The sequence below is a fragment of the Lygodium microphyllum genome, chromosome 25 (genome assembly GCF_053477565.2).
Source record: "Lygodium microphyllum isolate KBCC chromosome 25, Lygodium_microphyllum_v1.1.10, whole genome shotgun sequence".
NCBI classification, from domain to species: domain Eukaryota; kingdom Viridiplantae; phylum Streptophyta; class Polypodiopsida; order Schizaeales; family Lygodiaceae; genus Lygodium; species Lygodium microphyllum.
The window spans coordinates 26745831-26817919 of NC_141159.1; the positions used below are offsets into that span (position 1 = coordinate 26745831).

Below are 72089 nucleotides of genomic sequence, written 5' to 3' on the forward strand. Positions count from 1 at the left end.
ATTGCCAAAGATGTAAAGTTTCAAGCTTTAACTTGACTAGGCTGCCTATGAGCTAGTCTCTCGGGCCATGTCACCATGTGGGGGGGGAGCAAGAGCTAGCAAGTGTAGGAACTCATCATTTGAGGGAGGGTGTTGAGAAACGACAAATGATGTATGCTCCAGGAAGAGATGCCCTGAATCCCATATGCACAGTAAGAAGAGTGGAACAACCTAACTTCTATAAAGCATTGTACTTGACTATCACTTTCATAATGATGAATACAATATCATGATGCTTTCCTCTTTAGTTAGTATCATTGTCAGTCCAATACACAAGATTGTCTTTATGAGTCCAAGCTTCCATCTTGGAACCTAATTCACTTGTGTAACAGTTGTCTACTCATTGTCTATGTCAACATGAATTTAGTCTTCATCTTTCAACCTCCATAGCTCCTGCCATGCTCTAGATCTGACATTCTAACACAATGGACACTTACTTGGTTTATGCCTTCTTAGCAAAGAACTAGGGGACTGAAGTATAGCTAGAGGAGAAGAGGAGACAAGACAATGAGGCTCCTAGTACATCGAATAAGACTAGAGGGGATGAGTGTTTGGCTCTCCCTTCTAGGCCAGTTCTAGAGTAGGTTATGGAGGATGTTTAGTGTAAGGAGAAGAAGTAGAAAATACGGCCTAAAAAGCAACTAGGCTATAAATGCTTTTTTGACATTAAGAATACTATGGACCTCAAGAAGGTGCTTCAGGATCGCATTCTAAATAACAAAGTGGAGTTCGAATCTTGGGAATTGCTAAGAGGGAATTTCATGAAGAGATTATCAACATCATAAAGTGAAAGAGATAGACTATGTAAACTACTAAAGTATAGGGAGTTCAAATTTGGGGAGTTACTCAGTGAAAGTGGGGATGAGTCTCATGAGGAGAGTGTTCCTATATGCTTAGATGTTGTTCAACAGAACCACAGCTATAGTCTCTTATGAGGAGAGTGATATACCTATCATGGTATCTAGTACACACTTTTCTAGGCCTCATTGGGCTCACGATACTCTAGAGAGTGTGGTCAAAATTGGCGAGAGGGCTACTCCATGCATTTCTTTGCTAGACCACATATCTAAGATTAATGTGATTGTATGTAGGGTTTATGAGAGTGAGAGATGGCCAAAGGATGTGGATCGCAATTAGTGCATGAGAGTAGCCAATGACACATCAAGAGATTTGTATGTTGCATGTACAAATATCAAAGTATTCATAGGTGATGTGTCATTTCTTTATACAAGACACTTGTTCGTATGAAGTCATATTAGGATAGCCATTTATTACAGAGACCCACATGGAGACAAAGGTGATGGATGATGGATCTACCTTTGCGGAAGTCCATAGTAGAGATGGGATGAGAGCCCTTTAGTTTATGATAGTATGTCTTAGTCATCCAAGGAATAAGAACTCTTTGTGTGATCCTCCTTTACCAATGGCCAACATGAATTTTTGTTAAGTACCCTTGTCCTGCAAGATGATAGGGATATGTGGTGGGCTTAGTTCTTGCCTCCTAGCAAGTTTTGTTAGTTTTTATGCACATAGTTCAATATCTTATCAAAAGTTTCAGATATGTCTAGGATTGCTAGGAAGTACATGGAAAGAGGAGAAAAGTATTCAGGGAGGTATGCATTTTAGAGGACGTGAGGATTTATATGGCTTGTTTCATGTCTTGAATAGTCCAAATACAGAACTTGAGACCATGCTAAAAATGGAGACTTGAATTGTTCTAGTAATATTTTAGTGCATTTACTCAAGAGATATTGTGTAATTGCTACATACATGTAGTTAGAGACTGAGGTAGCTATGTTAAATGAGTACAAGGCTACCTATGTTTGGTCCGCAGAGTTGTGTGGAATGTATATGCCACATGATTTGAGAGCAAGAGAACAATCAGAGGCTAGGGTACTCACTAAGTACAAGACTATGGACAAGAAAGTGAAGTGAGTTGCAAGTCCACTACCCTTAGATAGTGAGGATGAGATGAGGAATTATGTAGGGTAGCCAAGTTTGCAAGATCCTAGACAGATTGTTCACAAGTTCTCAATAGAGACTTTTAAAGTAAAGTTGAAATTTGGGAATGATGAATTTCTTCCTATACAGAGAGGGAGTGCTTTGCAGTTATGTTGGCAAAGTATGGTAGGATATTTGCTTTTGTTCTTGAGGAGATTGGGTGTGTTGATCCAAAGGTAGTAGCTCCGATGGTTATCTTTACTAATTTCCATATTCCCTAGAATCTTTGGCCCATTCTAGTTCCAAAGGTGCACCTACCAAAGTTGATAGAGTTATCGAATGAGAAGATGCATATAAGCATTCTTGAGCCTTCTTCCGCACTCTATTCAAATCATTGTTTTAGTGTGCCTTTAAAAAATGGTGCTTTGAGATTTATCAAGACTTGTAGCTAGTAAATTGAGTGACAATAAAAAATGCTAGTATTGGTCCAATTGTAAATTATTTTCTAGAGGCTTTTGCTTGTTGAGTTATTCATTCTCTTATTGATTTGTATTCTGGATATGATCAATTTTATCTTGCCTTGGAGAGCAGGGACTTTGACCACTATGAAGATGCCATTGGGCCTTGTTTGGATGTGCACTTTATTGTAGGGAGTGACAAATATAAGGGCTAATACAATGAATGCTGGGAACATGGTCTTGCATGACTTCATTCCACAGTTGACTATGACTTTTTTAGATGATGTGCCTATTAGAGGAGGAAAAAGATGAGTGTTTGGATGCTTCTCATTGTAGATACTTTGTTTTTAAGCATATTATGGATTGTGATAGGATTTTGACTAGATTGGAGGAGCTTAATTTGACCTTATGAGGATGAAATTCAGTTTTTGGTGTAAATGATATGCTTAGTTGGTCACATATGTGGTTATTATGCTAGGAAGCCATCTCCAATGAAGATGGATTCCATAAACAAGATTGTAGAGTTTTGTAATTAGTTTTTGAGATGAGGAGATTTCTTAGAGCACGTGTGTTTTATATGATATGGATTTTGTGTTTTTCCCATGTTGCAAATGTTTTTATCAATTGCTTCACAAAAAGCAAAAATTCTTTTTGACAAAAAGTCATGCTAAAGCTATGAGAAAGCTCAAACACTTATTGCAACTTGCTCAAACTCTCAAGAAGGTTAATCATGCTTGTGGGAGACCTATTGTGGTCACAATTGACACTAGCCATATGGGGATAGGATGGGCTATTGGCCAAGATGATGAGGAAGGATAGAGATATGAAGTTTTTTTTGGAGCAAAGGTCTTGAATGAAAGGTAGCACAGGTACCACAAATCAAGTGAGAGTTTTGGGGTATGATGACTGCACTAAAATGTGATAAGGAGTATTTTATTGGTGCTTCAGTGATTGTGGAGATTGATTGCTCGCCTCTATTGGGGATGATTACTAGTTATATCACCTGTGATATAGCAATGCTTTGCTGGATAGCATATATCTAGTCATTGAATCCGGATTTTAAGCACATTACAGGAAGAGAGAAACCAGACTGAGATGCTTTCGAGGGCCAAGTTTGAAGATGAGGAGTAACTTCTTATGGAGGATGGAGAGAGCCAAGGGTGATCACTTGTGCCATGTATCTTCTTTTGAGGATTTTTAGAAGAGTTTTATTCAAGTGAGTGGTTGTAGATTGGATGGTATTTGAGTATGCTCACTAAATGGGAGGAATGGTCTAAAGTGGAGTACATGAAGATTATGCATAAGGCCTATGGCTATTTTTTGCAAGACGGGTTGCTTTGGAAGCACCTTAAGAAAAAGGGTTGGAATTTCCTTGTGTGTAGTCTATGACAAAGCTATGCAGTTTTGCAGGTTATGCATGAGTTTCATGAGAGTGTATAGGCTAGTCATAGAGAAGTATGGGCTACTTACGAGAAGATTAAAGAGCATTGTTGTGCCGCTACGCAGACATAGTGTGAAAAACCTTGGAGTGCATCATCATCCATTTTTCTTATTAATCTAGAGAGTTAATATCATATTAATCATTAGTGTTAGTGTCCATAGTAGTATGGATAGTTCCAAAATATGGAATTTTTGGACAAGTTTAGCCCATTTTTTATATTTTGGAAATTATTTCTTGTAAATATCCTAAAAAGGTGTAGAAAAATTCTAGAATAGGATGACATGCAAAAATCAAGTGTCTTTTTAGTCAGTTTTGGGGAATCTCATGCAAAAAGAGGGGCTTTCGAATTCGTGCGATACTCGATCACAGTTTTTAGGGAGTAAATAGCACTTTGAACTAGGAGAAGAAGAAAGAGCAATCTAGGAGAATTCTAAGCAAGTGTCATGTGGTTTTACCCCCTTTTGAAGCCAATGGTGGAACCATTTGATATTTTATCTAAGCAATAGAGAAGAACCTAGTGTTTGGTATGTGTTTTTTGTCTACTAGGGAGCTCCATGAGATCTAATGCTTTGGAGATTTCTTCCAAGTAGTCCCAAACAAGGATTTTTTTTAATCTTCTCAAGTTCTATCAATACATAGTGCTTTGAATTATTGGGATTTGTCTTTATCTTGTGTACCACTTGTCTATTCTTTTTCTTCTCTTTTATCTCCTATTTTCTACTTCCTTCTCTCTCTGGTCCCCAATGGATATGACCTTTTGACTAAAACCCCTCCGACATTGGTGAACCCAACGTGAAAGGTTGTCGGAAGGAAAGACAGGATAGGAGAACCTTCAAGCACAATTTCTAGTGATGTTTTGCAACAATTTTTGTAAAATATGAACATGCTTATGCAGGCACAACAACAACAATAGGTGATGTAGGCTTCTGCTCAAATATAAACTATTATGATGAATGCTCTGCAAATAGTAGAGCATAAGATGAAGTTGTTTAATGGCAAGAATGTATCTGCATATTTGCATACCTATGCTCAAAAGATGTAGTTCTTTGGTGGCTCAACTTGTATGGAGCCAGTATTTTATACGAGTCACTATACATAAATTGAAAGCCCGAGTTACTGAATTGTACATGCATGATGGTAACTAGGTAGCTTTCAAGAAGATACTCAGGGAAGAATTTTGTATTGAAGACACCACTTTGATTACTCATAAGAATTTCCAAGAGTGGATTCTAAAATACAATAAGGGTCTTGTGGCTACAAAGTAATTAAGACAATTTTAAAGTTAGTTTGAGCAGTTAGATCTTGAAGAATAGCAAGCTCTTGCAAGTCAAAAAATTGAATTATTTCTACAAAAGCAGCAAATCTTGAGCTTCAAGAGAAGCTTGATGATTTGTTAGAGGATCAAATTACAGAGACAGGGCTTAAAATAGAGTGGAGGCATGTTAAGAAAGTTGCTACCACACTAGCAAATAAGCATAGAAAGAGAGAAAGATTGCATGTATCTAGCTTACCCACTATTACAAGCAATATAGTTGATGTATCCAATAAGCCACCCACTTCTATGGGCTAACTTTATGGATGCATCTACTATTCCCACTATTAGGAAAGATGTATTAGATAAATTGGTTAAAGTCATGCGAGATCTTCAATTGAAGGTCGGAAAATTGGATGAGAAAGGACAAGAGGAAAGAGGACGGGAAGTAGCCCCTAAACTTGGGAAAAGATGTATGTGGTGTGATAATTTGCAACATGAAAGGAAGGATTGTGCTACTTATTAGGAGGTCTTGGCACAACAACTCATCTTTTGAAAAAACAGCAAGATCCATGCGTAAGAAATGGGATTGCCTTTTGCTTTGAATTTTGGAAAAAGAGATATTAAAAAGTTGGAAGACTTGGCTATCCGAAATGCTTATGTGGCTCATGCTTCTACTTTTGGTCTGCAATTAGATAGAATGCCTAGTCAATTTTGATGGATGGTTTGAAGGCTACAATATGGATACATGCTTTACATGCAACTAAAAAGAGGAAAGTTACTAATAGTGAAATGTCTCATACAGGGGCAAGACATTCGTGATATAGCTAGCTGGAAATTACTGGTAGATGTATATTCAGTGTATGCATATTTAGCTTGGGTAAGTTACTCATGAATATATGTGTGCATCACATGGGTTCAAAATAAGGTATTTTTAAAATACCATTTTTATACAATTTTTACCTACATAAGTGTGCAATATAAAGGGATTATTTACAAATTGAATAAAAAATGTTATTTTTTATTCAAAAAAATTAACAAATAAGGATAATATTTATAAATATACCTTGAATGCACGTGATGTAGAGGATATACATATAGTAACTTCCTCGAGATATTTAGCAAAGGTGCAAAATACAGATGTACTTGTGGAAGAAAAACGAAAGAGAGATGAAGATAATGCAGAGTCATCTAAGAGAGTGACAAGAAGATGTGTGGATCAACCTAAAGCTGCAAATTAGCCACCTCCCGAGAGCATGTTATGGAAGAGGTTGGGTGGGAGCAGAAACATGATAGCAAACAAGAGGAAAAAAGAAGGGCAAGCAGCCGGCATATAAGTTGCAGTCTGATATTGAGACAGCCATAGGAAACTGGGGAAGAAAGAAATTAGATTTTGCATGTTCAGGAAGAAAGAAAAAATAGAGTAAAGGGAGAAAGAGATAACAAAAAAGTTGAAACAAGGGGAAGAGAGAGCTAATTTGCATTCAGGGAGATGGAGGGAGAGAGAGAGAGAGAGAGCTTGTGAGAGAGAGGCAAAGAGTTACAAGTCTACAGACTGCATTGCCTACGATCCTTGGTTTGATGCATTCAGCTCTACCATGTGCAATTGTGATGCCTATTGCTATTTATTGTATTGTTTTGGAATCGTGGTAGCATTGATTAGCATGCATTAAGGGAAATGAAAGCATATTTGTGCCATTCAGAGGGTTTTGGTGCCTCTCAAATGGCGATTGTAGGCCTCAAATGGCTGAGTTGTGACATTGTGGCTTGGACATCCGAGCCACTTAAGTGTCCACTCAGGCAACTCGGCCTTGGAGATGACCACACTTGGAGCCAAGTTTGGGCCTCAGACAATCGATCATTGATTTTTAGCCGCCTCAAGCAACCACCCTCGGACACTCAGATGGGTACCCCTTATTTGATTTCGAGCCAGACCGCTCGGATGTCCGAGTCAAGGACTCAAACAAGATAACTAGAACCCTGTCTAACTGAGTTTTTCATCCTTCTAGGGGGTAGCTACAGCAACCTGCGCCACAATTGACCAATGACCCGAACCTGTAAACGAACCTATATAACTGTTTAGAATTAGAAAAAGAAGGAACCCCAACCTAGCAGTCCGTGGGGTGTTGGGGGTAAAGGCACCTCCGCCGAGCCGCCCGTGTATTACTACACTGACAGTCACCGCCACTGCACACTGTAGGTAGCGGGCGCCCATCACTGTTACTTTATTCTTTATTCTTTTAGTGACAGTTTAAATAAAGGAAGGCCCGGTCACACATTGTGACTGTTGGAATTCCCATTTCTTGTCTCTCTCTTTCTTGCTCTTGCTCTCCCGCCATAGCTCTCGAGTGCAAGCTTCGATCCTTCTCACCTTTCAACTGGTATCAGAGCACGGCTTCTCGACTCTTGAGCTTGGCTCGTGGCATTCTCAACTTCCCATCGACTCCCCACTCGCATTGGATCTCCTTCCTGACAGCCATAGCTAATTCTCTTGAGCTCCTGTCACTCCCTGGCTTCTCGAGCTTCTTCCCGGCCTATTGAGGCACCATCACGGCATTGACATTGAGGTATTGCTTCATTATTTCAGAGTTTTACTTCAGTCCACAAGTCTAGGTAAACAGGGTTTTCACAGGTTGTGGGCAGCCATAGCTCACACCTCTTGGAGCTTCCTTCACCTGGATCTTGCTTCCAGCCTATCAAGGCTTGCTGAGACTTGGTGTAGGCCTTCTTTGGCCCCCATTTGTGCCCCCTTTGGGTTCCATTGTTGACATGTGAGATAGCAAACCCCCCAGCCAGCTCACGTTTTTTTTTGCGCATGTTTCAAAATCTGGCCCAAAAATGACTCTTTTTGTCATATCTCGAGCATTCAGAACCCGATTCAGGAAAGGTAAGAGTCTAAGTTGGGGTTTTGGCACACTCCGAATGCGACGGTGATATCGGATTTACCAAATTTTGATGATAGAATATTCTACAATAGATTTCAGGTCTGAGACAGCATGTGTTTGTATGCCTATGGCTTATGTGATGCTTCTACTGATATCTATTGATATCGGATCACTTGTGGATGTTATGCCTCTTATGTGAGACGCATTTAGCTCAGCCATTGACTATTTTGAACAATCCCAGATCTGTCCAAAATAGAGCAACCACCTGTTACTTTAATTTTATGCTTACAGGTCTTGGCATTTGATGCCCGGTTGGTGCCTATACATATGAGAATGTATGCCTATGGTTTGCCTATGGATTTGAGCTTGGATTGAGCACTGGTTTGCTCAGTTTATAGAGGTTATATGCTGCTAGAAACTTCAGGGCTGAAGTTATTTATGCTATAGTTAGGTTATGCCTATTGGTCAATGGTGCTCCAGGCTACTCGGTATGATGTCATGATGTATTTGGACTATGCCACATGTCTTGTTTATGCTCCGGAATGCTTTTGAGCTAAGATTAGAGCTTGATTTGGGTTTGATTGTCACTTCTTTGCAGTTGGCATTTCATCATGACATGGTTTATGCCTAGGCTACCTAGTATGGGTTATGATGTCTTGGTGAATGCTTTATGCTTTGGCTATGGATGGCAGTTGTTTGAGCTCGTCTCGACATTCATTTGAGTATTCCCTTGAGCAGTTGGACATTGACTTGGATTTTTTCATTACGACGTGGCTTTTTCCATTACGACCTTGGATGCTATTGAGGCATTGTCTTGGTTACCTGTCTTTGGTACTCTAGCTTGATTTGATTGAGTTGTTGAGCTCATTTATCTGCCTTTTGTGCCATTGGGAGCATCTTGTATGCTTGACCGACATTGAGCAAGAGGTTTATGCTATTTTGAGCATTTTGCAAATACTTGAGACTTTGGGATCTCTTACACTTAAATGTTGCATGATTCATGCACTGATATCTTGGAGTTGCTTTTGACCTGAGCTTGGGCTTTGCACTCTTGTGAGCATACACCTACTGGTATCAGGTCTTGCCAGTGTTATGTATACTTTGCCCTATTGTCTAGGGGGCATGCCTACTCACTGACGGATGCTTTGGTGACATGTTTGGGTGTTTTCTTAGGGTCTTGATGACTGTTTGGTGCTTATTTATTCCCGTTTATGGCTGGTCGTGTCTTGGCTGTCATTTCTTGACTTGATGCAGTGATTTGGTCAGCAATTGCCTCTCACAGTATCCTGCTGTCATTTATTACAGCAAGCATATAACTCCGAACTGATATGGATTTTTCATGCTGAAATATTCTGAAATGATGTACTTTCACTAGTACTTGGTGGGCAGCAGCTTTGATTACACTTTTCTTGTCATTTTCTCTTGATTTTGGTGATTTTTTTGGTCATTTTTTGCAGCAAACAACAAGCAGTTTTTGAACTGTTTATAGTCTTCTAGCCTGCATTATGGCGAGTTCGTCCACTGATCATGCTATTTTCAACATTACTAAGCTTGATGGTATGAATTACTCTTATTGGAAGAGCCAGATTTGGCAGGTGTTGGTGCAGAAATCACAGATCAAACCATCGAGGTTGAGCGGGCATCTGCCTGCAACTATGCTAGATGAGGAATGGCTTGAGCTTGATGAGTTATGCAAGTCCACTATTGTATTATCTCTCACAGAACAGGTTCATTACAATGTATTTGAGGAAGAACAGAGTGCATGGCAGTTGTGGGATAAAATCAAGAATCTCTATGATAAGAAAAGTCTAGTGAGTCAGATGTATTGGCTGAAGCAGCTTATGGATTTGCGCCATGAAGGAGAATGTGACTATGTCTGCTCACTTAAGCCAATTCCATGCTATACTCAAGAACTTGACTTCGTAGGACATCACTTTTGCAGAGGATGTCAGTCCTCTTTTCTTGCTTGGTACTCTTAATGAGTCATGGGATGTATTCCGCACTGCATTATGTACCTCTACTGCTACCTTGAAATTATCTGATGTTGAGAGTGCTCTTCTGCAGGAAGAGGTTAACCGTAAGAATTTGGATGCCTCTTATATGTCGCATGCTATGATAGTTAGAGGAAAGAATGATGGATATGGAAAGCATGGCAGTGCTAGTGGCAGGAATGCAGATGTTACTTGTCACCATTGTGGGAAAAAGGGCCATATTAGGCCACAATGCCATGAACTGCGCAACGAAAGGTGCAAAGATAAGGGGAAAGACAAAGTGCAGGATAAGTCTTCTAATCGCAGCATAGTGACTGCAAAGTCCAGTGTTAAAATTGAAGAGATCAATGTTATGCAACCTGAGGATGTTGATGATGATTATATCCTTGCAGCTTCTTCTACTGCTTCGCAGATGACAGAGATACACTCTATGTATGCCATTTCTTGTTTTTCTTTCTACACATAATTATCATGATCATGATCATCATCGTCATCCAATGCATCACAACTAGATGTCTATCAACTACTCATCTCATTAAAAATAACATCCTTGCTCACTCTAAACTCACCTGTGATAGGGTTATAACAATGATGCCATTTCTGATCTAAAGAGTATCCAATAAAAATACATTTTTTAGCCTTTAGATCAAGCTTCTTTTGTAGCTCATTTGGTACATTAACATATGCAATATAGTTAAGCACTTTCAAGTGTGACACATCAGGCTTGTTTTTTAATTATAATTTGAAAAAAACCTTTAAGTTTAGTAAAGTAAAAGGGATCATTTTATAGCCTTATATCATGTCAAGAAAGGCCATTTTTTAATATCCTTTGAATGCATGTTATATAGTTGATTTTTTATAGGTGCACCCACCGAGGCTTTCTTACTCTAATTAAACTACATGGACTTGAATCACTACCAGGTGCTTTAGTATCCTCTTATACCTTCCACACACCATGTGTTTTAATAGATGGAACCCTAAACTCCTCATCCAAGTTTTGTGATAAGAACCATCTAAATCAACATCAACACGAGAGAAACTTGATGATACATCTATCATAATAGATATGTCTTTAACTTTTCCTTTACCTTTTCTTAACATCTATGATGTACTTGGTGCAATAACCTATTATCTCAACTTGCCACTTCAAGGTCTATCAATAGAACCATGACTAGGAGAATTTTATGGTCCACTCAATGTATGTACCTGCTAACTTATTTTCTGAACAATTATACTCTCATGCTCATCAACCCGAACTATTTTTCTGCACATTACTATACCAAGTACTCTTTTCATTAAAAAAAAGCATCCCTACTAATTCTTAGCTCACATATAACTGGTTTTAATATCTATATCCCTTCTTCTGAAGAGAATATCCAAAAAATACCACTACAAGGATATAGGGGAATAGTGACGGCCATTTGAGACATAAATTAGCGGCGTCACTATTTGCATCGCTATTTGCATCGCTATTTGCGATGCAAATAGTGATAGTACTCAGACGAAAAAAAGTAGGCCGAAACCCGAGTGCCACATTTTGTGCAAAAGAGCGAAAGAGAGAGCAAACGACATCATGCATTTGGGAGGGAGAGGGAGAGAAAGAGAGAAAGAGGGAGAAGAAGAGCTTCTCACCACCGCCACCGCCGTTCGCGAAGAAGAGGAGGAAGTGCGTGAAGGGCGAAGAGGAGTCACCATCACGAAGAGGAGCTACCATCGCGAAGAGGAGCTGTCGAATCCGGGCCTTTGCAGTGAGTGCATTGCTCCCTCTTGGTTTGTTTTTGTTTTTCCTCTTCTTTTGTTTGTTTTTGTTAAAAATGATGTGTACTAAGGGAGAAAGAGAGGAAATTAGAGAGGGAGAGGAAGAGAGAAAAATAAAGAAAGAACGAAAGAGAGAGGGAATAAACATGAAACATAATAAAGAAAGAGAGAAAGAGAGAGAGAGGGAGGGAGAGAGGAGAAGGAATGGATGAAAAACAAATAGAGGGTAAGATCTTGTTCTTTAATTTTTTCTTTTCTTATTTGTAGTAGTAGTAGTAGTAGTAGAGAGAGAGAAAGAGATGTTTTGTTAAAGGTACACCTTGGTTGTGTTCGACACTTCGGGAAGGTGAGTAGTGGTGGTGGTGGTGGTGGTGGTGGTGGTGGTGGTGGTGGTAGTAGTAGTAGTAGTAGTAGTAGTAGTAGTAGTAGTAGTAGAGAGAGAGAGAGAGAGAGAGAGAGAGAGAGAGAGAGAGAGAGAGAAATTTTGTTAAAGGTACACCTTGGGTGTGTTCGACGCTTCGGGAAGGCGAGTACTAGTAGTAGTAGTAGTATTAGTATATATATATATATGTATATGTATATATATATATGTGTGTGTGTGTATGTGTGTGTGTGTGTGTGTGTGTGTGTGTGTGTGTGTGTGTGTGTGTGTGTGTGTGTGTGTGTGTGTGTGTGTGTGTGTGTGTGTGTGTGTGTGTGTGTGTGTGTGTGTGTGTGTGTGTGTGTGTGTGTGTATATATATATATATATATTGTTAAGGGTGTACCTTAGGTGTGTTCGACGCTTCAAGAAGGCGTGGAAGGCCTGTGTCTCTAGGCTCGGTAAAGTGAAAGAGAGATTGGACTTGGAGGTGAACGGATGGTTTTATTGACATGCTTTGCACTACCTCCTCCAACGCTCTGCATATCAAGTCACACACAAAGGAAAAAAGGTAGCGAGGTCCGGTACAATACCACGGGACGACATAGGGTAGCTAGTCCCTTGCTCCCATGCATAGCATATTAGACTTTACATACTATAGGCTGGGTGGAGACTTTACATATGTTAATTTTGTTGAGTTACAAGAGAAGAAATCCCTTCTCAAACAATTTAAGAAAGAAAAAAAGAATGATAACAAAAACAAATTGTTTGTCGTAATGTAGACCAATGGAAAATGATGAAGGCCGTGATGTTCAAGATCACGAGGTGTATCTTCATCACCGTGTCCCATGTCCTTGCTCTCAATTTAAGCTGGCAATTAGACAAAAACGTCGATTGTCTATAGAATACATACGAGCTTCGGCGAGTTTCAATCAGAGATCATTGATCAGATGATCTCAGATTTTAAGCAAACGGTAAGAAAAGTGTATATTAATCATGCATTGTATTCACAAACTAATTGAATATCATATACAAAAACATTGGATGTGGCCGTAAAATTTATTACAAGGAGGTGATGTCTCATCCCAAGGAGGAGTGCACCCTTTGCAGCCAGTTAGAAGAGTTCGTGGGCGTGCAATGGATGGAGTGCCTGAGCCAATCTACCACTTGGAAGGCACTACCCAATCTATACCGTCAATACCAAAGGAGACATACAGCCTTCCTAACTTTCCTACAATCTTGGAGCCTGAGATGGAGGCAATGATCGATGCATTGATGCATGGATGTCGAGATATCTAATCCGCTTAGAGAGGAAGCATCCATACCATTATATGATGGTTGTCGAGTATCTCACCTGAAGACATCGCTTGGACTCCTAAGTGTGCAAGCAAAATACGAGTGGAGTGATGCAAGTGTGACCGAGTTATTCAAGTACCTTCTACATACACTTTGTTGATTTCTTTTCAGCACCATCATAGAAAACAATTGTGCTTTTTCAAGATGTTTTATTATTTCTTTTCAGGTTGCTAAAGTATCATATATTACAACTTGCAAATACCATGCCTGAGTCTCGTGATGATGCATGACATGTTTTACGAAAGCTTGGCATGGACTACAATAGCATCCATGCATGTATGAACGATTGCATACTGTTTCAAGGAGAATATGAGGCTATGGAGACATGTCCAAAGTGTGGTGCTCACAGCTAGTGACAGGACTTGCAAGGGCAAACTATTCCTCAAAAAGTTCTTAGACACTTTCCGCTTATCCCCCGTACACATCACATGTTTCGTACATCCGGCATGGCGAGCATGACAACATGGCATGTGCAAAATAGATCCACAGATGGAGTCCAACAAATATCAACAGATTCACGCCTATAGAGCCACATTGACTCTACCTTTACAGGCTTTGCCCGAGAGCCAAGGAATCTTCAACTCGGTCTTGCTATGGATGGCATGAACCCATTCGATCTACGCTCAACTTCTTACAGTGTGTGGCATGTATATCTTGTTAACTACAACATCCGTCCATGGCTTTCTACAAAGAAAGGACACCTCATCATTAGCTTGCTCATTCTTGGCTACCACAAAGTCAAGAATATGGACGTGTATCTTCGTCCATTAGTCGATAAGCTTAAGATTTTGTGGGAGGAGAGGGTTGCCGTGGAAGATATAAGCAAGCACAATGGTCGACGGTCCACCAATATACGAGCCATTCTCATGTGGACCATGCATGACTTTTCGGGATTCGGGGAGTGCTCAGGTAAGTAGGCTTCTGTTCTCGTTGGTAATATCTATCATAGCTTGTTCAAGTTTGTATTCACTGGATAGAGGTGTTGGGACATGTCTGGTTACCTCAGGTTATCATGCATATCCATTGTGTAGGCCACAGTTAGACTCCCGAAGGCCACGAACCATGAAGAAGATGGTATATCAAGGACACGCCGCTTTCTTTCCGGAGGATCATAAATTGAGGGAAGGTTTTCTTGGACGACCTCCAACACGAATGAACGCCCAAAGCTAGTACGAGCTGAAAATGGTCTACATGGAGTCACATCCAAACGGAATACAACGGTTCTCAGTTTTCTATGAGTTACCGTATTGGATCACTTACAGATCAACCACTTATTGGATCCCGTCCATATTTTCAAGAATGTGGACAACTTATTATGGGACCACATTAGAGGAAAGAGAGACACTACAGGGGCACGAATGGATTTGAAGGAGGTAGGCAAGATGGAGGCGCTTTAGCCGCAGTCGAGTGATGATGGTCGCTTGCAGCTACCTCACACTCCTTGGGTTTTGTCCACTAAAGAAGAGCGCATTGTGAAGCAAATTATCAAGTCTATCCGCACTCTGACGGGTATGATGCGTTCTCTTAGGTCTATGTTTCTAGAGACGTCCAATTATTAGGGCTAAAATCCCATGATTGGCATAAGATATGTCAGGTTTGTACTACGAATGGATTGTAAGTGGCCTGCGTATTTTGCTATTTGGAGTCTAGTCATTGTTCGTAATGCTTCTTCATTTGTGACAGTTTGTACTACCAATCACGATCGGGGATGCCTTACTCTAGAAATATGCGGGGCAATTTACAGGTTGTCAAATTTAGTACAATGGATCCCACAGAAGGAGATAAAGACATCCTCTATTGAATCCACAAGGCAGAGAGCAGTGGAGACTGTCTATCTCTTTGAAAAGTACTTGCCCACTAGCATGCTTACGATACAAAGCCACCTCCTGGTGCATCTTGTAGAGGAAGTGGAGATTGCAGGACCTGTCCATATGCAATGGATGTTTTTCTTGGAGCGCTTCATAAAAACCCTCAAAGGCTTTGTGCGACAACGAGCTCGGTCAGAAGGTAGCATGGTTGAAGGTTGGTTGGTGTCTGAGGCGTTAGTGCATATTTCACAGTGGCTACCAATAGTGGATTTAGACAATAGTATGCTATGGTCGCTGAAGGACGATGATAGATTGACCGGAGATGTGGTAGTTGAAAATGGGGTAGAAAAAAGGATGGATGCTGCAATGGAGGAGAAAGTGAATCGTTTTTGTATGTTGCACCATTCCTCCATGGAGACGTGGCTTGTTAGGTACGAGCAAGCCAGGAAAGATCGGAAAGAAGCACGATATAAATTTCGATGTAGTACGTTTCATCCACTGATTCGATATCCCGAGGGCATGGAGGAGATGCCACGGTTTATGTCAACACGATGGTTGCATGGAGCTTCGACCGCAACATCTCGCGAAGGGGCAAAGGTCTCAACTAAGGAGTTGGAATTCTCGAGGGGATGTAGTCCAAAGGTGACGACGTGTTTAGGGTTTATTGTATCTAGATTTTATATGTGACAACTAATTAATAGTTTCAATGTACAATACAAAATATACAGTGTGGCATGGTCGCATGAATGGCATTTCCACATAGAGCATATCGACAAAATGCGCTCCACAACAGATTGTGGTATCATGGCAAAGTTCGAGCAAGAGAGCCGACGACAAGCAATGGATCCAAACACCATTATAGATGAGATGGAGTATTTTGGAAACTTGCAAAGTATTATCATAGTGGATTACCGTAGCTTCTCCATGATCCTATTCGATGTGCAATGGTTCAAAGTGGTACTTAAAGGAGTTGAGACGAGGTCCATTTGGATTTCTCGAAATAGATTCAATGCGACACATTTGTATTATCGGCCCATTATGAACAGGTGCATGAACTCATGTTTTTATTTTATTTTATTATGACATGATACATGTCATAAAAGTTAAATCTCTCTTATACGTGATTTTGAACAAGTAATTTTCTATCCAAACCCCCGACAACCTCAATGGTGGTATGTTGTACCTTCAGCTCCCCGAAGTGCGAGAGTATATGATGAAAGCAATGTTCCTAGCGTAGATGAGGACAGTATGCAAATAGAGGGGTCGATATTGCAAGGGGTGGAGGCTGTCGAAAGCTTGGAGCATGTAGAGGCGCCAGAATCAAGTAATAATGATGGAAATACAGGAGTCCAAGAATTCTTTGAGAACGAGGTGGACTCATCCTTTTGTGGTGACCTGTCTATCGACCTTCTAGTGTATGCGGAGTTGTGTCAGGAGATTGACATGGGACCATAGGGTACTTCATACTTGGAGCATCCACCTACTCAATTCGCTGATGAATCGCTTATAAGGGTACATAAGATATGCATTTTAAGTAAGATCATTTTTTAAAGATTTATATTACCGCGCTTCGCTTGATTTATATTGATTATACTAACATCAATTTTTGTCTGTACAAGTGACCTTTATGGATATTCGGATCCACACGATGAGTCAAGTGATAAGCAACGAGGAGCTACAAGAGATATTTACACATATGTCTCCAGATCAAACAGCTCGATTCCGAGCTGTCTCGAACACCATCAGGCCATTCTGTTAGATCTACTTTGGTGCACTCTGATACTTTGGTTTCCAATAGACGAGGTCGATGCTCCAGACTTGGGTCGGACGGAGGGAGTGGTTTTGGGGGATGCTGCGGAGACATGGATGTAGTGAGCCCACGGTTTCGGCTCGGGATATAGGTGCTACTCCTCGCTCTCGTGCAGGTTCGAGAGAGCGTGACTCAGGTTGTTGTTTTGGAGGTATGGACGCAGTGTCTCCGTCTCATCATTTTTCTGGAGTTGTGTCACTTATGGGATTTGTCACACCTATGGGGACGTCTACTCTAGTCACTCCAACTTTTGCTCAGTCATCCGCAAGGTGGCACCCCTATGGGTGCTACTCTAAGAGATACCACCCCCATAGGTATACCAGATGTACATGGGTCTCCTGGATATGCCCAGAAGCGTGGTCACAGGTAGGAGAGGACACATCTTAGGCGTAACGCAGAGGGATATGGATACCTTATAGATGATAGGACAGAAGTCGTCATCATGAACGATGAGGGGAGGAGGGTGATGGCTCGTATGAGAGAGTTGTGCCAACAAGTTTTTCGGCACAACGTCTTGGATCATTGGAAGAACATATTGGAGGAGATCAAGGACTACATAGTAGCATCCTTGCATGAGGAGTTTTCGGTACCCACCATAGCAGATAGGTTTTCCACAGGCTGGATGATAGAGTGCATGTGTGTGTACATGTCACACAGACGATCGGGCATACGCAAGGCACTTAAGAGTGGGGCCTCAAAGCCCAAGTGGCTAGACGCAAATGATTGGCACCAACTTAGGGAAGAGGCTACAGATTCTCCAGGACGTTAGAGACAGCAATGCGAGGTGGCGAAGGGCACGACTGGAGGTAGGAGTGGTCCATCATCTTGGGAGTGGCGGCCACAGGACTTATCTGGAGGACTTTGTAAGTTTTTCTTTTGTTCTACTTGCTTATTTTTTTGCAATATCCCTTATACTGACAATCGTGTTTCTAACAGTTGTATTTTGTTTTGTTTGCAACACTCCATTACAAACCACAATCCCACCGGCCTAGAGACTCGATATGCAAAGAGACACGGTCTCACTGCATTGATCGACCGATTGTATAGACGTGGCGGCCCAGTAAGTTACTCATCTTTTTTTTCTGTCATTACTAATTTTAATTAAAACGCATTATTGTATAGTGGACTGATGTGAAGTTGTTGTTTTTTTTTGCAGAGTTCGTTCAATGCTCCTTTGCGATGGGACGAGCTTTCGGATGGCGAGAATCTATAGCTCGCCCTTGGATCCATGGAGCGCACATCCTCTCTCTTTTTTGGTCATGTGATTTATGTAGACATTTTCTATGCACTATGTTATTATTATCCTTTGTGTCTTGCCATGATTCTACCATCACTTTTATTATGCGATCTTGTATTTATTTTATGTATCAGTCTTATGGATTCAAGTACACTTTACCTTCATTTTGGCGCTGCCACAAAAAAAAAACCATGTAACCGTCGCTATTAGCGTCGTAAATTTACTACACGCATCGCTATTAGCGTCGCAGTTTGCATCGCAAATCCTTGCTATAGGCATCACTATTTGCGTCGCTATCAATGTCACAAATGCGATGCTAATAGCGATGCCTATAGCGATGATTATAGCGACGGTTCTATGACATCGCTAATACTGATGTTTTTTGCGACGACGGGGGTAAATTTTTTAATGAACGTTTTCGTCACTTTGAACGTTAATATGAGGCCTATATCTTGTAATGTACACATTTTTTTGCTTTGTGATCCAATTTACTACGTAACTCAACAAGAATATGCATATAAGCAATACATCCAAATACTTTTAGATGAGATAGATTTGGCTTTCTACCTATAAACTTCTCTTCAAGTGTCATACCATATACAATAGCAGTGGATGTCATGTTCATAATGTATACAGTAGTAGAGTAACTACTTCAGCCCAATAGTAATGAGATAAGTTTCTTCCTAAAATCAATGCACGAGTCACCTTTGTTGTATGTCTATTTTGCCTCTCAACAAATCCATTTTGCTGCAGAGTATGTCTATATATATACTATCTCTGTATACCATATTTTTGCAAAAAGTAAAAAACTCATCGGAGAGATGTTCTCACCCTTCATCAGACCTTAGCTATTTAATATGCAACCCTACCTCCTTCTCAACCAAAGCCTTAAAGCCTTTAAAGTGAGGTGTTCACTCAATTTTCTCATGCATAAAGTAAACCCATATTTTGCAAGTATGATCATCAATGAAGGAAACATAATACTTGCAACCACTCAAAGTTGTAATCTTTGTAGGACCCCACACATCAAAATGTATCAATTCAAGCGGCTTCTTGCATACATGCTTTTCATGTGAAAATACATGCTTCACACACTTTATGTATCCCATCAACTTTAAACTTGGATAAACCATCCACAACCTATTTTGATTGCATGTCTTTTAGCCGTTGCACATTCACATGACCAATTCTCTTATGCCGAATTTCAATATCATCCACAATACCTAAATCTAGTGCAAATATGGCAGCATCCATTTTAGGCAAACTTGCATCAAGAATAAACAATCTACCAGCACATTTCCCTTTTGCAATAAACCTGCAATCATTTTTGAGATCTTCTACATAACAACCACTAGATATAAACCAAATCTACAATCCCTATTCTACCATATAATTAGCAAAAATCAAGTTTTTTATAATACTTAGTACATGCAACACATTAACCAAGTACTTAGTTTTACTATCCTACATACTCAAATGAATATTTTCAACATGAGTAATGGGGTGAGTTGTATCATCCCTTGTCTCCACATAGCCTAAAGACTCTAGACTATGCATCTCTCTAAACCACTCTTCATGAGAAGTCATGTGGTTAGAGACACTTGATTCTACATACCATACACATTCTTTGATGAACCATCAGCAATCGTAATATTCATAAAGTGCAACATAACAAGCAATTGTTTTCTTTCTATCATCATTATTTCTATTGCTATGCTAGATGCATAATTGCCTTACTACTTTTTTCCATTTCTAATTTCAATATTCTTTTTAAAGAAATTTTTAGAAATGTGGCATTTTTGACCATGATGTTAATACTCTTTGCTATCACTAGAGTTTTTTTGCCTATTAAAATTTGCAACTTGGCCTCTTTGATTTCCCCTTCCTTGTTGGGACTGACCTCCTCTATTTTGGTATGCATCATAACCTTGACCACGACCACCACCTTCGCCTCTTCCATGACCTCGTTTTTTTCTAGTAGAGTAAAATACCTATTCAGACTTATCCTTGCTTTGAGAAGAAGAGGAATCCGAGCCAAGGTTCTTCTCCTCAAGTATTAGCATAGAAATTAAGTTTGCAAAATCAGAGATATTATTCCTCATATTCATAGAAGACCTAAAGCTCTTATAATATTCATCTCCAAGTCCATCTAAGAATGCATGCACAATATCATCATCATTAACTACCACATTGATAGATCCAATAGCTTCCACAATACTCTTGGTCTTCAAGGCATAATCATTAATGGATAGATTCCCTCTTTTCACTTGGTTCAGCTCTAACTTGAGCTGCAGCTTTCTAGCCTTTTTATTTACTTCGAACAACCTTACCAAGCTTCTTCCATTCACAATAGCAAGGGTTTCAGATTCTTGCAAATAGCCCATCATGCTATTTGTGACACTGATAGACAATACATTAATTTACTCTATGTTTGCTCCCAATCAAATAGCCCATCATGCTATCTGTGACACTAATAGACAATACATTACTTTACTCTATGTTTGCTCCCAATCTTTCTTAGCCTTTACTTGTTCAGCAGTAGCATTTTGCATAGGAACTTTGAGTGCTACTGCCATGTTTCCTTCAATGTAATTCCAAACAACTTTGTTCTTCAAAAACTTTTTCACCCTAAACTTCCACGAAGGATGATTTTTCTTATTAAGCTTTTCGCTATTTGATTGAAGTTGTCAAACATTTTGACAAGACAAAAAACTTGTAAAAAAACTCCAATCTATAAGCAAGATGATGCCAAGTGCACCACAACTAAACATGTTGCATTTTTTGCTAAACTACACAATAGTAATTACAATCTACAATTTGTATGTAAATGCCTTCTATGCCTGCAATCTAGCAAACACATGAAACCTTATAGATTCAAGGTTCGTAACTTGTATACCTGTAAACGATTGATACCGCTGAAATTGCAATATATCCAAAAAACGTTATTGGATCACTTGCAAGTCTAGCATAGAGACCGAAATGACCTCAGATGCCAAAAATCATAGCATAAAAGTTCTAAAAGACCAATTGTAGTATATACCTATTTTTCTTGCTCACCAAGTCTCACTGCACAATTGGCGGCTGTAGCCCTGCTAGTCATAGGAGCCTCCTGCTACTATAATCCAAGGCAAATTGAGCAAGATGGAAGAGCTTCTTACCCGTACCTTGTTTTTGCTTGGTTTCATGCTCTAATATCTTTGTCTCAGCCTTCAATCAAGCTTTGCATAGTCATGGGATGGCTTTGGTACCATGAAAACAAACAAGCGAGAAGAGACGTGAAGAGACCAAGAGCACACATACAAAAGCAATGGAGACTTGAGAGCATAGAGGGATAGGGCTAAAATCTTCTTCTTCCTTCACACAAAAAAACTATGTTTACAATATGATACAAGACTAATATGAAAGTACCACAATGTATATATGTGTAGTCCCTAACTATGAGTCTACTAAAGGAAATAAGTGGTGGCACGATAAATGTGCTATAACCAAGGGTGAACTACATGGGTGTAGTCCAGTTGTCTGTAGAATCACTCGTGTATTCTCATGTTAGTCACCTAACATGCTAGTGAATAATATCCTGCCACATCACTGAGGCATGGATGCTAACTCATGTAGAGCTCGATATTTCAACATAAGGAGGCTTGTATGACACAAGGTTTTTTAGAAACTAATAAACATTGGAAAATACACTTATAGAAAGTTACAATAATGCAAAAAAGTACACAATTGAATTTTTTTTATCTATTTTAGTATTCTATTTACTTTCCCGATATGACGTACTTTCATAAGATTTTTTGGGACTACTAATAGAGGATATAATATATCGATTGTCTTTGTAAAATGGATAAAATATTTCTCTACAAGATATGGCCAGCAATGAAACTTTAATATGTATTTAAGAACTTCTACAACATCAGTATAGACGTACCTCAATGAATGATCATGGATTCCGTGAGGTGAGAATGAAAGTCCATGCAAATCTTTTTGATCCTTGATAAACAAGTTTGTAATAGAATAGAACAAGATAAAAAATTCTTAGATATGGAAGGTATTCTCAACGATAGACAAATGAATTTTTTTATGGCAATGATAAATGCTATTGATATTGATTCAAGCAAAATATTTTTCTTGGATGGTCCAAATTGTTAAGGAAAAATATTTCTATAGAAATGTTTTCATGCAAAGCTTCATAGTTAAGGTCACATTACCATAACTACAACATCCTCTAGTAATGGTACATTGATTTTGCCAAATGTTCATACAATCCATTCAAATTTTAATAATCATTGCAAGCAAATAATCATTCCATATACAATATACATTGCAACATTATTAAAAGAGACAAGTCTTATTTTGTGGGATGAAGCTCCAATGATGCATTTTATGGTTTTGAAGTATTTAACAAAACTATAAATAATATAACATAATGTGATAAGCTATTTGGCAGTAAGGTTATTTTGCTTGGTGGAGGTTTTAGGCAAATACTACCTATTGAACCAAAGGCTACTTGTGAGGACATTGTTGGTGCGAATCTATAGCGATATATGAATATTTTAAAACTTATACATAATATGTAAGTGATAGTAAATGAGGACCACTATTGCAATTAGACATTTGGGACAGAAGAAGTTTTGTCACATAGTAATAACATGTTGCAAATTCCATCTAGAGTATTATTGGAGGGAGGCTCAATGCAAGTCTATAAATATGTGCATTGCGTACATGATTATAGGTCCTTCTTCAATGAACGTACCACTCTTACACCTCAAAACAATCAAGTGGAAATTTGGATGCATTGCAAGTGATTTAAAGAGAGGTTAATACTTCACTATTGATTCTATTGATAAGATAGATAAAAACTTCCTCTATAGTGTGAAATATGTTAGTTTTCTTAACCTCAGTAGAAGTTTTCCTCCTCATATCTTGCTATAAAAAATAAGTGCTCCAATAATATTGCTAAGAAAATTAAATCTTTCTAAAGATTTATGCAATGGTACCAAGCCTATATGCAAGGCATTTAATAATAAGGTCATTGCAATATAGATAATAAAAGCGATCAATATTGGGGATAGAGTATTATTCTACGAATAACTTTCATCCTAATTACATTACAACTCCCGATCTCCATGGAACATTTGTAATTCCTTGCTTATTTAGCATTTGCAAACAAATCTCAAGGGTAAATGTTATCGTATTTGGGATTGTATCTAAAACCCCACTCTTTACCCATGGATAACTCTACGTTATATTCTTGAGAGTAAAGTTAGTAGACAGATTGAAAGTTTCACTTCATGATAACTCTATGTTATATTCTCGAGAGTAAAGTCAGTAGACAAATTGAGAAAGAGAATATGGTAAATGCTACCGTTAAAATTCTATAAATTTTTTTATGGAAATTATTATAATCTCCCATTCTATTATTCAACAAGAAGTTCTTTCAATTGTCTATAAATTAGTATAGTTTCTATTTGCTTACTTTACTTACTTATTTTTGTTGAAAATATGTTCACATATAAATTTGATTACCATAAGACTTTTCTTTTCTTATTTATTTACATATATACAAAGAAGCTTTTAGAGAAAGTATTATAACCTCTCATTCAGTTTTTCAATATTAAGTGGTGTAATCTTTCTTTGATTACTCTAAGTACTTATTTATCTCTAATTATATTCATGTGAATTTCAATTTCACCACCATTAAACTTATTTCTTTGCTTATCTATTTACGTATGTATAAAGCACTTATTTATCTTCAACAAGAAGTTACTTGAATGATCTATCAAGTGATATAATCTTTCCCTATGTTTTCTAAGTACTTACAAATATACATAATTAAGTTTTATAGAAAATATCATAACCTCTCATTTTCTTCTTCAACAATAAGAAATTTGCATTGTCTATCAAGTAGTGTAACCTTTTTTTTTTCTCACTCTAAGTACTTAATTTTCTCAAAATATGTTAATGTAAAGTTTTAATTTCATCATCATCAAACTTATTTTCTTTGCTTATTTGTTTTTAGATTTAAGCTATGTAATCTTTAATAATATTATGAAAATGATAACAACAACAACTTTTTATCATGTTGTTTAAAATCAAAATTATTTTCTTTGATGATTTATTTTTAGTTTATTCTTAGATTATAAGGTGTATCATCTTTAATAATATTGAAAAAACATCATCATTATTACTTTTTAGTGTTTGTTTAAATAAAACATCCATTAGCTACAAACAATATTTTTTGTAGAACTCTTATAAGAGTTATTGAAAGATTATGATGTGATGGGTAACGTGAATTTTTCTTTATATATAGAAGTTATGTAAAACTATTGAAGTAAATGGGAGTTCCAAGATTTATCATGTTTTGTTACCATACAACAACTTTATCCAAATTATGTTAATTGCTCTACCAATACTAGAGCTAGACATATAATCACCCTAGATGATACTTATTGAAATTCTTGAAAACTTTTTTATTACATATAATATATCAAGTTGAAACTATTATTTCTAATATTCATTCTTATGTTTAGATTTGATAAGCAATGCTAATATGCCACATGTTGCAACATAATCTGGGATGGAGCATGGCATAATATCCCTGACAACATCACCCTTACATGTTATGCAACCTACATTAACTTTGAATAAGAAGTCGAAGCTATATTTTCAATAATTGACTTTGGACAATGGGCCTATCTTACTCAAAACATGTATAGTTTTTTCTTTAGAGTTTTCTTCATTTATATTTTCCTATGGTTGTTGCTTCATTAATCTTTTCATATGGTCAAGGTACGTAAAATTATATTATATACTAATCTATTTATGGTTCCTTAGTATCATTGTTTCTTATGTACTTGTATACAAATATATGTGTAAGTCAAATTTATGTGAGCAATGTGAACAATATTATTTTTTTCATTTTAGACATTGAAATCAAGAAATTGTAAAAATAATCGAAAGATTACCAAGTGAAACTATACTTTGGAAGATGAAGCTATTTTTTTCAATAATCAATTTTTGACAATGGATCTATCTTACTCAAAACACATATATATTTTTATTCATTCATCTTTTCGTATGGTTACGATGAGCAAAATTGTATTATGTACTTATCTATTTATGATACTTTATTATCACTATATATAGGGGTATTGCTTATATATTTTTTCTTTATTCATCATTTGGATGGTTAATGTGTGCAAAATTGTATTATGTACTTATCTATTTATGATACATTAGTATCACTACATGTACGGATATTATTGCTTATATATTCATATACAAGTATATATGCAAGTTAAATTTGTGTGAATAATAATCTTTATGTCATTTTCAATACATCCTAGAATCATATTGAGAATATATTTAGATCTTATGGTACTTTTTATAGAGCATGTTTATACGCATGTGAAGTTATGGTTATAGAACATAAAAGATGTTGGATCTTTCAAGGTTGCTTTTAGTTCCATGGCCCAACCACCCATGGAACCTCTTGCCATATGAAGCGTACAATAAGGCCCAGTTCAGACTGTGCGGACGGCCACATAAGTGCAGGCTCGTGATGCTGGCGTGTTGAAAAGGGATTCGTCAAGATGATTTCCGCGCGAAGATATACATGTCCAACCTTAATGTACCGGACAAGGCCCATTACCTTTTCGGAATAAAAAGGAACCATGAGATTTAAACTCCTGCTAAGATCGTGCGGGCTCTATCTAGCCACATAAACCAACAATCCAAGCAAGAACTTGTGGTACTTATGGCCGGCCGTCAGATATATTCACACACAGTGCAAAAAAAGCGTGCATCCGTCCGCCATTGTCTGAATCAGGCCTAAGATGCGAAGTGGTGTAATTGCTAATTGATGTTGGGAAAGGCGCCTAGTTAAGATTCTTTGAAATGATAGGTTGAGTGAGGCGAGGATTAGAATGCCCACAACATTACGAAAGATACAAGATTGATGGTTGCCAATATTTTTAAGTGGAATACAGTTATGGTTCGTTCCTTTTGACATGCACATGAGGTGGTTAGCGCTCTCTCGCTCTCTGGGGATCGAGGCGCGTGACAGCACAGATCTAAGCAGGTTCGCAAATCTGTTAGTGGGTTTAATTGAGCTTTGCGATCTATGCAGGTTTATTCCCTTTGCCGTAGTGTTGATGAAGCTGAAGCCATGGTTTTGGCACACTTCTCAGTGTTCTACACAGGCGGTAGACATATACCTTGCCATGGGCATGTACACCGTTCTGCGCTCTGAGTTACGAGTTCATTAAAAGCCTCTTCATGGAGTCCGAGCCTCAAATTGATGTAAGTAAAAGTCCATCTATGCGCAACAGTTCAAAGCATTTTATGGGCCGAAACCTGGAAATAAACGAGAAGGTTGTTTGATTCATGAACTTTTCACCACATTCAGTGAAGGTTTTCAAGATGTGTTTTGGGTTACCTAATGCATCTGGATGATCAGACGGAAACCTTACCTTTGTACATGGCTTTGGTGGTGTGAATCTGTTTATGATTGTGTTCTCTACAGCCCAGGTTCTTATCCGATGAGATTGACACAATTATCAAGAACTCCATTGATGACTCGATCATGAGTTCACAGTTCCATCATGACAAGGTTTACTCTTGGTCCTTACGCATGGATCATCAATTTCACATTATGCTGTTTCTTTTACAAAACATTTGAGATAAGTTTATCTTGTGGCTCCCAACTATTTGACTTGTGAAATTAAATTGTCATCATCACGTTATTGCTGTTGTTTTTACAACCCTTTCTTTGTGGAATCGTGCTCATAAAGTATGCAGATGTTTTGAATTGCTTTGGATTGATTTATGCTTTTGCAAGACCTGTAGCTACCCATACATCCATAGTTTTTACTCTGATTTACTTTGTTATAGCATTTCCACAGAGATCATGCATAACATGCACAAGCATATGAAGTACACCTTAGTGCCGTAACTGTGCTATGATAGATTGGTACTTGAAATATTGGAATCTACTCTGATAAGTAGATAACGCTTTTACACGTTCATGCATCTCCAATAAAGCACATAAATGCAAAGTATAGACCACCTTTTGAAGCCTTTTGCCATGGTTTTTACAATCAAGGGCTTGTTTTGTCCACCTACTGGTTTAAGGCTTTTGGTACATCCATCCCAAAGGTGACGTCCTAGCATTTAAGACTTCGGCTCATAATTGTGAGGTTGTGGGTTATTAAGTCTTGTTGGGTGCATCACTTGGTTGGGCATCTACATTCTATGGTGTTTTTGCATAAGTCCTGGCTCTTACCCTCTTGACACTTGGACACATACATTCACATTGTGTTTTGGTGTCAGTTCAGGCTCTTACCCACTCAAACACTTGGTTGGTCCTCTTCCTTAGGGTCACCAAGGATGAGATTCCTAGTTTGATCAAGCTCCACTATTCATTTGGCTTGCAAGCTACCTTATTTGCGCATAGGAACAATGTCAGTTTGCCTCTTGTTAGCTCTTTGGCTAATATTTGGAGGGGAGCCACACCCTCCTTCCCTTTGAAGGGTGTTTGGGTGTGTGTGTCTTATCTCAAGGGAAGAAAAGGCTTTAGTGCACCTTGATAATAGTCTCATGAAGATGTCTAAACAGCTTGGTGGGGCTATTGAGTGACCAAAATCATGGCATGCATTAACAATTAATTGTAGTGCATTAATGCCTAATTTTGCTCTGTATTAATGGCTCCAAAATGGCTTTTCCTTTATTTTACATGGTCGGACAAATGCACCAAAATCCCCTATAAATGGGCATGTTTTGGGCATTCATCTACACCCCCACTCATCGCTCCTCAGATCAGATTATCCACACTCATTCCCATTCTTCCTTGATCATTCCATCACCGTACTTCAGTCACACTCTATCTTCAGCAGCTGATGACCTGTTCCTCACTCCTTTCACTGTTGTGATCTCCCCTCAAACAGGCCACCCAACAGTCTTACCTTCTGCTGCCATCAATCGGAGTGCTGGTGACATCAGTGCTGATTGCTGTGACTAGGTTGCTGCATGCAGACTTTGGGTTTTGCTGGACAAGAGGTTGCTGCATCTGCCGATGTCATTTGACAGGCTGTGTTACACATAAAACTGGCCGCCCAGGGGCCAGCAGTCTTGTTGCAGCTGCCCCTTAGCATCTCAGTGTACTTTTGTAGCTTTTTAACCTTCTGCAGCAGGCTTCCACTTTCAGCCTTCATTGCCTGCATGCTGGAGTCCATCATCACCAATCATTGTGTTTTGCAGCAATCTGCTCATCCACAGCATTCGACAGCATTCATTTGCTGCCTAATGGTAATCTTCTTCATCAGCATTTGTGTTTTGGAGTTGGCATCCATCATTTGCAGCTGGCCTTCATCCAACTGCAGTTGTCTTCATTGAGAACAAGTCTCATCTTCATCGTCGACTTCTTTCCCAAAAGAACTGCCCTTCACAGTGCAAATTACTTCATAGGTGCTGCCACCCAATCAATAAGGAAAGCGCAGTCATCTGTGAGTGTTGCTTGACATCATCGACTCCTCTCTGCTCATCTAAGTACTGGTCCATGAGACATGGAACCTTGAGACTCCATCGTATCATCATTGTACATGATTCATCAATTTCATTCATCTGAGTGTTCAAGCTCATTGATTGTCTCTCTGTTTGCCATACACATATTCCCATAAGTTATGCCAGCTAGGCTTTGGGGGTTAGTTGGTGTCAGTTTTTTCTCTAGGATAGTTATTTGTCCAATAAGTGTCAATGGTGACACTAGGGACTAGCATTAATAAATTAATTAATGCTAGTCTAAGGGTCAACAGAGATTGGGGACCACTCTAGGTTATGAATGGCCTAGCCAATTCAATTATGGATGGGCACATTTAATTTCAGCAAGCTCAAAAGGATTGAAAATTAATTAAATGACTGGATAATGTTGAAAAATGGATTTAGAAGGTTGCCACTTGGCAAAAATTCCCATGCAAATTGAGAAATTTTTTTGGGGGGCTGGGGTCTTAGCCATTGAGTTAGTTTACAGCCTAGGAGAGAGAGAGAGAGAGGGAGTTGTTGGTCCATTTTTTGATCAGAGAACAACAATTTGTTGGCTGCAGAAGACAACAATCTAGGGGAACCTCAGTAAGTAGGGGATAGTAGAGAGACACCTTCCAGGGACTGGCAACATCATTGCTAATTAGGTGACAGCATTTTGGAGGTGCCTGGCAATAGATGGCTGCGTTAAATGCAGACTAGAGCAGTCAGTAGGCAGATTCTAGGGTTTTCTTACAAAGAAAATCAGATTTCTCTCTCATGTTGGCTTTCTCTCACATTCTCTAGTAATTTCTCAAAAGATCTTAGCATTTCTCAGCCATTTGGAGCAGATCTTAGCCACATTTGGTGGATAGAAGGAGGATTTTTGCTCTGAATCCTAAATTTTTGCAAAAATTAGGGTTTGACAGCCATGTCGGGACTCATGTCAATGGGAGAAGGCATCGTACACTAAATTTAGCACCATGAATTTGTTGATTATCAAGGAATTCAGATGTCAGCCCATTCATTATAAGTTGGGGCAGCATTTGGCTAGTTTGTGGTTCCAATTGTGCAAGTCTTGGTGAAAAGTCAAGGGGCAAATGGCTAGAATTGCTTGTTGATTATTATTACAGCTAGGGGCTTTTGGATCAGCAAAGGAGATTGTGGAATCTCAACTTGTATAGTGTCCATTAGCAATAAAAGTTAAAGAAATACCAAAAGGGACGCCAGTCAACCAAATGTCTATTGTCCAAGACTATTAAGGTAATGTGTGCATTTCAATTTATGCTTAATTATTAATTGTTGTAATTAAGTTCTCGATTAGGTTTTACCACCCTATCCGAAGAGAAAGGCTGGTTTCAATATCAAGGAGATCATTTGTGATACCCCTCTATCCTATTCCTTTTCCACTCAGATTCAAGATGATACCCTTGGGACTTAGTAGGCCTTTGTTCCATCATAGTCTCAAATACTTGCACTTGCAGTAGTCATTTCTTCTTTGTCAAACACTCCAAAGGTTGTGAGTCACGAGTTTTGGATTTCCTATCTCCTTTTGAGAGAATTCAAAGAGGGCTTGAAAGGTGGATCTTCCTCAAGTTTCAGAAGGAGTCATGATTCATTGTGTAGCCCTTCATGCAACTTGGAAAAGGACATTTGCATTCTTCATCTACCCTTGGATGGGGTGGTCGACCTCAAGCTAACATATCATGTATTGATTGCCAAGGATCTATAGAATTTATCATTGGAGCCTTGTATGTTTCAGCCATTGTCTCTCCATATCTTGTCCAGGATGGAGATGGGGATAATGTCCTCTCTCTCTCTCTCTCTCTCTCTCTCTCTCTCTCTTTCTCTCTCTCTCTCTCCCTGTTGGGAATAAAGAGCCATTGTGCCTTTTATATGTGCTCGGGTGTGAACACACCCTTAGCACATTTGTACTTTCTTATATATCTATCTAAAACCTAAAGAGGTACACTAGTTGTTTGTACCCAAGCACATCGTGCTCACTCTCCTCTCTACTCTGCACTCTCTCTCTCTCTTTGTGCTGTGAGAAAGCATTGTGTATCACAATCCTCGCACTCTCTATCATAACAAATTGGTATTAGAGCATAGGTTGAGCATGCTTTTCGAGATCAGACCAGCTGACGGCAGGCAAAAGACATGATAGCTGGGCGACGGTAGATCGACGGGAACAGACAACCAGTCGGTGGTTGTTGAGCTTGTGGCAGCAGGCATGCAGCAATACGTGATGGGACTAGAAGGTCACGCGCTGGAGGGACAATACTCAGATTTGTGCAACTTTGAACCCGAAAATTTGGGCCTTTTTAAGATTTGACCTTGTCTATGCCTGGCAGAGATATTCAAATCAGAAATTGTAGATATTGCGTGTGGTGACCTCAATTAAATTGGGGATTTCGCCAAGTCTATGAGAATTTTGCTCTTTTGAGTAAAATTTCTTGACATTGGATCTCGAGAAATTTGGGGATTTGTTCAGATTTGATGTGAGCAAGACACAACAATGATATATGTCTCAGAAATTGCAAGAATTTGTGACATTTTGCCTCCGACATTTGGGGCTTTTCATGTACATGCAAGAATTGGGCTGAAATTTACCCAATTTCTCGACATTGATGCACATTGGACCCCGTGCAATTTGGGGCTTTTGCTGTTTGGGTGAAATTTGTGTGCCATTTTGTCATTTTATGTACATACAGGTTTAATTCCATGCAATTCGGACATCTAGCACTTGGAAAAATTTGGGGGTTTTGCTGAAATTGCTCTATTTTGGCAAAATTGGTCTATTCTATGCATGTCAGAGACAATGCAAATGTATGGTTGATGCTTTGAGCACAAAAATTTTGGGGCTTTTGACCATGCATGTCAAATTTTGTGCCCGTGGGTGCATATGTACAACAGAAATTGCAGCTAAAATTTGGGACTTCTCATGTAATGTGATGTATTTGTCCTTGGAACAACTGTAATCAGTTGTGGAGTGCTGTAGCACAAGGTTTAGTGCTTCTGAAAATTTATTTGCAGGTCTGAAATTTCTGCTTTTATGTGGTCATTTATTGCTGGTTGGTACTTGTTTGTACCTTGGTCACTTGTGTGAAAGTTTGGGCCTGTATTTGCTGGTTTTTTTTTTTTTTGGTCACATTTGGGCTGATAATCATGGCTGGCAGCAGTGACAGTAGTCATCTCATGCACATTAAGAAGCTTGAAGGAGCATATAACTTTGCAGTCTGGCAAAAACAGTGCTATAATATCCTGTTGCAGAAAAAGCAAGCAAAGCCGATTAAGACTAAAGGGGCAAAGCCCGCAGATATGGAATAGGAAGATTGGGATGAGTTAAATGAGCTTGCACACTCAGCCATCGAGCTATTGATTTCTGATCCCTTGCTGTTTAACATTAAAGGTTTGGAGTCTGCCTATGCTATTTGGACTCAACTGGAAGAACTGTATGCCCAGAAGAGTACCGCAAGCAAAGTTTATTGGCTGAAAAAGCTTATGGATTTGCGTATGAAAGAGGATACAACAATGTCTATTCACTTGAGTGAGTTTAACTCCATTTTAGCCAGCTGGTTGCCTTGAAGTTCATGATTGATAAAGAATTTAAGTCTACGTTCTTGCTTTGCACTCTGCCAGAGAGTTGGGATACATTCAGGAGTGCTATGAGCAATTCTAATGTGATCCTCCTGTATGCTGATGTAGAGAGTGCTCTACTCATGGAAGAAATGAATCGGCAGAACAATGCATCGAGTAAGTCTTCCAGTGCTTTGCATACTAGGGGCAGATCACAGCAAAAAGGCAAATCTGATAGCAAGGGACGCAGTAAATCACGTGGTAAGGATGTTGAATGCCATCATTGTGGCAAGAAGGGTCACTTTAAACGTGACTGCTACAAATGGAAGAAAGAGAAAGGAAAGGGCAAGAAGACAGATGATAGCAAGGAAGAGAAGAAAGAGAGTCAGCCTAGAAAGAGCAGTGTCAAAATTAAAGAGGTGAATGTAGTCACTCATGACAGTGATAGCAGGAATGACGTACTCTTTGTCTCTTCACACTTTAGTATACATGCTTTACTTGCAAATACGGATGATGACATGCATACTTGGATTCTAGATTCAGGTGCTTCCTTTCATGTCACCCCTCATCATGAGTGGTTTTTTGACTATACAAGGGGTCAACATAGTGTTGTCCATCTTGTGGACAACTATGCAGAAGAGCTTGATTAGCACAGGGCAGCTAGATGACGATGGATTTCATACCACCTTTGGTGATGGGAAATGGAAGATCTATAAGGGATCTAGAGTGATTGCCATAGGTTGTAAAAGTGATACCTTGTATCCTCTCCATGTATCTAGTATGCGTGACCATGTTGTTGCCGTGACCGAGCAGCCAAGTGTTTCTTTGTGGCATGGCCGGTTGGGATACACAAGTCAAATTGGAATGAAAGTGCTTTCTCGTTTGGGTTATTTGCCTTGTCTTTGTTATGCTGACTTTGAGCATTGTGATCATTGTGTTTATGGTAAACATGCATGACGTCATAAGAAGTCTCTTTCGCTGGAATTTTCTTCTCTAGAGTTAATACATTCCGATGTATGTCAGATGCCAGGGTTATCTTTAGGGGGAAAGAAATACTTTGTCACATTTGTTGATGATGCTACACGGAAGGTATGGATTTATTCTATTCGTCGCAAGGACAAAGTGCTTGACAAGCTTAAAAAATTCTTGGCATTGGTTGAGAATCAGACTGATAAGACACTTAAGTGTCTTGGCTCTAACAATGGTGGGGAATATGTGTCCAAGGCCTTTCAGGCATTTTGTGATAGCAAAGGGATAAAGAAGGAGCTCATTGCTCCTCATAATCCACCCCAAAATGGAGTTGCAGAGCGTATGAATCGGACCATACAAGATAAGGTCCGTATGATGCTGTCTTATGCTGCTTTACCTCATGGTTTCTGGGCAGAGGTGGTTATGATAGCCTTACACTTGATTAACCGGTCACCAAACAGGTCTTCGGGGAGGGGAGGGGGGAGTTTCCCAAGAAGTATGGTCGGGCAAGCCACCTTCGTATGCACACTTGAAAGTGTTTGGCTGCAAAGCATTTGTGCACATAGGTAAGGAAGAACACAGCAAACTGGAGCCAAAGTCCTGTAAATGTATTTTCCTAGGATATGGTGATGAAGGTGAAATGGGGTATAGATTATGGGATTCCGAGAAAAGAAAAGTAGTATGCAGCAATGATGTTATCTTCCGGGAAGATCGCATGTACAAACAGTCCGAAAGAACAGAGGAAGTTTGTAGGGTTGTATTTCGGGAAGAAATACCTTCTGGATAGCAAAATGTGCCTGCTGTACAGCAGCAAATACCTGCTGTAAATGAACCTGCAAATGCAAAAAATAATGCTGGAAATGATCAGCCAGCTATTGCCCATAATGATGAGCCACTGGATGTGCAGGAACAGCCAGGACAACAAGCTGTTAATGCTGATTTGCAGGCTGAAATGCCAGGACAGCAAGCTGAACATGGAAATTTGCAGGCTCAACAGTCAACAAACAATGATCATTGGGCTAGGAGATCGTCTAGGGCTACTAAACAACTTGACAGATTCGTTCCTGGTACAAACAATGTGGCTGATTATGTCATGTTGATAGACCGTGGTGAACCGTTTTACTTCAAGGAAGTAATGGACAGACAGGACAGCAAGAAATGCTATAAAGCCATGTTGTCAGAGATGGAATCTCTCGAGAAAAATGGCACTTGGGACTTGGTGCAGTTGCCTGAAGGACAGAAAACCCTTCCATGCAAATGGGTTTACAAGATGAAGGTCACTTCTTGTTCCTCGCCAAAGTACAAAGCAAGATTGGTTGCGAAGGGATACAAGCAGAAACATGGAGTTGACTTTAATAAGATCTTCTCTCTTGTAGTCAAGATGATTACATTGAGAACCATTTTGGGCTTGGTTGCAGCTGAAGATATGGAGCTCATACAGATGGATGCAAAGACTGCATTCTTACATGGTGATTTGCATGAAGACATATATATGCAGCATTCTGAAGGGTTTGTGGCAAAAGGGAGAGAGAAGATGGTATGTAAACTCAAAAAGAGTTTGTATGGGCTGAAACAAGCACCAAGAGAATGGTATCATAAGTTTGATACATTTATGTAGTCTCAAGGTTTTCATAGAAGTCAAGTGGATCACTGTTTGTACACCAAGAAGGCAGCAAATGGTAGCCTGATTATCTTGGTTCTATATGTTGATGACTTGCTGATTGCTGGCAGGGATACTCATACCTTGGACTCGCTGAAGCAAAGTCTTCATGGCAGCTTTGACATGAAGGATCTTGGTGATGAAAATCACATTCTTGGCATGCGAATACTCAGAAATAGGTCAAAAGGATTACTCTATCTATCTCAGCAAGAGTATATCTCCAAGGTTTTGCAGCGTTTCAATATGGAGGGGGGAAAAAATTGGGGTTCCATTGCCTCCATATGTGAAACTTAGTGCAGACGACAGGCCTACATCTGATGATGAGAAGGTTGACATGGCCAAGATACCATATGCTTCAGTTGTTGGCAGTTTGATGTATGCTATGGTTGCTACACGTCCTGACATTGCCTTTGTAGTGGGAGTGGTTAGCAGATACATGGCAAACCCAGGTAAAAAGCATTGGGAAGCAGTGAAAGGTATTATGAGATACCTCAAAGGCACAAAGGATTTGTGCATCTGCTTTGGAAAGCAGAAGGCATCTGTCGTTGGCTTTATGGATGCAGACTATGCTGGTCATGCGGATTGGAGAAAGTCCACTTCTGGGTATGTGTTTACCTTTACAAGAGGAGCAGTCTCTTGGATCTCCAGGCTACAAAAGTGTGTTGCATTGTCTATTATAGAGGCATAGTATATGGCTGCCACTGAGGCATGCAAGGAGGCTTTATAGCTTTCATGTTTGGTGGGAGAGCTTGGCATTACAGAGTTACCTGTTCTCCATTGTGATAGTTAGAGTGCTATCATGCTAGCATGGAATCTCGTCTTTCATGCAAAGACGAAGCACATATAGGTGAAGTATCACTTCATTAGAGATGTACTTGACAGCAAGAGCATTGAGCTTGTCAAGGTGCATACGGATGATAATCCTACGGATATTCTCACGAAGGGTCTTCCAGTAGAGCGGTTTGTTCATTGCCGATAGATGATGGGAGTTGGATAGGTATATGTATATCAGCTTTGTACATACCTAGACTTAGCTGATTCTTTTCTCCTCTTAAGGCACATTGCCTTTAGGTGGGAGGTTGTTGGGAATAAAGGGCCATCGTGCCTTTTATATGTGCTCGGGTGTGAACACACCCTTAGTACATTTGTACTTTCTTATATATCTATCTAAAACCTAAAGAGGTACACTAGTCGTTTGTACCCAAGAACGTTGTGCTCACTCTCCTCTCTACTCTGCACACACATACTCTGTGTGTGTGTGTGTGCTGTGAGAAAGCATTGCGTGTCTCGATCCTCGCGCTCTCTGTCATAACACTCCCAAAAAAAAAAAAAAAAAAAAAAAAAACAGGATAAGGCATGCCTTTGCATTCTTCTAAGCACTAGCTTTGTCTCCTGAGGTCGAGTTTGGGGCATCACCTTGTACAAGTACTTCTATTTCAGTCTTCTTCTTTGGGACGGCGGGATGCCACTGCGTTCCACCCCCGTCTCAACTATTGATGATCCTCGTTATTGAGAACCTTGCCACATGACTGCATTAATTGGGGATACTATTATTTCTATATTTACTGTACATTTACTAGCCCTTGGTGGGTGGAGCATGTCTCTCTTCTCTAAGGGCACCTTTTTGAGAGGGGGTGCTGAGCAACCAAAATCATGGCATGCATTAACAATTGATCATAGTGCATTCACACCTAATTTTGCTCTTCACTAACTGCCTCAAAAAGGCTTTATTCAGATTTGTTGATCTTTATTTTACACAGTAGGACAAATGCACCAAAATCCCCCCTAAAAGGGCATGTTGTGGGCATTCATCTACAACCCTACTCATTCCACTCCAGATCAAATCCATGCTCATTCCCATTCTTCCCTGATGATTCCATCATTGTTCTTCGGTCACACTATCTTCAGCAGTTGACAACCTATCCCTAACTCCTTCCACTGCTGTGGTCTGTCCTCAAACAGGCTGCCCAGAAGACATCCCTTTTGCTGTCATCAACTGGAGTGCTGTAGACATTAGTGTTGATTACTGCAACCAGTTTGCTGCATGCAGACTTTGAGTTTGGCTGGATAGGAGGTTGCTGCATCTGCTGACATCACCCAACAGGCTGTATTTACACATAAAACTGGCTGCCCAGCAGTCTTGTTGCAGCTGCCCCTTATTGCAGCCCCTCATCTCCAGCATCTCACTGCATTTTGCGGCTCTTTGATCTTCTACAGTAGGCTTCTTTCCTCATCCTTTGTGAAGGTGAATAAAGGTTGTGGGAAGTGGCAACATGCTCTTAGATTCTAGGTTCTTCATTCCATTACATCGTTTGGGAGATACCATTATCTTGATCTCCCTCCCATCCTCTCATTACAGGTTTGACACACAGGTGCTAGAGCTTCTTTTCCATAGGATGATGCACAAACCACTTGGTGCACATACTGTGGCAAGAATGATCGCTACACTGAAGGCTGTTGTCAACAACCTTTGCTCCCTATCCCACTGGAGTATATGCATCTATCCCTAGGCATGCCTTGTGTCATTTTACTGTTTTGGGTGACAGAGATTGGTTTGCATCAGCTATCAGGGTTCTATGCTCAAGGTAATAAGATGTGTACAGCATGCCCTAAGCCCTTTCCAGTAGTAGGAGGCTCTAGGACCTTAAAACGTGATAAATCCTCTTGGAGACTATTGCAACAAGCTGTGGAGGTTTCCTCCACCTACTTTCAAGTGTAGTGGCTTCCATGCATGATCCTCACTTCATAGTTTGCTCCATTGAGAGGCAATGGTTGTTTGCCACCACCTTCAGTTCCACAGTCCGGTCCACTGTGAGGGAGAGGCTTCGGTTTGGTACTTGCAGCTCTGTAGGGGCTGCCCAGTTCTACTCCTCCCTCGTATGACTGCATGGACACTGACTCGGGTGAGGGCATCAAGGAGATCATTTGTGATACTCCATCCTCCCATCCTTCTTCCACTCAAATTCAGGACATCTCAGGGACTTGTTAGGCCTTTGTTGCACTTGCAGTCTCAAATGCCTTCTTTGGCAGTTACATCGGTCATTCCTTCTTCACTAGACACTTTGGAAGCCGTGATTCATGAGTTTCTGGATTCCCTATCAGAGGGGGGATCTTTTTCCTCCAGTTTCAAAGGGTCATGATCCACCGTGTGTGGTCCTTGGCACACCTTGGCAGAAAGCCTTTGCATTCTCCATCTACCCTTGGATGGGTGGTCAGCCTCAGTTTCCATCTCACCTATTAATTACCCAAAATCTACATGATTTACCTTCATCAGAGCTTTGGAAGTTTCATCCACAACTTGGTGCGGGTGCACATTTGCATCTTGTCCATCATGGAGATGGGATAGTGCCCTCTTTGCCAAGGTCAAGGATCAGGCTGTTTTTGAGACTGGACCTTGGCGACTCTGTTAGTCGGTACTAGACGACTTTGGAAGTTAGGCGGTCAGCTTGTAGCATGGACTTTTTGTACAGTTATTGCATAAGTCAACAGATGCTTGGGATTATTGCCCTCCCTATACCAATCCCTCAAAGGATGTAGGCAAGCTCTTTTTCATACCTGACTTCCCATCCTTCATAGGGTTGAAAAACGTAACTTATATCCAATACACATGAGAGTCTCTATCAAAAACAGTCCTCTGGTGTGAGCTGTGCAAGCAGTGAGCTCTTGTTCATGCATTGACTTCACATCTCTCCTAGCATATTAGGTAGAAAGATTTAGCTTATACCCCATGAACATAGGAGTTTCTATCAAGAAACTGTCTGATGTGAGCCATGCAACCTGTAAATTTTCCTAAGAAGAAATGAGCAGTCTGAGCTGCATTCTGATCTTATTTGCCTGGAATCAAGTCAAACTGCATACATTTCCTATGTATGATTGCAAAATTGAACATTATGAAATGATTTCTTGCCCTTAAATCCACGGCCATACGTTTCAAGCATGATGCCTATAATCGAACTGGAAGGGCGGAGTTGTGCACCTTTTTTCAGCAAACTGCAATCAATACATGCTTGTGCAAAAATGCAAATCATACACCAAAGAAATGTCTAGGCCCCTCTCTTATCCGCTTAGGAGCTAGTCATCTGCTCCCACTCAGTACACTAAGTCTAAGCATGATCCTGGCCATTGAGATACATGGCTTAGAAGTGGGGACCTGTAGGTGTGTGCACACTGAGGTAAATGCCTTAGAAGTGTCCAGATACAATGGTGCAGCATTTTATTCTGCAGGCTTCAATGAGCAGTGTTTATTCATCAACAAATTTCATACATTTCTGGGCTATCACTGGGCTTCAAGGTGTGGCATTAGGTTTCGTTTCTTGTACTCTTGATATTGTAATTTGTGCCTCCCACATCATCCGTTAATTCACATGGATGCTTAAGTAATTCATTTTATTTTCGTATTCTCCAGCACTGGTGGTGAATCATATGAATTAGGAAGCAACTTGAGGGGTAAACTCATTAGGAAGCAACTGAGGGGCAAACTCATAGATATGGATAAGCCCGTCCATGAGTCACTCTTGGATATCTTTTGTCCAATCTTCTTGGTTCTATTCAGGGACTGAAAATCGTATTGTGGTTTTGTCTCTGTCCTACTGATGGAAACTGTATTGTGGTCTCCATTGCTTTATTTCATCCTCATGTCTTACTTATTGGGCTTATTCCCTTGTGTGGCTTTCCATCCGAGTCCTAAAAATTCAGCTCATTTTGGCATCAAGGGGAAGTTCATCAATCCCTTATATTTAGAGACACGATATCTGCATATACATTTGAAGATCAATCAAATTTTAGCATACTGCACATGCCCCTTTGTCTGGGGAAGCAAGCCTCCCACAGTAGCTCATTACTACATGATCTGATATGGCAATCTAATAACATCAATTTGAGATTACACCTGAAACATGTAATACTTGAAACCTTACCCAGTTTTGTATAGTGCACACACAGCTTTGACTGGGAAACTGCTATTGGAAACAGGGCACCGTTAGTCAGCCACTTGAAACCTTACCCAGTTCTGCTTTCTGCTTTCAGTATTTGCACATCTGAAACAGGAAAGGCTTGATTGATAAAAAGATATAGATTGCAAAAGAGTATGGCTGGTATTATAAACTGCCATGAAGTGGCTAATTATGTGCTTCAAGAAAACAGTATTATTAATTGATTGATAGGTTGACCAGTGGACTTCGAGTATTGTTGAGCTTTGCATGAAGCGTCTTACAGATCTAGACAAGCCGTTCAAATATGTTGGTAAGGGTTTACTATGAAGCATTATGTCCAGAGCCTAAACGTTTAAGGGGTGGTATGATTTTAACTTGATTGTTTCCTTCACATTTGCAAGCAACATGTATAATTATGCAAAAGAATGGGGCTGGCATGACAACAGCTAACTCCTGCTTTTGGGACACCAATGTTGATGGTATGGACTCAACCAGGATTTTGTATGAGAGTGTGGAACTTACAGAATGGGATTATTGAAAGCATTGTTAATTAAATTGGAGTTTAAATCAAATTGAAAGGATCCTTAATCAGATCGAAATTATTATTGTTCATAACTTGATCTTGAGATTAGCAGAAAATTGGTCCAGATATGTGAAAAATGTTTGTTGACTGTCTTCACATGTACAGGTAGTCGAAGTATCAGATGGGAGAACAAGTCTATGTATTGCATTGTTACTGTTTTTGGCCTTGGAATCTGAAAATCTTTGTCCGATGGAACAATGAGTTTATGAAAATGATCACAACACCTTCCCCCCCCCCCCCCCCCCTCTCTCCACGGTTACTAAACAGGATCTTTATAGGATTTTCAGGGAGCACAACTGGTCCATCAAAGTAGTTTGAATATCCATTCTTGAATTTTAGTAACTTAATGAGAAGTTTGGGTGGATTAAAATACAGGCAAAGACTTACCTAACGTGGTACAAGTCGTCCAAACCCAAAAATGTACAAAAGTGACACATTTCATGAAAAGTGACATTTAGCTATTTTGAGAAGATTTTCGCAATTCGTCACTGTTAATTTGTAGATTAGTGTTGTTCCGATCGTTTTGAGTATCCAAATGACTATATTTGGAGTTCTATGATAAACTTAAACCAAAACAAGTTGCAGCTAGGACTCGGGGCCTACACAAAAACGAAAATAGGGAAAAGTAAAAAGCAAGGTATAAAAGACAAAAGCCTATGCTTTTAGCATGAAAAGCAAGGCCCTCCCTCCCCCCTTTTCCCTAGACCATAATTTCATATAATATTTATCTTATCTTCATTTTTAACAACAAAGAAACCAACATGATACCCAAACCTCATGAATGTCTTTGATCCCACATGTGAGGTCCTAATTTTGGAATAGAAAAATCATACTTAATTTGATCTTTAAAAAAAGGAAATGTTAGCATAATTCATTGTATGTTTATAGGTCACATGCATGCATTAAGCTCACACACACACACACACACTCAAAATCGCTCCCAACTTTGTCTAAGTACAATTGAAGAACGATCAATTGTCTCCGCAATACAAGAAGTCCTCTAAGTTAGCTCCAAGTTGGTACAATTGAAGAATAGTCAACCATCGAAGTTAGCTCACTATGTTTTTGTGTTTTCTAAGCAATTGTTTCTCCCCTTGTTCTTTCTTCCTTTTACACTATTTTGTGTCCCCTTATATAATATAAGGGTTTGCTAGTATGTACATGCTTAAGCTTTTGATGTAACCAATGAGGTGCCTCTATGGTGCAAGGACAACACAAAGAGTGATGGGTAGACTTGGGCTCTTGACTTGATAGTGAGATGTACAGAAAGGCCTTTGCAGGCTTGCCCAAACCAAATTGAGAGCTAAGCCCATGGAAGGAGTACCTACATCAATGAGTTTGCAACTTGGTAAATGGTAACAAAGAACGTGGTTTTAAAAGACTTGCTTACTAAAGTGCTTAAATGCTTGGTAGAGTTAGAGGAAAAGTTGGCAACAAGTAATAAGAAGATTGAAGATCAAGTCAAGGAAATGACAACCAAAGTGCAAGAGGAGATGGAGAAGGAAAATAAAACAAGGCAGTAGATAAGCAAGGAAAGGCATAAACTATCTTTTTAGCATGTAATTGAAGATACATTACAAAAGAAGATCAAATTATGAAATGTTTAAGAGATCTTCGTGATGGATGGCATAAAAAAATATGAGGAACTACATTTCGGAAGAAAATGGGTTTAATTGTATTGTACCATAGCACTAAGCAATGAATGAATCAACCTTATAATAATGCAAGATAAAACTCTTAAGCATTACAACAATTAAAATATTTCAAGGAAACTGAAATGTAGGTCACAGATGAACTTAACACAAATGCAATTGGAAGTGTGACTCACCAAGATGAAGGTCGCTAAGGAGGGCAAATGGATAGTTTATTGAGCTGGCAAAGCCATTATAGAGGAGTTTGGAAAGTTTTAAGTATAGAGTTACTTTAGGGTCATGATGTATATAGTAAGCTTTATAGCTTTAGTAGTTGGTTTTCTTTTTGTACAATTGATAACCTAAAGTGCATTCCTTCTTTTTGAGCCAATGCCACCTTGAAGAGGTTATAACTAAGTTCTTGATGTTTGTCTCTGTCTTATGTGTCTTTGAGGCATCTAAAAGGATGCTAACACACACACACACACACACACACACACACACTCTCTCTCTCTCTCTCTCTCTCTCTCTCTCTCTCTCTCTCTATGCCTACAGAGACATTGGTGTATTAATGCACCTCCTTCCCTCTTACTCTTTCTAGTCTTAGTCAAGTCAAAGTGAGGCATACCATTTTTCTCTCTCTTCCCAAAGTTGAGGCTTGGCCTTTCGGCACAACCATGACTAATAGCTTTACTAGCTATACGTTTAGGTTGTATTTTTGTAAGTGCTACCAATAGGCACTATGAACCTTTGGGAAAAACATATACATGGAGTTGATAGGGTCCTCAATGTTTGTGCTCCATGAGATGACACAGCCGATTGAAGGATCTTTCGCCATGTCATATAAGGACATGTTGAGGAAAGGGTGGGATTGAAATGTTGACCCAGGGGAAAGGGTTATTCTTCTTGGTTATTCAATGGTGAGGCATTTGTTTGAATGGGGGGTAGCATTGTCATCACTGGTAAGGCCCTTCAAGTATGGATGTGTGTGTATATCTTTGTCTCCCATTGATATGAGCGGTAGTCCATGTGCTAAGAGGCACTTCATAGCTATGGTGTGCTTTACATGCGACCTTGACATGACGCAATGGTAGTGGCATTGCTATCAAATATGCAAGTTAGAGGTACCTTGCTAAATTGTCAAAACACAAGGTAGGAGAAACATGTTTACGAGTTATTTAAGCAATCACCTGATGTAAGACCCAAGTTGATGCATTGATGAGAGAGGCGACTAGTGAGGAGAAGATGTTAACAACAAGCTAGCTTTGGCAAATAGCACCATCATTCTTCTTTTTAACTGTCCATTTCGTCACAAAAATATGAAAGCTAGGGTTTCTTGGTTTTATTCACAATCTTTATAAATTAGCTACTTCATTAGTAGCAATGACTAAATATGAAAATCAACCCAATACTCGTAGGCATGAGCCAATGACAACCATGCAACGCTTGTGTCATGTGCTTGAATGCATATTCTTCATCAAGCTACCATTAACTCACTTTTTAAGGGCATGGGATACACAAGTAGGTCATCATATAGACATAACTTGCATACAAAACATACTAGTGTTCCTTGTGAGCTTCATGCATGTAGAACACTATGCCGTTTCTGTGAAACGACGTTGTAAGGGAAGTGAAGCTGTGCGAACTTCACTTCCCTATCACATGGCAACTTCGCTCCCTCTTTTTTCCTTCTCTCCCTCTCTCTTTCTTTTCTTCTCTCTTTCTCTCTCATTTCTTCTCTTTTCTCTTTTTCCCCTTCTCTTTTTAAAATTTATTTTCCCTCCTCGCTCCATCTCTCTCTCTCTCTCTCTCTCTCTCTCTCTCTCTCTCTCCCCCCCTTGTCCTTCTATCTCTATCTTCTCTCTTCTCTACCTCTGTCTTTGTCTCTCTTTCTCTCTTCATTTTGGCAACTATCACCAGACACGCAGAGGGAGGTTCTCTCACACTCTCATTCACTCACTTTCTCTTTCTTGCTTCTCACTTCCCTTTCCATTCTCACTTACACCTCTCTTTCTCCCTCTCTCTCTCTATATATATATATATATATATATGTATATATGTATATGTATATATGTATATATGTATATGTATATATGTATATATGTATATGTATATATGTATATATGTATATATATATATATATATATATATATATACCTTCACACTTTGCTTCGCCTTCTTGGCTCCACACTACTCTGCCTTGTTCGGCTCACAACCCACCATTGGAGTCTTTGAATGCAACTTGCACTTGCAGCATGCCTACTTGAGCGTCCCTAACTCCATCTTATTTTTTAATATTTATTTTCCTCTTATTTTTTAATCTCTCATTGAGTTTTATTTTTTAATATTTCCTATTCCCTATCACTAACATATTTTTTTGTGCTTCCTATTCAATATTATTATGTTATATTTCTAATTTTTTCTCTTTAGGACACATTTCTTTCTTATTCAACCTTCTTTTAAATATTATTCTCTCCCTCTCTCTCTTATTCGCTCCCTTTTTTTTCACTTTCTTTCTTATTCAACCTCTACTTATTCTCTTTTTAAAAATTTTAAAATATATTTCACTCTCTCAATCATTTTTAAATCATTCTTATTTTATATATATGTAAACACATTTTTATTTTTAAATCTAACTTTTTAAAATCTCTCTCTCTTCTCACTTTCTCCCTCTTTCTTATTTGCGCTTTGCTTTTTTTTTTTTGGCATACTCTTTCTCTCTTTTAATCTTAATTTCCAATATATATATCTCTCACACACACAATCATTTTTAAATCTTAATTGTTTAATCTTATTTTAAAAAATATATATATCTCTCAATCATTTTTAAATCTTATTTTTAAATATCCTCTCTCTCCCTCTCTCTCTCTCTCTCTGTCGCGTTGTCTCCATGCCTGGTAGGCTGGTAGGCCGCTCGCCATTGTGTCCCTCATGTGCGCCACCTGTGCATGTCGGTAGGCTCGCCAGCGTTGGTTCGTCGCCTGGTGGTCCGTTACCTGACTGCAGAGAGAGAGAACTTGCGCTGCCTCGTACTCGCATTGCACTCCGCAGTGACTTGTTCCTGCGTGTGGCCTGCAGAGAGAGAGGGAGGGGGAAAGAGAGAGAGAGATCTATGGTGCTCTGAGAGAGAGAGGGGGGTAGCGCGTGTGTCTCAGAGCAAGGGGCAATCCGTGTGCGCACTACCTGCGCACTGTTGCTCCTCGCACATGTGTGGCTAGAGAGAGAGAGAGAGACAGAGAGATCAAACGCGCTGACTTGTACTCGCCTTGCACTGCCCAGTAACCCGTGCTTGCGTGTGGCCTTCAGAGAGGGAGGGAGGGGGAGAGAGAGAGATTTATGTTGCACTGACCGGTGGGGGGGTCCATGTGCTGCTTCTCTGAGAGAGAGAGAGAGAGAGAGAGACGTAGCACATGAGGGCCACCGGTTGGTCCTGATTCCTGAACGCGTCTGCCAGGAGAAAAGGCTACCAAATATCTCGTTCATCTCTTGGCCAGTTAGAAGGGTGAGCACACTAAGGGAAAGCTAAGCAGAGTAAACCCTGGAAACAACGTGTGAAAAGTACTTTAGTAAAAGAACAGTAAATAAATGAACCTAAGCTCCACAATGCACATTGAGCACTTGAATGTGCATCCACTCTTAAGCACATGTATGCGCGAGCATGGCTCCACACACTACAAATTAAGTACTTTGACACTTTAATTTACAAATTGATTAAACCAAATAATATAATAAAATTGATACAATAGAATTGAACAAACTTAGAAATGGTTTGTCTGCGAGAGTGTGCAAGGATTTGAACCCTACATAACAGCACGTACATGGTATAGTCCGCTAGGAAACTTCCCCCTCCCTCTCTCACCCTAGTTTCCATATCACCAAATATGCCACTGCATCACACAAACAAAATGACTATGCTCTCCCCTTTCTCCCCTTTCCCACTCGCCCCTCCCTCCTCCCCTTTTCTTGAAACCCAAGAATAACCCCCATGCCAATGCAAAGCGTTGTCCATGCAACTCTCCACAAATGCACAATACAAGAAAAAGCAATGCCAAGCACAACATGCAACCACTAACAAACCTAAAACATTTCAGAACAACACCATACCTTATTGTCATTGCAATTCGTCAATCATCTTGAGACCCAAAAAACAAAATAAAGAAAAAAATATACATCAATCTTCATGTGTGCTACAAAGTTTCCAAAATCAAAATAGAGTTTATTTTAAATGCTATGTAAACCTACATACTAAGAGAACAGTCCCCTCACCATCTTTTTAAATAAAGTCTTAGTACAATGCCATTCTCATTTTCACAACCCCATGGCCCTCTTACTGCTCATAGTCCATTGAAGAGTCGTGTCTCCATTTGTGTGTGGATCTTCTTGCTTCATGGGCTTAGCCTCCTATCTAATCTGTGCATAATTATGTAAAATGCAACAAGTGGCAATAACCTTTGGGACAAATGGTAATGATACATTCAATTCACATAAATTCACCATTTGTTCTTTAGAATCCCAAAAGCATTTTCCACCTTTACTTGGCCTCTAGCAATTTGCTTGTCAAATGTATTTTTCTCTTTAAGATCATTCCCTCCTTTTGACTTGAATGCATTTAGCAAGAAACTAGTGCGCATATATACCAAGTTTCTTACAAAATATAGTCTGATTTCTTGTGCTTGCACTTATATAATCGATTCACTTAGCACTTGGCAAGACTTCATTTGATGGAATACTTTCGAAGCCTTGAAGTTTGTGGAGTCATGAGTCCTAACTGAAGCCACACAAACTACGTTCCATAATAACTTCCTAGAGCAAACCACTCCCTGTAAGAGTAAGAAGTGGAATCCATGTTTATAAACATGATGTGCTCGGAAATGCTTGTGTTTTGGTTTTTTTTGCAACCTTATGTGTGTGCCATCAATGGCTCCGCACAAGACATGTCAAGTCCTCAAACTCTGCCATGTTGGTCTATAGACGTTCCTCGATTGGAACATTGATTAAATTTCTCGCAAACATGGCACAATATATTCAGTATGGCTCTACATATTTCCTAATTTTTGAGTCACCTATACCAAAAAGCTAGGCCATAGTCCTAGTAGATGATCTAGTGCTGCTGCCTAAACACCTTAATACACATGCTAACACCAAACTAGCTTTATGGGTTCCCTAACGAGAGTTCTCTCATTGGAACATGGCATGTATAGATCAATCCAAGATTTCAACTTGTGAAATGCTTCATACAACATGCAATAATATGTCACATACAGATGTTGATTCTTTAACCTTGCATTTGACCATATCTAGGAGTGGATGCCATTCCAAAATGTAATCTGCCTTGGAAAGTACCACCATATGTGCGGGAAATACTTTATCAGCCTTGCCTCTACTAGCACAAACAATGAGACCCAATGATAAATGAAACGCATCATCATTATGATCCCATTGTCCATGACATCTACACTAGTGATGTCACTTACTCTTGTACTACGAGCACTTCGATTGCAAGCATATACTATGCCACTTAAGAGTAAAAACTTGGCAACATAATCCATCCTACATTTAAGAAACCAAATGTAAATCTAACTCCATGCCCTTCTCTCTCTCTCTCTCTCTCTCTCTCTCTCTCATGGAGGAAAACATGTCTTTAAAAATATGGGAAATATTGACAAGATGTTGTGTTTGAGTGTTACCTTCTCTTGAGCAAGTAGCTTTGCAAGGTTGAGTTGCATCTTCGTGTACGTCTCCATCTATCTTGTCTCCTTGTTCAATTGCATTTGGAGTTGTCCATCTTTGTGTTGCTTCACAACACTCCTCAGCCTCTCTTTCATGATCCACTTTGGCCTCGTTCATGCTTCTCATGTTGTGTACATCTGTTCTATTCCTTCTCCCAAGACCTTTGATATCAAGGCTAGGGAGCCTTTCTTACTCTCTTTAACCTTTTGTCCCTTGATGCCCTTAGCTGTCTGGAACACATCCTTCTCTTTTGTGACGTCCTTGCCTTTGTCTTGTTGTTTTTTTAATGCTAGATTCTTCATCACAATGCTATCAACAGCCCTAGGGACTTTGACATAACTAAGGGTATCTATTCTATTTTTCACATGGTCACTCATTAAACACATCCCCTAATTCCTCATCAGTGTCTCCGTGACCACACCCTAATCCTTGGGTCGAAAGTTCCCTTTGTATATGTGTGTCCATTGCTCCTCATTTAGTGTTTCAACAATACGGTTATTTTCATATCCCCCCATAGCTAGCTCCTTTTCTTGGTGACACTTTCATCATCCTCGGGTCGGTGAAGAAGGTGTGCCAGCATTTTGGGATGGTGTAAGGGGTTGAGGTCACCTTTTGCCCCACTTCTCAATTGCTTGTGGGCATGGTGTCTTCTCCATAGGTTGTGGTGCTGACAAACTTTCATGGAGAGATTGTGAAGCATGTGGTGTTGGCCGCGTTGGTGGCTCAAGTGATGGTGTGGATGAAATTGTGACAAGTGGAGTGTTGTGGATGGAGGCATACACACAGGCAACGAAGGTAATGGTGGTGGACTTGTGCAAATATGGTGTAGTGCATGTGGTGTTCGATGTGTGGTTGGGACAATCCACTGAGCATGTAGCATGGATGTGAAAGACAAGTTAGAAAGTAGAATATGATATTGGCTAAACGACACCAACTCCATTACTGGTGCGCAGATCGGTCGCAGTATGCTCACGTAGTGAATCCCGGAAGGTCCCCAAGAACAATGAACTCTACCTTTTTGCACAAAATACAATGTAAAAAGCATGAACGACAAGAGCAAGAGACCAATTGGGTTCAATCTCCGCCCATGCCTTGTGTGAGCGCTTCACAAAGCATGCATTTTATGTATATTTCCATCTTCATGCTCAATAATAGCCCAATTTACAAAAATATGACAAGCTTTTAGCTTTTGAGTTTGCTTTTATAAAAATAGAAAATAAAGCTAATGGACGGTGCCCATAGAGTCTGGCACGCCCAACACAATGTTCCAAATAGAAATAACATATCCGTGCGCATAGACGCATACAAAATAATAATAAATAATCGATGCCTCAATAGACATGACAAAATATAGGCGTGGCACCTATCAAAATATAATCCATAGGTCGAATACTCGCTAGACTCCAATGCTTTCCTCCGCCATTGCTGCAATCTCTACACATCAACTGAAGCATTCACAATCGTTAGTAAAATAATACAATTAAACCGACAAAAGTGAATACCTAGCAGTCTTCAGCTACATAAATAAATCAACTGGTTAGAAATAAATCCTAACCTTAATTTATTACGAGTGCGCACTCTAAACTCATAAACGTTTATTAATTTAATATGCATTTTGCGGAATCACCCGCTATGGAATCGCCCATGTACACACTAAATTAATGAAATGCCCGAAAAGGACAGGCGTCCCCATCAACTTTTCGCACAAAGAATCCACTTTGTGTATGAGCCCCGGTCATCTAAATTTACGGAATCTATCGTAAAACCTCACGGAATCCATCGTGGCACGGAATCCACCGTGAAATATGTCTCCTGGCATCATACCCCCGGGGTGGGATAGCAATTGACCTCAATTGCTATTAGCTCAATGTGGAGCTAACAGAGTGGGGAAAGCATTTAAGTCTCTAGCGTGCATCCATTGTGCTTCCTCTACAGGATGGTTCTTAAATTTAACTAGATATCTAGAATACCTTCGGCCAGTTCTAGTGGTCATAAAGTCAGTGTCTATGATAGCTTCTGGTTCAATTTTTCAGTCTCTTCCTCTAATAAAGGTGGGTTTTCATAAACAGGGTGGACATGTAATTGGCCTCTAAATGGTCTCAATAAACTAATATGAAATGTATTGTGAATTTTCCAATGAGATGGTAATTCTAACTTGAATGCATTATCATTAATTTTATGAATGATTCTAAATGGTCCATAAAATCTGGGAGCTAATTTGACAACTGGATGTCTATCTACACTTTGCAGTCTACGTTTTTCTATTCTCAGCCAAACATAATCATCAACTTTGAAATTCATGGCTTGTCTTTTCTTGTTGGCTTGCTTAGTATATGATTGCTGGGCTTTAGCAATCATATCCTTAACCTCATCAAAAATACTGTTATGCATACTAGCAATATCATCAGCACTCTGAATTCTATTAGACAAAGATGCAACAGGTGTAGATAATCTATATCCATAAATGACTTCAAACGGTGCTTTCTTTGTAGATGTGTGCGGTGTATTGTTATATGCAAACTATAATAAATGCAAATGAGTGTCCCATGTCTGAGGTTTAGAGATAGTATATGCACGTAAAAGATCTAGAATGGTACTGTTTGTGGCTTCTGTTTGTCCATTAGTTTCTGGATGAAATGCAGATGAGAAATCAATCTTTGTGCCTAGATTAGCAAACAGGGTAATCCAAAAATTGTTACAAAATCTAGAATCACGATCTGAAATAATCACTTTTGGCAATCCATGGTTAGTAAAAACAAATTTCAAAAATAATTGTGCTGCTTGTGATGTTGTTAAAGTTTTCTTACATGGAATGAAATATGCTTGTTTACTAAATCTATCTACAACTATCCAAATCATATCATGGTTAGATTTAGTATTTGGTAAACCAGTAATGAAATCCATAGAAATTTGTTCCCAAGGTTTAGATGGAATAGACAAAGGCATAAGTAATCCATACTGTTTACCATGATGTCTCTTAACTCTTTGACAAATCAAACATTCAGAAACGAAGTTAGATACATCTGCATCCATATGCGGCCAATAAAAATCTTCAGTTAACATACGTAATGTAGATATGATACCTCTATGACCTTGATATGGGGGACAATGAATTTCATTCAAAACAAAAGATCGGAATGGAATAGTAACACACAGTCTCTTTTCATAAAACATAAATCCATCATTATATGACAATGAATCAACAGGAATGAAATTATTTTGAGCTAATTTATTCCAATCAGAATGAAAAGTAATATCCTGGTGATATGTATCTTTCATAGCAATCAAAGAATCAAAAGATATGGCAAAAATATTATGAATAGCAGGTCTTCTACTCAATGCATCAGCAACTACATTTTCTTTTCCAGGTTGGTATTGAATGATAGGATGAAAACTTTGAATAAAGGAAGCCCATTTGATATGACGGTTAGAAATTTGGGGTTGGCTAAGTAAATGTCGAATACTTTGCTGATCGGTCTTTATCATAAATTCTGAACCCATTAAGTAGTGTTTCCACTGTCTTAATGCTTGTACAACTGCTAATAGTTCTTTGTCATATGTGGAATATTTCAGCTCAGAGGGTTTCAACTTACAACTAGAATATGCTATAGGATGATTGTCTTGCATAAGTACGGCTCCTATTCCTGATCCGCTAGCATCAGTCACAACTAGAAAGAATGGTCTATTAAAGTCAGGCAACTGTAGAACATGAGCATTGATTAATGCATGTTTCAGTAAGTCAAAGGATTTCTGTTGATTTTCGGTCCATTGATAAACAATTCCTTTCTTGAGAAGTTTGGTTAATCGTAAAGCAAGTAATGAAAAATTACGTACAAACTTCCTATAGAAACTAGCAAGACCAAGGAATGAACGTAACTCATGCACGTTTTTAGGAACATGCCAATTCAATATTGCATCAATTTTCTTAGGATCAACTTTAATTCCTTCGGATGATACAATATGACCTAAATACTCAATTTCTATCTTAAAGAATTCACTCTTTTCAAGATTTGCATACAGTTGCTTTTCTTTCAATAATTGAAAAACTAATGACAAATGCTCATAATTTTCTTTCTCATTTTGACTAAACACCAAAATATCATCAAAGAAAACAATTACACAATATTGATATTTCAAAAAGATACGGTTCATCATTCTACTAAAGGTAGCAGGTGCATTAGTCAATCCGAATGGCATGACCAAAAATTCGTAATGACCAAACTGTGTTCTAAATGCAGTCTTAAATATGTCAGATTTATCTAGCCTCACCTGATGATAACCAGACTTAAGGTCAATTTTACTAAATATAGAAGATCTTTGCAGTTTGTCCATAAGGTCATCAACTCTAGGTATAGGATACCTATTCTTTACAGTGATCTTATTTAAAGCTTGGTAGTTAATACACATACGATATGTATTATTCTTTTTCTTGACTAAGAGTACAGGTGCACCGAATGGAGAACTGCTAGGTCGAATTAAACCTCTATTTAGTAATTCTTCAACTTGACTCTAGATTTCTTTTTGCTCTATCTGGTTGTGCCTATATGGTGCTTTGCAAGGTGGTTGTGTGCCAGGGATCAAATCTATCTTATGGTCTTCTGGACGTGAAGGAGGTACACCTGGTGGTAGGTCTTCTGCAAAGTAGTCCTTAAAATATGCAAGAAATTCCTTATGCCTAGGGTGCATATGATTTTCCTTTACTTGCAATTCATTCACCCAAATGAGATATGATTTACTACTCTTGCATAATGCACGTTTAGCTTGAGTATGCGAAAGTAGTGGAAAAACATTAGATGCATGCATACCATATAATGTAATAGATTTTCCTTGAAAATTAATATTCATAGTGTGTGTGGAATAATCTATATCTGGGTTATGCTGGTGTCGCCAAGGCATTTCTAAAATAATGTCACTCGACTGTAATGGAACAACTAAGAAATTTCTTCTTTCAGTGTATGAACCAATTTGAATCTCTAAGTCTTGCACTTCTTGTGTACCATTATACCTAGTGCCTAAAAATGCAGCTTTTATGGGATAGTGCGTAGGTACAGTCTGTAATTTCAATTCCTTTACCAATTTTGCTGAAATAAAATCATGAGTACTACCGTCATCATGCAAAATAGTCTTTTCCTTTTCATGCACCAAACATTTCATAGTCAATAATGAATGTGGAGTAGGCATACCTGGTAAAGTATCGAAAGTAGTAGTGTCGTCCTCATCTTCAATGAAATCAGGCATATCTTCATGTTCGTCTTCGTCCATGGCTCCAAGATAGTTGATATGAGCTGGTGGCTTCTTTGAATGACAATTTGCTGCGAGATGTCCAGGCTGGTGGCATTTATAGCATACTATTAGTTTGGCTTTGGTTACATTATTTGCAATGGCGGGAAGTCTAGGTACATTTGGATTTGGCTGTGGAATAGGCTTAGGATTTGGATTGACATTGGATGGTAATGTAGGTGGTTTAGCCCAATTCTTGCAGAAAGATGATGAAGAGAAACGACCTGGATTAAATCTTCTAAAATTGGAATTGAATTATTTAGATCCATAATTACCATTGGCTTGGAATTGCTGTGGTCGTCTGTCTCTACCGCGTAGCTTATCTTCAGTGTCGTGAGCTAGTGAAATGGCGTCTTCAAGGGTAGCAGGCTTGAACATGTTCACTTCAGCGTAGTAATGTCCAAGAAGTCCAGACATATACTTCCGCTTATGCGTCGTCTCTGGTACGTCTTCAAGCATGCGTAACTGTAGGAGTGCATTCCAAAAACGCTCTGTATATTGAGGAATAGGCTCATGATCCCGTTGTTGAAGTAGATCCCATTGCTTGATAGCCTTCTCATGAAATTGCGGTGGAAGGAAATTCTGCATAAACTTCTTCTTGAAATCTTCCCAAGTAGCAGGACATTCTATGCTCTTGCATACTATAGTCCACCAAAGTGATGCTCTGTCTACCAAATGATTAGTAACACACTTGATTTTATCTTTTTCTGGATAGGTTTCCTCATGGAAATAGTCATCAAACTGACTAATGAATGATAAAACAGTCTTTCCTTCTCGTATGCCATTGAAAGTGCGAAATTTGAAACTTCGTTTACTTATCTTTGATTCCTTGCGAATGGTTTGAGCTTCAAGGGTGGCGTCGATGGTACGTCGAATCAAATCTTCAGCTTGAGGTTCTTCTTTGTCGGTAGACACTCTTTGTAATTTTGCCAATTGCCCTTGCAATGCTTGCCTAGCCCTTCATTCTTCTTCCAATTGCATCATGATTAAGTCCAGCTTTTGCTCCATCGTAGGCTCAGGTAGGTTGTCTTCAGCCATAGGATCATCCATATGTGGTTCCGTCATCCTGTAAAACTCAAAAGACCTTTCTCACTCAAAATCAGGTTAGCGGGATGAGCGTAGCTCAAATTCGGGGTTACAAGGCTATGTGTTTTTGGGTATTTCTTTCTTAATTTTTAGAAAATCTGCGATATTTCCTTCTTCGTATGCTGAAAATGCTTCAACAAACTTGCGTGTGGGTAGAATACCTTGCCACGAACAACTTTGCAGTTCGGAGTTTCTGCACAGGAACAACCCTTCTAGGAGTTTTGAGCACTAGTCAGTTTTGACTCCAGTTGACTAGTTTGACTTGCAGAGTTGCAGACTTAGGTGACTTGCAGGGTTGCAGGCTTGCAGAACTTAGTCGACTTAGTGAACTTGCAGGACTTGATCACGGTTGACTTGCAGAACTTGATTTCTGGAGTGCAGGACCTGGAGTTGCTGACTTGCTTGTCTTGTCTGACTTGATTAAGCTTAAGGAATTAAGCTTAATAGCTTAAGCTTGATAAGGGGGACTTAATGAACCAAAAACGGCGCAGATCGTGAAGGGGGGGGGGGCCCTTTTTTTCCGCCACGCGGAAAAATCGGACCTCCTCTTAGACCTCGATGACAGATTTTGGAAGCTTATGAAGCTTCCTTTAAGCTTTTAAGCTTTAATACTAAGCTTTTGAAGAAGTTAGATATGGAGGTTCCTTACTGTATATCCACGACTTGTTTATGGAGATGAGGGAGTGGTTCTCCGCCTGTACAGCTTGGTCCTTCGCGATCTGATAGCAGAAACAGGGGTTCTTGATTGCCAGAAGTCTGCCTGTATCGACGGTTTGCGACGAGATTGACTGTAGAGCCCGATCGTTCCAGGAGCTCCGCCTTCGCACGAGATGGGTAGCGATTGGAAGCTCTTGATCTCAGCTCTGCTCTGATACCACTGGTGCGGAGATCGGTCGCAGTATGCTCACGTAGTGAATCCCGGAAGGTCCCCAAGAACAATGAACTCTACCTTTTTGCACAAAATACAATGTAAAAAGCATGAACGACAAGAGCAAGAGACCAATTGGGTTCAATCTCCCCCCATGCCTTGTGTGAGCGCTTCATAAAGCATGCATTTTATGTATATTTCCATCTTCATGCTCAATAATAGCCCAATTTACAAAAATATGACAAGCTTTTAGCTTTTGAGTTTGCTTTTACAAAAATAGGAAATAAAGCTAATGGACGGTGCCCATAGAGTCTGGCACGCCCAACACAGTGTCCCAAATAGAAATAACATATCCGTGCGCATAGGCGCATAAAAAATAATAATAAATAATCGATACCTCAATAGACAGGACAAAATATAGGCGTGGCGCCTATCAAAATATAATCCATAGGTCGAATACTCGCTAGACTCTAATGCTTTCCTCCGCCACTGCTGCTATCTCTACACATCAACTGAAGCATTCACAATCGTTAGTAAAATAATATAATTAAACCGACAAAAGTGAATACCTAGTAGTCTTCAGCTACATAAATAAATCAACTGGTTAGAAATAAATCCTAACCTTAATTTATTACGAGTGCGCACTCTAAACTCATAAACGTTTATTAATTTAATATGTATTTTGCGGAATCACCCGCTATGGAATCACCCATGTACACACTAAATTAATGAAACGCCCGAAAAGGACAGGCGTCCCCATCAACTTTTCGCACAAAGAATCCACTTTGTGTATGAGCCTCGGTCATCTAAATTTACGGAATCCACCGTAAAACCTCATGGAATCCATCGTGGCACGGAATCCACTGTGAAATATGCCTCCTGGCATCAATTACACCATCCTCAGTATATTGGCTAGTGCTTGTTGGAGATGGTAGAGGCATGATGTGATCCATGACACCTATTTCTATAAGCGTTACTCAATTATAACTAAGGAAAAGTTCAAACACATTGAGTAGTGAAATCTTCAATGTGGCAAAGTCTCGCACTTATGTATAGTTAAATAGACTCTTATACATCTTTGATATAATGAATAGTCAAACTTAAAGAGAGACTTTTGTAAGCACAGTTAAAGAAACATCAAAGGCTTACTCGAAGTGAGGAAACATACTCTGTCTACATAAAACTTTTGTATGCGCGCATAAAACACTATGCAATATTGATATCTATAGTTTGTTATGCGTTTCACAATGCATACTTATCATTTAACAAAGCATACATATCATATGTCTAAAAGGTTTCTCACTAACCACTGAATCTCTACCACAACTATAAAGCACTTGAAAAATGAGAGAATGCAAAACATCAAAGGACACAAGCATAGAATGTGACAAAGTGCAAGTGATTAATGTAGCTGTGATTCCAAAGCATGGCATGCTAATGTGATGTGTGAACATGGTGTGCCCACACAAACAGAGTATGACCAAGTGCAAGCGATTAACACAGCTATGATTCGAATAAAGAGTAGATACAATCGCAAGCATTCAATGAAGCACATATTCCTCAAGGGACCATAGCTATCAATAAAGGACCATATCAAATCAAGAGTATGATAAAATGCATGCAATTAATGAAGTCATGTTTGGACAAAATTAGAAACCAATGCAAGCGTTCTACATCATGATAAATTCCTCAAAGGACCATACTAATCAATAAAGGACCATGCTACATGCTAATGGATTTGCCTAAGCATAGCATGCTATCATGATGCATGACCATGGTGTGGCAGTCACACAGGTCAAGAGCATGATACAATGCATTACAATTTCATCATATGATTACAATTCAGACAAGCATTACAATTACATCATATGATTACTCTTCACATAATCATTACAAACACATCATATGAGTAGAACATCATACAACCTATGATTTTCACATCTATTAAACACCGATCTAAATATTGAAGAAAAAGGACATGCTAAATGCTTTGCAACCATTCATTTCAATGCATACATATTATATGAACAGAGACAAATGCAAGGTTCGATGAAGCACAAATTCCTCAAAGGACCATAGCAATCAATAAAGGACTAACTAATCAAGAGTATGATAAAATGCATGCAATGAATGAAGTCATGATTCCAATCAAAACAAGAAACCAATGCAAGTATTCGACAATGCGATAAATTCCCTAGCGGACCATAGCAATCAATAAAGCACCATGCTACATGCAAGCACACTATTGTGATGTATGGCCATGGTGTGACCATGCAAGTCAAGAGTATGATAAAGTGAATTAAAATTACATGCAAGCACATTATTGTGATGTATGGCCATGGTGCGACCATGCAAGTCAAGAGTATGATAAAGTGAATTACAATTACATCATATGATTACAATTCACACAAGCATGGTGCGGCCTATTGTGATGTATGGCCATGGTGCACCATGCAAGTCAAGAGTATCATAAAGTGAATTAGAATTACATCATATGATTACAATTCACACAAGCATTACAATTACATCATGTGATTATTCTTCACATAAGCATTACAAGAGTATGATATAATGCATTACAATTACATCAGATGATTACTCTTAACACGAGCATGACAATTATATCATATAAGCAAAACAGTGTGCAACCCATGATTATCACATCTATTAAACTTCAATACAAATATTGAATAAAATGAGCATGCTAAGTTCTTTACACGACACCATTCATTGCAATGCATACATACTATATATTCTTTCTAAGCTTTATATGGCACCATTCATTACAATGCATCAATACTATGTATTCTTTATATAATTTACATGTCACCACTACTTTAATTTATAATATGGTTTGTCACCTTTAAGAAATTGTAAATATGATTGCACCATGTATATCATCACACCACTTATTGAAGTCATGCAATAAATAATTACACTATACCTGATCTCAAGTGACAAGCATAGGTAAGGAGAGCAAAGATGTGAAGTGAATCACGGGTAGGTTGAGATGCAAACTTTGGATGTTGTGAGTACATGCAAAAATCAAAAGAAAACACACATCCGTTACAACATGTAGTTCAAAGCAATGACAATTAATCGACAATTCATGAAACAAAAATTAATACTGAAAATTGCAATAAATATTTGGAGAGCATTCTGGTCAAACACATTGCATGAACCAAAGTCCATGCACCAAAATTGAATGCATCATTTTGAATCGGAGACTATATAATTTGAAAATATGCAGAGCATTACAATAAACCGATAATTCATGATCACATGAAAAAATGCACCATTTGTTGCAGAAAATAAATTATGAGTACATGCAACATGCAGGAACTAGTGCCTGCAGTCAAAACGTTTGATACCCCCAAACTCAATTGCCTACACCATTAGGTGATGCAATTCAGGATCATTGCATGCTACTCACAGAGAGGACATAATATTCCAACAATGTTGTATTGTAGATACCAAGAGCACAAAATATCTGTGCATGGACCAATTTGTGCATTCGAATATTTCATACCCCCAAACCCAATTCAAATGCATGCTTGAAAGTCTTGCAAGTAAAAATATTGTAGAAAAAATTTAAGACAACATCAAACCCTCATGCTCATACTGAAACATGTTGGAGGTTTGGAAGGCCCTATGGAGGTTCGGACCTCCCAAAGCAACAACCAAAATAATACATAATAGATGTTTAGTTCACAATATTTCAAAGTATGTTAGTATTGTGTGCCTTTTCCAAAAGCTCCAAATTAGTTTGCCACTGCACATGCACTAGAAGTTTATATCAAGCATCATAGGATAGAAGGTTCATACAACCACCTTCATTAATGGAGGATTATTCATATTCATATGAGTAGGAATGATAGTATATCTCATTCTTCCATCAAATTTTTTGTGATCAAGGCTTGATTGGTTTGATGGGCTTACGCCAACATATGTATTCAAGCATTTTATTATCTTACTAATTAGCATCTTAATGTGTACTAATATGCAAGCACCACAAGTCCAGTATACCCAAGTAGCTTGAAAGAACATAAGCATTTGATCTTAAGATTTTACTTATGAACCTTCACATTCAAACTTCATAAGCACCCTAGTTCTACTAAATTCGAGTAGCTTGAAAGACCATAAAATTTTTCTCTTAAGGTTTTACTTATGAATATTTTACTAATAATACAATGTCTCCATGACTCAATTATTGTCCTTCACATATCTATTTGACAAGATTTTATTCAAATTATCTCATCTATTATGGCATGAATTGCCAACATAGAAGTTTCTTGGAGCTACTTTCTAGTGCTAGAGAATGCTAAGATTCATGCATCCATGACTACTATCTCTAGTTCTTTGCAAGTCTCAAATGTCACTTCTTGTTGATCAACCTAAAGTTGACATTTGCTCTATTTCCTAACTAGTTATCCAAATTGATGTTAAGAAATAAAAAATTATTGATGCTACATAGGTTTTTGAGCATGAGACTTTAGTCCTCTTGTGCATATTAATGACTTGCTAGAGAAGCCCTTGGAATAGTTAAAAGTGTCATGAATGCATAATTAGTTTCTAGGTTTTTATTCATCCTATATAAGAGACCATGGTTCATCCACATGTTGCTTGCATTGTAGGAAGAACCCTAAGGAAGAATGAATATGCCAAAAGTAACTTTATAAACATGGATACCAACCAACCTTCAAGACAAAGCCATGGTGTCTCTAATGGCCTTTTGCACTCAATGTTCTACAATTCTAATGGTGGTTTTGGTTTTTCGTGCACACACATTCTCCCTCTCTAGTTTCTCTTCCTTTCTCTTTCTTATCCCTTTTATCATACTTGCTCACACACACACACACACACACACACACACACACACACACACACACACACACACACACACACACACACACACACACACACACACACACACACACACACACACACACACACACACACACACACACACACACACACACACACACACACACACACACACACACACACACACACACACACACACACACACACACACACACACACACACACACACACACACACACACACACACACACACACACACACACACACACACTCACTTTTCTCTTCCTTTCTCTCTCTTTGCTCTTTTTTCATACTCACTCATTGTCTCTCTCTTTTCATTCACCCAAGTGCACGCGCGCACGCACACACACACACACACACACACTCTCTCTCTCTCTCTCCACTTTTTTCTATATTTCTTCTCTCTTCTCTCTTTTTCATACTCACTTACAAAAAGACACACATACACACTCTCTCCCCACTTTCTCTTCCTTTCTCTCTATTCTCCCTTTTTTGAGAGACATACACACATGCACACACGCACACACACACATGCACACACACACTCTATTTTCCCTTCCTTCCTCTCTCTTTGCTTTTTTTCACACACACAGACACACACACACACACACACACACACACACATTTTCTCTTCCTTTTTCTCTCTCCACTCTTTATACTTGCTCACACATACATGCAGTTCTCTCTCTCCATTTTCTCTTGCTTTCTCTCTCTTCTCTTTGTTGTCATAATCACACATATTCACACAGAAACACACACACACACACACACACACACTCTCTCTCTCTCTCTCTCTCTCTCTCTCTCCGTTTCCTCTTTCTTTCTCTCTCTATGCTCTTTTTTCATGTGCATGCATGTGTATACACTCTCTCTATTCTCTCTCTCTCTCTCTCTCCCCTCTTTTTTCATACTCACACACACTCTCCTCTCCATTTTCACTTTCCCCCTCTCTTTGCTCTTTTTTCATAGACTCTCTCTCTCTCTCTCTCCACTTTTCTCCTTGCTCTCTCTTTTCTCTTTCTACACACACACACACACACACACACACACATACACACACACACTCTCTCTCTCCATTTACACAGATACACACTCTGTCCATTTTCTCTACTTTAAAAAGCCAATTTCTTTCACTACTAGCACTTGCATCTATATATTGAAATACTTCAATTCTGACTCCTCAGAGAATTTTTATGAGTTTGTTTCCAATAGCCCATCGTTTCTCTTACTTTATCGGAACCAATTTCCAATTTATTCTAATGAGCTTTTCCCAAAAAATATGAGCTATATACTTATTAAAGACATTTCTCAAAATTTGTGAATAAACCAAGAATAAGAACAAGTTTATTCCATGATACATAAGTACAAATTTTGATCAAAATGCACAGGTCTAGTACTTATTAGAAGAGCTCAAGGTTGTACCTTAGTAATTCAAATTTCCAAGAAAAGCCTCTAATTGACCCAATAATTGGGTAGTCTATGAGTAGGAAATTTCAAATAGTACCTCATTTAAAACTAGTTTCCCTAAATTTCCTTCATAGCACGTAGCCACATGATTAGTTGGAATGACCTTGACTATCTTGCTTACACTTGAAAGCTAGCTTCATTCTCCCTTTTTTTAGTGGAGGTAATGGCGAAGGATGCCTTTGAATGCTATGCATAATTGACTCTTATTATTGCATGAGGTGTGGTGACTCAACATTATAATCTCTAGCCATGCTTTGGGTAGCTTTAGCCCCCACAAGGACAAGTAGTATCCATGATATTCTTGCTTATGTTACTGTAATAATGTCATGAGGCATACATGTTCACATAAGCATTTCACTACATTCAACATGGCATTCGCCATGATGAGTGAGATATCATTGATGTGGAAGCTTAGAGGAACTTACATTTGGTGCTTCAACTTGTATAATCTCATGATGAACATCACTTTAAGACACTTTTCCTTATAAATGATTTCTTTTTTATTAGAACTTTGATTTTGTTATTGTTTATCGACATTGAGTTTAAAAAGATACTTGAACCATTGTAATGATAAAGATCATGGTACGGATAAAAGAATGGGATAAGCTTCAAAGAAAGTGTGGCATTTCATGTGAGCAAGGGAGAATGTTAGTTAAATGCCATGTAAAGTATCGCCATGCCCAACCCTGTGAGGTTCCAATAAACAATAGAGGCAAATATATGATGTTAGTATAGTTGGCATTATAGATGATTTGGATGTCATGAAGCACTAGGATCATGCAATTATCAAATGTGAAGTTGGCTCCTTCTTTACACAATGATTGTGACTCATACATGTCAATTAGATATGATTAGGTGGCACATGTTGCTTGTTGACAAAATCAATGTCCCAATCATGAAAAAGAAAAAGGGCAATAAAATTTGATAGATTCTATGTTAGGAACCACATTTACATTGTCATATTACATAATCATAATACATAATGTTATTACATGTATGAAACCCAAATATGCATGCCTCTCTGGATGCAATTATGTACACACATTGATTGAGCATGAATAAGTGGCATAAAATTCTAAGAAAATCAAGGACCTACTCATGAATGACAAAAAATGGGAAAAACCTTGGCGTATTCAATGTTGCACGTTGTATTTATATAAAACTACTACGTATATGATGAGAGAGTATAAAATCTAATGATATAGCAGATACATACTTATCCCTTGATTCTTGTTCAAGAGGGACTCCAAACTTAGCCCACCATCAAGTCACTTGGTCCTATTTAAAGTATTATCCATATTTCTATATACATATTTTTCATTTACTCAATCAACATATACAACTTCAAAACACTCATTTGGTATATATTGCTTGCATGAGTGGCTTCAACCTCAAGTTCAGTATGCATCTAGAGGAAGGTAACCATCATCATCTCAACTCGCCCACCCTCTTCTTTACCCACCTATGTGTTCCCCTTTGTTCATTCTACAAATCATGATGATTACAATCCTATGTGCACCATCCTTTAATCAATGCAAATTTGTGTCAAATCGGATGTATTATGAGCATTGCATTATCAAATAGGCCCAAGTTTCCATCAAAAGTACCATCACCCAATAAAGACAACTTGAAAATCTACCTAAAACCAGTACGTATCTTGTTTATTGCAATTTCAAAAGATAAAGGGGGAAGAAGGAAGGGGGGTTGGAGAGAGAGAGAGAGAGAGAGAGAGAGAGAGAGAGAGAGAGAGAGAGAGAGAGAGAGAGAGAGAGAGAGAGAGAGAGAGAGAGAGAGAGAGAGAGAGAGAGAGAGAGAGAGAGAGAGAGAGAGGCTCTCAGTTTACAATCTCTCCCTCTTTTTCTCTAGAATGCCAAGCTCTTCAATTTAAACTAGTGTATGCTTGAAGGAATACTAGGCCACTTGACGGAAGCTTTGGGTATGCACACACACACACACACACACACACACACACACACACTCTCTCTCTCTCTCTCTCTCTCTCTCTCTCTCTCTCTCTATTTTCTCATCCTTTCTCTCAATTCTTCACACACACACACACACACACACACTCTCTCTCTCTCTCTCTCTCTCTCTCTCTATTTTCTCATCCTTTCTCTCAATTCTTCACACACACACACACACACACACACACACACACTCTCTCTCTCTCTCTCTCTCTCTCTCTCTCTCTCCATTCAAACATGCTATTTCTTTGTTAAGAATAATCACACTAATTACTACAAAAGTACAAAAGAATTCTTCACTTCTCTCAATTCTCTCTTTTTTAGCGCGCGCGCACACACACACACACACACACACACACACACACACACACACACACACACACACACACACACACATTCTCTCTCTCTCTCTCTCTCTCTCCATTCAAACACACTATCTCTTTGTAAAGAATAATTGTATTAATTACTAGAAAAGTACGAAGACTATACATGTGTGTGTGTGTGTGTGTGTGCGTGTATGTGTGTGTGCACGCGCGTGTGTAGCTACATATATACATACATATACATACATACGTACATACATACATACATACATACATACATACATACATACATACATATGTACGTACGCACGTGTGTATGTATGTATACACACATACACATATATACATACATATATATGCATATATGTGTGTGTCTATATACATTTATTCAAATATAAACTATATATTACACATAAACACACACATCTCCATAAGGGTCAAGAAAATTTCACAAAATAGGTTACACAACAATGGTATATAAAATATGCCTTGAATGCATGTGATGCCTAAGGTTTATACATAGTAATCTTCCTAAAAAACACACACACACACACACACACACACACACACACACACACACACACACACACACACACACACACACACACACACACACACACACACACACACACACACACACACACACACACACACACACACACACACACACACACACACACTCACACACACACACATTCTCTCTCTCTCTCTCTATTGAGGGCTGAATTGACTTGTTTTTTGGACTAATTTTTATTATTTTTGTGAGATGAATGGTTGATTTTGAGGGTTATTTAATTGATTTTGGATGTGTTGGGATGGGTACATTGATGACCTCCCGAGGGACATCGTAGTAGCTCCAATGACTCTTCATATCATGTATATCTCTTGGGAGGGGTATCCACAACTAAGAGAGGATTGTTGAGAGTTATTCTTGGTTATTCTCATGCATTATTGAGAGAGAGCATGTTTGAGAGAGATAGAGTATGAGAGGTACCCAATTTTTATGAAGAATTATATCTACATGAGAGAGATTGAGATAAAGACTATGAAGACTATGAGGATAATGAAATATGAATACTATGTGATGAATTCCATTCCAAGTTGATCATTCCTTTGGGTTCTTTTGGTTATTTGATGGTTGTTATGAATAATATGTTGAAGACTTATTGTGATAAATTTGTGGGAGAGTTGCTATGTAATGATGCACAATGATTTATGAACGCTGGTGTTCATTCACTTCTTGTGGTTGATTAAATAATATTTTATTGTAGTAGTTTTTCCATTTTCTTAGTGTTTCTCTTGAGGCTCCATATCTTTGATGCACAATATTGGGGAAAAGTGCCATCAACAAGTACCAATAGAGGCTAATAATGGAAGAAGTAGCACTATTGATTGAGAGGAAGAAAAGTAATAGAAGATTGTAGAAATCTTGCTACTATTAAAGAATTGGAGATCTTCATTGCTAGAGCTGCTTTCTACAAGAAGTATATTCTTCAATGGCGGAAACATGTCACTATCCTAATTTAGGCTCTTTGTAATAGACTGATCCCATTGTTTTCTAAAGCTACAGAAAGTTGCATCATAATAGCAAATTGTTTCCTACAAAACTGAAGAGCAAAGCAGAAACAGAGAGAATGACCATCCATGCCAAGATTTTTCCTTCATTGAAGAATTTCGAGACATCATATTGTGAGGAAGCTTTAGGAGTCATGGTCAGTGGAGATTCATAAGAATAAGAAGGAAAAGAGTTGGGACTTGTTCGTGGATGTCCAACAACAAGATACATGGGATACTTGGTGCATTGACTCCTATTGGCAACCCACTAGAAGCTAGTAGACATATTGTTCTTCACGATCTATGCTATTGAAACCCTTCGGAGTTGGTATTATCAGGACAATGGCACTATGTCGATCCTCAAAAGAATGAATTTTGATATCTTCAAAATAGAATATCTTCCCCTTTGTAGTGGAACGGAAGATTCAGAGATATTGAAAAGAAGGAAGTAGAAGAAATATTGGCAAGAGAGTCTTCCAGAGACTGAAGCCCTTTTGATTTCATTCTGTTGAGTATAAAAAAACTGGGTGGAGCCAACTCCCTGATGAATGATGTAATCAAGAGGTAAGCACTAGAACAAATCCAAAGGTACGTGAGAAGAGAGAAGGAAAAAACCAAAGCCAAAAACAAGTTAATAGTAGAAGTCTCCTTTGATACCCTTGTGGCACTCTTTATAGAAGTCCCAATGGCAACCCAAGGTACCCTTCCAAGTTAGATGCATCCTAGAAATGTTGATGATAGGCCAATGAATGTAGTCCCATTGCCAATCTTTAAGGGAGAGTACAATGAAGATCCTGATATTCATGTACCTGAATTCGTGGTAGTGTGTGTAGTCAATAATGCTAGAACCCAAAAGCATTGGCTAGAAATATTCCTTGCCACTTTCAAAGGCATGTAATTTCAGTGGTATAAGAGACAAACAACATGAACTTTTGACACATGGGATGACCTGAAGGTGGCCTTTCTCACCAAATTTAGGCGTGAAGGTTTTGAAGAGCAGATATAAGAGGAGTTCATGAACTTAAGTGGCACTCCTCTAGAGAACAGGTGGAAGTATATGTCTCTAGAATGGAATCCATATTGAAGATATGGACCAACCATAACTTGGATGAAGGCATCTACAAGGGAGTTTTTCTTAGAGGCCTATAACCAGAAGTTCATTAAAAATTTTTAGAGGCTTACAAGGGAGCTTTTCTTAGAGGCCTACAACCAAAAGTTCATAATTTTGTGGAGCTAAGAAGACTAGTCAAAACGGTAGTGGAAGGTGTAAGACTATATAATGAAGTTAAAGCAAGGTTATCAAATGACCTTAGGAAGAGGAGTCTTACCTCCTTCCATGCCAGGAATGGTATACCCACCAAATGTACCCCAGGGATTGTTCACTACCCCTACCATCATATGTAAACAGTGCCACAATACAGTGCACCAAATCCACAGTGGAAGGGCACAGACAGCAATGCATCATCAACCACAACAAGAGTGGCCTAAAACATTTTTCCTAATGCCAACTCAATAACAACAGTAGAACCCTACCAATGGGAACCAAAAACCAATAATCTCAATAGGTGCTCTGAATTAGAATTAGAAGAGAGGACCCTCTAGATTAACCCAAGCAGTCTAGACAATGATTACAAAGACTTCCCAAAACCCTATTGAGAGTACTCGAGGAGGAGAAAATTTGAAGGACTATTTATCCAATTCGATTGCAAGCATCAGGAAAATGCTGACGGATGTGATTACAAAACAACTATATAGACATTGAAAGTGAATACCACCAACATATATAGTACTAGGGTGGAAGAGATGTGATGTGATCTAATACATGGTGTGGAAAGTGTCACAAAAAGCGAGACATTTAGCCATTGAATGTGCCCAAAAACTAACTATCTCTAGAGCCTTCTGTTCGTACTGTTTAAGGAAGAACCACAAAGAAGACATCTGTTCCCTCAAGAAGATGCATAAAAGAAGGAAGAAAGATGAGGAAGCAAGATTCAATCTACTAGAATCCAAGATGAAAACCCAAGATAGGTCCTAATTTTTTCCCAAGGAGGTTCCCTATCCAAAGTTATGGGAAAAGAGAGTCTTGGTAGTGGTCAAAGATCAGAAGTGGAGTGTTACAGATATAGAGAAAATAGATATGTCTCACCAAATTGTTGACGGTCCATGGATTACAAGTCCTTATGTAGTCAATGCAAATGAAAGGCCACATTACAAAGACAGACCCAATCTAGCAATCCCTATGAAGGCCAATACTGTTGAAAGTTGACTAGAGCCCAAGAACCTACCTCCAACTTGATGGAATTGGAAGTTTCCACAATCGCGCATGCTAATAAAAAGCAACCACTCATCCAAAAAGAAAATAATCCTCCTGCCAAAATTATGAAATTCAATATTCCAATAAAGAAACAGAATAGTACAATACAGAGCACTGCTCTGTGCCAGCCACCACAGAAGGATACAAAGACAACTATTATAGAGGCAGGACTAGAGGTCCAAGAGATAGACAATGCAGAAGTACCTCTAGTTATAGAAGAAGTGGTAATGAAACCCTTGCTTAAAGGAAGAGGAAAAATAAAAGTGAGTGTGGCTCCATTCCCTACTCGGCTAGAGAAGATTGTGGATCATATCAAAGAGTATCACTTGGTCAAAAACCTAGATACCTTTAAACCAAACCTAACATTTTGACAATTACTGATACTATCTCTCTCCCAGTTTACTAAAAGAAATTTAGAAGCATACTGACTAGAAGACATGGCCTAAGGATTGCTCCCACAACTACCACTAAGTCCAATAAGGCCCTAGAGCCAATAAAAGAAGTGGATGTAGCTAACACCTTCTTGGAGATCTTGGCATCTCAGATATTGGCATTTGGATTGAAGGATGTTTTATTGTAGATGCATTGATTGATGGAGGCTCATCAGTGAATATAATGAAAGATGTGACAATAAAGGATATAGGCCTATAAGACATGCAGCTTACACAATGGCTTATTAGACTAGCAGACTAGAGAATAATTAAGCCTTTGGGCATTCTCGCATATGTGAAGACAACTCTTGTAAGAAGATACTATTGCTTGACCTATTTGGTGGTGAAACTAAATTCTTATGGGACCTCATATCCTTTGCTATTGGGAAGACCTTAGCTTTCCAAAGCAAGAACATGAACGGATTGGTTCAAGGAAACCTTGACCCTAGGCCAGAGGACTCAATAAGGTGGTAGTAAAGTTGTATGGCTCACAAAAAGGTAATGGATCCACCTTGATTGAAGTCTTATCAGACTCCTCTCGAGAAGTTACAAATGGTACATCAATAGATGAAGAAGTTGTCAAATAGATCTTTTTCAAGAAAATAGAGGTAGAGTCCCTAATAGTGGGTATTGTAAGTCAACTCCTAGAAGAAGAAAAGTCATTGTCAATGGGTGAATATCTTTTGCTAGAAGCAGAGATGATTTTTGATATTACCTCTCTGAGAGTGAGATAAAAGCATAGACATACTATCTCCCTGTTACATGGCCATATAGCAGAGCCAGAGTTAGAGGCACAAGTAGATATAGAAACAGATTTAGAAGCAAAAGATAGAATAGAGAGTTTGTTCTTCTCAAATAGAGCCCCTATAGAGGTAGAGATAGAGTCCAAAGAGAAGGATGATAAAAGTCAAGATGTAGATTATGAAATCTAAGTGGAAGAATCTATCCAAATGGAAGATGAGGAGGAAGTCTTAGAGGTCATAGAAGCTAAAGACCTCATGTTGTTGGACTGATTAACTTTGGTACCCTTCATACTAGTAAATGAGTCTCATCATATGCAAAGGATTTACAAGAAATGGATTAAGGAAAATAAGCCCTCCTTTAGCAGTGGCTCTTGTCACCCTAATTTATCCTTCTCAAGAAAGAACAATGACAATGCATCTTGCTAAGAAGCACCGGTCTTGCAGCTCAAATAGAACTTAGATGGTCCTTGTTATGTGACGCTTTCTAGAGGTATCCTAAGAAGATAAGTCCATGAGTCAAGAGATAACTAGCTCTCAAACAAAATTAGAAAAAATCTTGATACCATTTCAGCATTCCAAAGAGCTAGTTGAGTCTTCAGGGGGGAGGATGGTTAAAGATGGTTTAGCTGAACATCAAATGAGCACATCGCTCCCTTCAAGGAGTCAAATTTATACCCAAAAAGTAGCTTGTGGGACCTTTGTTTGCCAAGTGGAAGGTGAAAAGAAATTGACATTTGTGGATGTAGGTGGCATGGAATGTCACTTGAAGGCGAGTAGTAGCCTTCCAAAAGAGAAGCTGTTAGTCCTATATGTGACCTATTGAAGGAGAACTTGGATGTTTTTGCATGGTTGTATAAAGACTTGAAGGTGATTGATCCCACAATGTGTCAATGTCACATTGACCTAGAGCCCGATGCCAAGCCGCTATGACAATGATAGAGGCACATGAATCCGAATTACTCAGTCCTGGTGAAAGCAGAATTATTGAAGCTATTAGAAGATAAGTTTATCTATCTAGTGGCCAATAGTGAATGGGTCTCACCTTTCGTGGTAGTATCCAAGAAGAATGGAAAATTGTAAATATGTGTGAAATTTTGTAAGTTGAAATTTTGTAAGCTGAACTTCAAGACAAAGAAGGATTATTTCCTAGACCAGTTGTTGAATAGAGTGGCTGAACATCAACTCTATTCTCTATTGGACGGATTCAATTGATATAGTAGCCAAGCTCAGATAGTAGAAGAGGACCATCTAAGACAACCTTTACAATAGAGTGGGGTACCTATGCCTATAGAGTGATGCCATTTTTGGGCCCTGCAAGGCCCCTACTACATTCCAAAGAGTAATGTGACCACATGTCAAAATCACTTACATGTTTTCATTGAGGTATACCTAGATGATTTCTATGTCTTTAATATTATCTATAGGCATTAGGGACATGTGTAACAATGCTTTGATAGATGCTTGCAGTATGGGATCTCCCTCAACCCTGACAAAGGTAACTTTGGAGACTTTTCAGGCATTCTATTGGGTCACATTGTTTTTGCACAAGGAATAGCAAGAAAGCTTGCCAATATTGAGAAGATTGTAGCTCTAACAAAACCAATCAACCTCAAACAATTGAGGGGATTTCTTAGCCATGTGGGCTATTACATGCAGTTCATCACCCATTTTGTGACAAAGGCAGCATCGCCCTTGCATAAATCTTAATAAAAGATACAGAGTTCACTTGGACAGATGATTGTGAAGATACTTTCAACACCCTAAAGAAGTGCCGCATCAAAGCACCCATCTTGCAACCTCTTGATTGGAAAAAGGAGTTCCATGTGCATCAGGATGCATCTATTGAAGGCTTAGATCTAGTTTTATGCTAGAAAGGCTCCTCCAAGCCAATCAGCCTATTTACTATGTAAGCCCTAAGGTCACTGATTGGGAGAGGAACTACATAATGATGATTGAGTTAGAGCAACTTGTCATGGTGTTTGTTTGCCTTGGAGAAGTTTCAACACTACCTACTCTCGATGCACTTCAAGTTTTATGTCGATCATGAGGCCTTGTCCTTCTTGATGAATGAAGTTGATGTAAAATGCAAAATGATGAGGTGGTTACTCATGTTCAAGGAGTTTGACTTTGAAGTGGTTACCAAGCCTAGTTGCTTCTATGTTTTGGCCAATCATCTGCTTGGATTCCTCAGACTGAAGAAGAGGAGCATAATGATCTAAACCTCCTTGATGCTTTCCTGTTTCTGATCAAAACAGTAACCCCATGGTATGTAGATGCTGCCAACCTCTTAGCCACACAACAATACCCCTCGAGCATCTCTAGTAGAGAGAAGGAGTTTCTGTTGGAGTCAATTCCCTAAACTTTGCTAGGTGGTGCTTTATACAAGAAATGCAAATATAAAGTGCTATAGAGATGTGTTGCAGGGGATGAGATCGAGATCATGGTGAAAGCATGCCATGATGATTCCTATGGCAGACACTTTGTGAGAGAAGCAATAGCTGGAAAGGTTCCCTCATAGACTATTCATAGCCTACACTTCATAAGGATGCCTACGACTACTACAAGCACTGTGATGGTTGTCAATAGTGGATGGGAGAGCTCACCAACAGCAATGCCATGCCCTTAAATCTCATCATTTTCCTAAACTTGTTTGAGAAGTAGGGCATTGACCTAGTTGTCAAGAATCGCGTGGTGGGGGGACTTGCTTGAGCTGCCGCACCAAACACACACTGTATGCACAAGAGGAAGCTCACTCAAGAACACAAGAAGAGAGATGGAGGCCAAAACGTTTTCTTGCTGATTTCTTCTTCTTCTTCCACACACACTTTACAATGTACACAAAGTATAGATAATATACAACATAAAGGAAACTAGCCTACTAAGTCAAACAGTGCATAACAGACTACACTAATTAAGTGGTGCTATATCTTTGCCCACTGTAGGTAGGTGTAACAAACTAAATATAATAAGTGATAAGTCGGTGGCCATGTGAGTATCATAATGACCACCAACGTGCTAAGTGTAGACGTGCGGACCCATCTAGCTAGGCGGTCCATCATCAATGTTTGCACGTGTTGAGCTTGCCATCTCAACACTCCCCCTCAAGCTCAACTCTATCTCTACAACTCTAAGTAAGCTTCGAAATTTTCGAAGCTTCTCTGCACCCAATGCCTTTGTGAAAATGTCAGCTATCTGATCCTGTGTGCTAACATATACCAAGTCAATCTCTTCTGCAAGTACCTTCTCTCTCACAAAGTGGTAGTGCACCTCAATGCATTTTGTC

The 72089-nt window shown here is 39.0% G+C and overlaps 1 protein-coding gene across 4 annotated transcripts; it reads left to right on the forward strand.

The window, feature by feature from the left end:
• The first annotated feature begins 26177 nt into the window (after positions 1-26177).
• On the forward strand, positions 26178-41040 carry LOC148013998 (uncharacterized). 4 transcript variants are annotated; one of them, XM_087666350.1, is made up of 6 exons: positions 26178-26416; positions 26526-26637; positions 26866-26947; positions 40228-40297; positions 40389-40466; positions 40676-41040. In XM_087666350.1, coding segments are annotated over exons 2-6 (303 nt in total). In that variant the 5' UTR covers positions 26178-26416; positions 26526-26635; the 3' UTR covers positions 40747-41040. The 4 variants fall into 4 exon arrangements, with proteins under 4 accessions (XP_087522476.1, XP_087522473.1, XP_087522474.1 ...); XM_087666347.1 differs by having other exon boundaries at positions 26187-26416; positions 26861-26947; XM_087666348.1 differs by having other exon boundaries at positions 26192-26416; positions 40219-40297.
• Positions 41041-72089: the final 31049 nt, after the last annotated feature.

What these genes read in the sequence shown, in the direction of transcription:
- LOC148013998 (XM_087666346.1), top strand. Translation starts at nt 26,614, where the DNA reads ATGGAGTCCGAGCCTCAAATTGAT. An exon ending in CACAGTTCCATCATGACAAG is followed by an intron (nt 26,948 to 40,218) that starts GTTTACTCTTGG and finishes ATTGATTGATAG; the next exon opens with GTTGACCAGTGGACTTCGAG. An exon ending in CAAGCCGTTCAAATATGTTG is followed by an intron (nt 40,298 to 40,388) that starts GTAAGGGTTTAC and finishes CACATTTGCAAG; the next exon opens with CAACATGTATAATTATGCAA.